The sequence below is a fragment of the Phaseolus vulgaris genome, chromosome 9 (assembly GCF_051622355.1).
Source record: "Phaseolus vulgaris cultivar YP4 chromosome 9, ASM5162235v1, whole genome shotgun sequence".
In the NCBI taxonomy this organism is placed as follows: Eukaryota; Viridiplantae; Streptophyta; class Magnoliopsida; order Fabales; family Fabaceae; genus Phaseolus; species Phaseolus vulgaris.
This window is the reverse complement of record NC_143506.1, coordinates 33,171,840-33,243,654: the sequence shown is the minus strand read 5'-3', so window position 1 is coordinate 33,243,654 and position 71,815 is coordinate 33,171,840. Positions and strand designations below refer to the sequence as shown.

General features: G+C 30.8%; 4 protein-coding genes, 1 non-coding gene and 1 pseudogene across 19 annotated transcripts; 3 read left to right on the top strand and 3 right to left on the bottom strand.

Moving 5' to 3' along the window:
• Positions 1-6,075: 6,075 nt before the first annotated feature.
• On the bottom strand, positions 6,076-9,778 carry LOC137821741 (Tetratricopeptide repeat (TPR)-like superfamily protein). 4 transcript variants are annotated; one of them, XM_068626477.2, is made up of 4 exons: positions 9,481-9,778; positions 8,799-9,079; positions 8,473-8,695; positions 6,076-8,387 (listed from the first exon to the last, which is right to left on the bottom strand). In XM_068626477.2, the coding sequence occupies exons 3-4, from the start codon at positions 8,553-8,555 to the stop codon at positions 6,284-6,286; spliced, it is 2,187 nt and encodes a 728-aa protein (XP_068482578.1). In that variant the 5' UTR covers positions 8,556-8,695; positions 8,799-9,079; positions 9,481-9,778; the 3' UTR covers positions 6,076-6,283. The 4 variants fall into 4 exon arrangements, with proteins under 4 accessions (XP_068482578.1, XP_068482580.1, XP_068482579.1 ...); XM_068626479.2 differs by having other exon boundaries at positions 6,076-8,364; XM_068626478.2 differs by having other exon boundaries at positions 8,799-9,224; positions 9,481-9,730.
• Positions 9,779-12,668: 2,890 nt separating this feature from the next.
• On the top strand, positions 12,669-17,225 carry LOC137821512 (diacylglycerol kinase 3). The gene is made up of 3 exons (XM_068626140.2): positions 12,669-13,025; positions 15,299-15,421; positions 17,058-17,225. Exons 1-3 carry the CDS (start codon positions 12,669-12,671, stop codon positions 17,223-17,225), a joined length of 648 nt encoding a protein of 215 aa, XP_068482241.2.
• Positions 17,226-43,605: 26,380 nt separating this feature from the next.
• Positions 43,606-57,512, bottom strand: LOC137822857 (putative lipase C4A8.10). Of its 6 annotated transcripts, none has more exons than XR_016515401.1 (11): positions 56,859-57,510; positions 55,866-55,933; positions 55,358-55,428; positions 54,934-55,212; positions 53,864-53,998; positions 53,692-53,747; positions 53,367-53,419; positions 53,165-53,282; positions 45,063-45,160; positions 44,174-44,253; positions 43,606-43,873 (listed from the first exon to the last, which is right to left on the bottom strand). XR_016515401.1 is itself a non-coding variant. In XM_068627870.2 (11 exons), the coding sequence occupies exons 1-10, from the start codon at positions 57,161-57,163 to the stop codon at positions 44,182-44,184; spliced, it is 1,284 nt and encodes a 427-aa protein (XP_068483971.1). In that variant the 5' UTR covers positions 57,164-57,512; the 3' UTR covers positions 43,606-43,873; positions 44,174-44,181. The 6 variants fall into 6 exon arrangements, 4 of the variants coding, with proteins under 4 accessions (XP_068483971.1, XP_068483970.1, XP_090150997.1 ...); XM_068627870.2 differs by having other exon boundaries at positions 53,835-53,998; positions 56,859-57,512; XM_068627869.2 differs by having other exon boundaries at positions 43,606-43,870; positions 53,835-53,998; positions 56,859-57,512.
• Positions 46,588-50,635, top strand: LOC150025269 (uncharacterized; annotated as a pseudogene). The gene has a single exon (XR_016515468.1). The product of XR_016515468.1 is annotated as an uncharacterized LOC150025269 (transcript).
• Positions 57,513-60,984: 3,472 nt separating the features above from the next.
• LOC137823251 (U1 spliceosomal RNA) lies at positions 60,985-61,144 on the top strand. Its single transcript, XR_011083104.1, has one exon. It is a non-coding gene; the product is annotated as a U1 spliceosomal RNA (small nuclear RNA).
• Positions 61,145-62,045: 901 nt separating this feature from the next.
• Positions 62,046-66,253, bottom strand: DAYSLEEPER (BED zinc finger and hAT dimerization domain-containing protein DAYSLEEPER). 6 transcript variants are annotated; one of them, XM_068627867.1, is made up of 4 exons: positions 65,971-66,148; positions 65,829-65,878; positions 64,952-65,413; positions 62,046-64,860 (listed from the first exon to the last, which is right to left on the bottom strand). In XM_068627867.1, the coding sequence occupies exon 4, from the start codon at positions 64,838-64,840 to the stop codon at positions 62,270-62,272; it is 2,571 nt and encodes an 856-aa protein (XP_068483968.1). In that variant the 5' UTR covers positions 64,841-64,860; positions 64,952-65,413; positions 65,829-65,878; positions 65,971-66,148; the 3' UTR covers positions 62,046-62,269. The 6 variants fall into 6 exon arrangements, with proteins under 6 accessions (XP_068483968.1, XP_068483969.1, XP_068483967.1 ...); XM_068627868.2 differs by having other exon boundaries at positions 65,947-66,081; XM_068627866.1 differs by lacking the exon at positions 65,829-65,878 and having other exon boundaries at positions 65,947-66,253.
• Positions 66,254-71,815: the final 5,562 nt, after the last annotated feature.

The following is a 71,815-nucleotide window of genomic DNA, read 5'->3' as shown; positions in this document are numbered from 1 at the left end:
TACCTATTTCGTGTTATTGACCGTGCAGTTTTCGAACAAATTTTGGATAGGCGCACATCCAAAATTGTTTGGGACTCACTGAAAAGGAAGTATGGAGGAAATGACAGAGTGAAAAAATCTCTTCTAAATTCTTTAAGAAGAGAGTTTGAAGTACTTGAGATGAAAGAAAGTGAAACAATCACTGAATACTTTTCCAGAGTCATGGCAGTGGCAAATAAGATGAGAAGCAATGGGGAAGAGATGCCTGATTCTAAAGTGGTTCAAAAAATTCTTCGAACTCTGACGGACAGATTTACTTACGTGGTCGTGTCAATCGAGGAATCCAAAGACACTGAATTACTTTCGATTGATGAACTGCAGAGCTCTCTTGTAATTCATGAGCAAAAATTCAAGAGGGTAGCGCGACATGAAATTGATCAAGCCTTCAAGGTGGAAGATCAATCGGGAAGCAGAGGCCGTGGAAGAGCATCAATGAGAGGAAGAGAACGTGGAAGAGGGCGACAAGCCTTCAATAAGGCAACGGTGGAGTGCTTCAAGTGCCACAAGCTCGGACACTTTCAGTATGAGTGTCCACTATGGAATAGAGAAGCTAATTATGCTCAATTAGATGAAGAGGAAGAGTTGTTGCTGATGGCGTTGATTGATGGACAGGATGCTAAAAGAAGTGATGCCTGGATTATTGACTCAGGTTGTTCAAATCACATGTGTGGAGATAGAGGTATGTTTTCATATATGGTGGATGAACAGAAGCATTCAGTAAGGTGTGGAAATAACACTCGAATGACAGTGGCTGGAAAGGGAAGTGTCAAGCTGATGTTTAATGGTTTGAGCTTTGTGATTAAAGATGTTTACTTTGTTCCTGAACTTAGAAACAATTTGCTAAGTGTGGGACAACTTCAGGAGATGGGTCTTGCAATTCTTATCAATAATGGATCGTGCAACCTGTATCATCCAGATAAAGGACTGATTGCACACACAAAAATGAGTGCAAATCGAATGTTTGTGCTCATAAATGAAAGCTCATCACCAACTAAGCCACAGTCAGAAGAGTGCTTACTCGTTAGCTCCTCCGACTTCTCATATCTCTGGCACCAGCGGTATGGACATTTGAGTTTCAAAGGACTGAAAACTTTGCAATCTAAGAAGATGGTACATGGGCTGGCACAGCTGAAAGATTCAAAGGTAACATGCACTGACTGCTTCGCTGGAAAGCAACATCGAAACGAAATCCCAAAGAAAAATAAATGGAGAGCAAGCAAGGTGTTGGAGCTCATTCATACAGACATCTGTGGTCCTATTGTTCCCATATCCAATAGTGGGAAAAGGTACATCCTATGCTTCATCGATGATTATAGTCGTAAAGCATGGGTGTATTTGTTGCTTGAGAAGTCAGAAGCCTTGGAATGTTTCAAAAGCTTCAAGAAAATGGTTGAAAAGGAAGCAGAAAGGTCCATTAAATGTTTGAGGACAGATAGAGGTGGTGAATTCATTTCATACAATTTCAAAGATTTTTGTGAAGAAGAAGGGATTAAGCGACAACTCACTACAACATACATTCCTCATCAGAACGGTGTTGCCGAGAGGAAGAATAGAACGGTAATGAACATGGTGCGCTGCATGTTAGCTGCCAAAAAGATGCCCAAAACTTTTTGGACAGAAGCCGTCAAATGGACGTTCTATTTGCTGAATCGATGTCCCACTCTCGCGGTAAAAAATGTCACTCCTCAAGAAGCATGGAGCGGGGTGAAACCATCAGTTGACCACTTTCGTGTGTGGGGATGCATTGGACATGTGCATATTCCAAAAGCAAAGCGAGGTAAACTTGATGATAAAAGTTTTCCTTGTATTTTGTTGGGTGTTAGTGAAGAGTCAAAGGGATACAGGTGACTAAGAGAATTGTAACTAACAAGGATGTTGTGTTTGAGGAAGAAAGGAGTTGGGATTGGGACAATGAGTTCCAGCAACAAATTGAGGCAAAATTGGTGTGGGGAGATGATGATCTTAGTGATGAAGAAAGCGAGGAAGGAAGCAAAGACGAGAAAAATGGCAATTTCAGTGATGGGCTAGACATTGATATGGAGTTTGATAGTGATGATGAAAATAGTAGCGAGGGAAATTCTCAAGGTGCTGCAACTCAAAGGAGAGAAAGAAGGCAGCCAACATGAATGGGGGATTACATCAGTGGAGAAGGTCTAAGCGACGGTGAGGAAGCAGCATACGTGATACAAGATGTTGCAATTGAAGATCATATTTTGCTTGAAGATGCTGTAAAAGAAGAAAAATGGAGGATGGCTATGGACAGTGAAATAAGCTCCATTGAGAAAAATAAAACTTGGGAGCTTGTGGATCTTCCACCCAAAGCTAAGACCATTGGAGTAAAGTGGATCTTCAAGACAAAGCTGAATGAGCACGGTGAAGTTGATAAATATAAAGCCCGATTGGTGGCAAAGGGATACTCTCAACAACAAGGGATTGATTTCACTGAAGTTTTTGAAACATTCCAAGGCTTCTGACTTCTCAAGCAACAAATACACCCATGCTTTACAACTATAATCATCGATGAAGCATAGGATGTACCTTTTCCCACTATTGGATATGGGATCAATAGGACCACAGATGTCTTCATGAATGAGCTCCAACACCTTGCTTGCTCTCCATTTATTTTTCTTTTGGATTGCGTTTCGATGTTGCTTTCCAGCGAAGCAGTCAGTGCATATTACCTTTGAATCTTTCAGCTGGTGGCAAATGGATACTCTCAACAACAAGGGATTGATTTCACTGAAGTTTTTGCTCCTGTGGCTCGAATGGACACTGTCAGATTGATATTGGCACTTGCAGCTTGTAGAGGGTGGACCATTTTTCAATTAGATGTCAAATCTGCATTTCTCCATGGTGAACTAAATGAGGATGTTTACATAGATCAACCAAAGGGGTACATAAAGAAAGGAAGTGAGCACAAAGTGTACAAGCTTCATAAAGCTCTTTACGGCCTAAAGCAAGCTCCTAGAGCCTGGTTTAGTCGGATTGAATCTCGTTTCACTGAAGAAGGTTTCAGCAAGTGCCCAAATGAGCAAACGTTGTTCACTAAGAGAAGCAGTGAAGGTAAACTTCTAATTGTTAGCATTTATGTGGATGACATAATTTACACAGGAGAGGATGAAGGCATGATGGCTGATTTAAAAAATTCCATGATGAAAGCTTTTGACATGACTGACTTAGGGAAGATGAGGTTCTTCCTTGGAATTGAAGTGCTGCAAAAACCAAATGGAATTTTTATCTGCCAAAAGAAATATGCAATTGATGTGCTGAAGCGTTTCGGAATGTCGGATAGCAAACCTGTAACTAGTCCTATTGTTCCAGGTTTTAAAATTAGTAGAGATACCAATGGAGCTAAAGTTGATGACACTTACTACAAGCAAATTGTTGGAAGCTTAATGTATCTTACGACTACACGCCCAGACATTATGTTCAGTGTGAGCTTGATTAGTAGGTACATGTCAAAACCAATTGAGTTACATTTGCAAGCTGTTAAGAGAATTTTACGTTATTTGAATGGAACAACAAATCATGGTATTTTCTACAAGAAGGGAGGGGAAAAGGAGTTGCTTGTATTCACAGACTCAGATTATGCTGGTGATGAAGAGGATTCTAAAAGCACATCAGGTTATGTTTTCTTATTGAGTTCGGGTGTTGTTTCTTGGATGTCAAAAAAGCAGCCAATTGTTACACTTTCAACCACCGAGGCGGAGTTTGTGGCTCCTGCTGCTTGTGCATGCCAGGCTATATGGATCATAAGGGTCTTAAAAGGCCTAAATCATGTTCAACACAAAGGCACCATCATTATGTGTGACAATACCTCCACAATTAAACTCTCAAAAAATCCAGTAATGCATGGAAGAAGCAAACACATCAGAGTGCGTTTTCATTTTCTTAGAGACCTTGTGAAAAGTGAAAAAATTGAGTTAGTTCATTGTGGAACTCAAAAACAAGTTGCTAATGTGATGACCAAAGCATTGAAGTTGGAAGCTTTTTAAAGACTTAGAGAGAAGATGGGAATGTGTAGCCTCACTGAGATAAACTAACTGCAATTTGCAGCTAGTTTAAGGGAGGGTTTGAAGAGGTCTTTGTTAGTTCTAGTTTGTTGCTTGATATTAGGAGCCTTTAGTTTTCTGTTTCGATAAGTCCTTATTAGTAGGAAAACTAGTTATCTTTAATTTGTTCTGTTTAGCTGTTTATCTTTAGCTATTTTCTTGTAATCTGTTATCTTGTAAAGGCTATATAATGCCAGTTTGAGATTGAATAAGATATTGAGATCAGTTTGCTAACAAATTTACTTGTAGCAACAATTCTAGTTTTACAAATTGATTCTACATTGACCACCTATTGCAGGGTGAGAGTTTCACCATTCTTCGACATTGGTGTCTGTCTGGTTCTCATGATGCGGGTGTTGGTTCTCTTCTATAGCAAAACTTGAGTTGTGGGGACAATTTTAATGGGCCCCACGGTGGGCACCAAATGTTCTCACCAGTTCGAAGTCGATCGGATTATGGATGAAATCGTCTCAGTCTCCCTTTAGGGTCTCGATCGGCTTAATGGATGAGGCGCTGGTAGACTCCCTCAAGGTTTTAGCGAACCAATATTCTGGGGACGAGGGGGGTTCCTCTTGCGATTACACTCCGACGCTCAAGTCAGTGAGAGCATTGTATATAGTGAATATATTGCAAAGATGAAAGTTGATATACTCCCTGTGGGTGGTTGTCTATTTATAAGCCTTCGTGGGCTTGGATTTTTGACTATGGTTCCTCCAGGCATCAATGTTTCATATTATGGTAACTTTACATAAAATCTAAATATCATGTAATATAATCGAAGCATTTATGTAATATAATAAAGGATATTAGGAAAATAAATTAGGGCATTTTTGTGATATAATGAGGAAATATTTATAGCGTAATCAGGAATATTGCGTCAACATTTATAGTGTAATCAGGAATATTGCGTTTAGCATTTATAGCGTGATCTGGACAAACTCTGATGAGTCTCTCAGTCGGTATGGAGACCAGGGTTGCTCGACCTAATTCCTAGCCATTTATTAGGACGATACATAAATCAAAAGTCTTAATGTGGTGACGTTGCCATGGAAAAGCCTTGCCCTCCATTGAAAGCAACAATAATCTTGCTCTTTGCTGTATTGGGGTGTCCTCTAATTCAAAAAATTGTTCCACTTTGACCCTCCAATCCCGAAAATTGGATCCATCAAATGATGGAAAAGACAATTGGGTTCGATCAAGCACCGAAGAAGAGTTCTTGACAAGTTCTTGATTTGTGCGAGAAGATGGAATCTGTGTAAATTGCCCCCAACAGACATGGAAGAAATTAAACCTTCAACAACTTGTTGTAAACCTTGTAAAGATTTCTGGGTTGCGGCTTGGGAATCTGCCACCAGTTTCTCCAAAGAATCCACCCTTGATTCTACATCTTTATTGGTCACCATCCCACTTAGCAAGCTGATACCACTGTTAAGGTAGTTTCCAATAATAATCTCTCTTTTTCCTCTAGATCACACAATTCACACTGTTCTCACTTTGGTGTTCACTCACACACACAAAGGTATGCTCTCACAACACAAATGTTGGTAGGATAGAAGTAAAATTGTTATTATATTAATTCAAAGCACCCTAGAAGGACTTATAAACCCCATGTTACAAACTAACTACTAACTCTCTTTTTAAAAGAGTTATATAACCCTTTTCTCTTGCAAAACTAACTACTAACTTTGTTTTAAAAGAGTTATATAACACTATGTGGTATGCATTTCTACTAAGGAGACTTCAAGTTTAAATTGATTCATTACTGCCCAAAACATTAGTGTAGTTCTTTCACCAGCGTACTATAACATTATCAGTTCATGGAAAATCTTTTTACTTGCAATGAGAAAGATCTTGCAGCTGAGGCAAAAGCAGCCATTCAAGAAGTTTCAATCAAATTTATTATTAATATTTAATTGCTAATATAAATATTCTTAGTACATTACTATTACTTAATTAGCCTTTGATGATAATCTCAAGAATAAGATTTAAGGAATAATCTTAATTGAATCACCAGTTACCGGCCTCTTTTCTTGCCATTCTAGCTTCCCAACTGTTGCATACTCAATCACTTTAGTTTATACATTAAACTATTATATTGTACTTTATCAGATAAAGATCATCTTCAAGCTGTAGAAGCTAATGATTTTAACTTTCAATAGTCAAAACAGAATATTAAAACAGCAAGAAATGATTCAGACTTTAATAGCCCTGGACTTCTTACAGCTATGATTTCCCTTTGATCCATCTGAATTCTCCAGTTTTGGTAATCTCTTTGATATAAATACTGCTTCCTCTCTTCTTCCCCTTTCCTCTAAAGCAGCCATTAGATCATTTAGACATGTCAATTCCTGACATAAACCGTTCTCCACCAATCCATAGCATAAATTAAATGCTTCTGAGACCTTGTTAGCTTTACAAAGATTCAAAACAATTGCATTACACAAATCAATATCGACATTCTGATGAATTTCCAAACTAAAAAGCAACAGTTTGCATGCTTCTGACAGCTTTCCTCTCTCAAAAAGAAATTGAACCACTTCTTCTATTTTAACCCGGTATCCATTCTTATAAAGCAAATCAATAATCTCAAATGCTCTTTCATGCTGTCCACATCCAAAAAGTAGCTTTAAACTCTCAGTTGACATGTTTATATTCTGTCTAACATTTTTCTCCAGCATCATCATAATAACACAGGCAGACTCATGAGCACAACCCTTTTCCAAAAGTTTTGCCAGTATAGAATGCCAGGTGGCTGTTTTAGGTTGATAGGAGCTCTTAAGCATTTTCTCTAGTGTCTCCTTTGCAAGCAGAGGCTTATTCTTTAAAAGAAAACCATCAATCAAATAATCATATATATCAACATCAGGAAGAAAGTCTCTTCTTAGCATCCACACTAAAAACTCATATCCACTTTCATATGCACCTTCTTTACAATGCCCCATAATCAATGTTTTGTATGACTGGGCATCTTGTGTGCCCCTTTTCATTAACTGTCTCATTACCCTCTCAGCCTTCTTACTCTTCCCATGTTCACACAAATACTGAAAAAGAGGACTGTAAGCAGCCACAAGTGGCTTGGAGCCAAAATTACACAAAAGGATTTCCTTCTCAAATAACTCATCAAATAGCAACTCTGCCATATCGTAGTCCCCTTTCTGACACAAACTACGTATCAGAGTGCTGTACGAGGCTGAATCCATACGGACCTGAAATTTCTTCATGCTTTCAAACACCTTCAATGCTTCATCCAGATTTCCTGCACAACAATGCGAATGAATAATCGTATTGAAGGTAAATGTATCAGGGCTAAAACCTCCATTGTCTTTCATCCATTTCAAAACATCTTTCATCTTGTCCAACTTGTGTGCCTCACAAAGCCCTTTTATCAAAGTATTATATGTAATCATGTTGGGCTCAATGCCCCGGCCACTCATCTCTTCAAGAACAACCAATGCCTCATCAACTTCTTGCTTCATACAATACCCTCGAATCAAAGTGGTATAAGTAACAACATTAGGATTCAAACCCTCACATTTCTTGGTCATAGCATTTACTAAATTCCGAGCAATTCTGACCTTCCCCGCTCTACACAAACCATCAACAAGCGTGTTATACGTGACAATATCTGGATCACAATTAACAGTAGCCATCTCATTGAAGAACCGAAACCCTTCATCGACCATTGAGTTCTTGCAAAATCCTCTGATCAAAACATTGTATGTACAAATGTCTGGAGTAACACCATATGTATGAAGCATTTCATCATACACCTCTTTGGCCATATTGGTGCGACCCCTTTTAAGCAAAATAGACAAAACAGAATTGAAGGTAACCACGGATGGGGACACAGCAACGGACTTCATGGTTTGGAAAAGCTTCAAGGACTCTTTGAAGAGGCCCGCTTCGGCGTAGCTTCTGATGAGGGTATTGAAGAACCTGTCCCCAAGCTTGACGGTTCCGTTGGACTTTTTCTCGATGGAAAAAAGCAAGTTTCGAGCCACATTTAGGTTCCTATGGCGACCCAGAATTTGTAGCATGATGAAGTAGGACTGAGCTGTGTGGGGAAAACCACTTTGCTGAGCCCACTTAAAAAAGTGGAGGGCTTTGGAAGGGTCCTTGATGAGGCGAAGTGTTCGGAGCACCGTCGTTTTGGAGAGAGGGGTGGGCAGAGGAGAGACCAACGCGTTTGACCATGGTTTGGAATTTATAAGATCGGCCATGTTTTTGGCGGTTTTACTTGCATTTCGTGATCTGAGTCTTGCGTTTGGAGATTCTGGGTGGTCAGAACAAAAGCACCTGAATCTTAAGAATCTGTTATGCAGGAAAAAAACACAAGAAGGGGGCACAAGAAAAGAAAAGAGATGAGTTTCAAGAAATGCACCTAAGGTGGGAATTGAAGGTGGGGACGGAAATGAAACGGAGATTTGAAAATAGTTGTCGTGACGAGATACTAAGAGAAACCATGTTGAAGGTGTGAACTCAGTAGTGCATTGCTCGAAATCCGATCCTCTCCCGTGTCTTGCGTCTCCAGTCCAACTCTCTTCAGATGCTTTAATATATATTTATATACATACATATATAGTTTTTTTTATAAAGATAAAACTCTGCAAAAAAAAAAAGGAAAATGTTACAGTGACCAAAGCAAAATCTACGAGTCAAGAAAAATTATACTCCGAAAACCTTAATCTATTCCTGAAAAAATCTTACCTAATATAACACCACACCAATATGGCTTTCTTGTTCATAGCATTTACTAAATTTCCAGCAATTATGACCTTCCCCGCTCTACAAAAACCATCAACAAGCGTCTCATAACATCCTTATCACAATTAAAACTAGCCATCTCATTATAGAACCGAAACCCTTCCTCGACCTTTGAGTTCTTGCAAAACCCTCTGATCAAAACATTGTATGTACAACTGTCTGGAGTAACATCATACGTGTGAAGCATTTCATCGTACACCTCTTTGGACATATTGGTGCGACTCCTTTTAAGAAAAATAGGCAAAACAGAGTTGAACGTAACCACGGAGCGTATATAGGAACATCAAAATGCTTTAACATAAAACCACAAAAACCCAACGAAGAGTAAGTTCACACATTCCTCTTAAGCAAATCCTCTTCCACCGCCACCTTGTTACCCCCAACATAGTCCAAATAACCCCAGGGGATTACAAATCCCATCAAGGGGGAAACCAAAACCACAAAAACCAGAGACAAAAAATCAAACACCTCGCAGTCAATCAAAAACCAAGAAAGAAAATACCTGAACTTATCGTGTAGAATCACCCCATAGAAGGAGGAGTCAAACCACATAACAAGGCTAGAAACCCTGAGGCAAAAAGAAAAACAAAGAACCAAAAAACCAAAAAGGGAAAAAGGGAAAAACCTTATATGCTTGCAGCATAACCGCAACCGCGAACAAGACCAAACACCTGGTGTGCGTGGCAACGTGCAGAACCATCTCCCTTCTTTTGTTCTTTCTCTCAAGAAAGTTACCTACTAGAAGCCATGCAAATGGCGATGACCACGTCGTTGTAGTGAGGTTGGAGACCGGCACTGAAGCAACAACAACGTCGTATGGCTACAATGGTGTGTCACGTAAAACGCACAGAGAAGAGAGATAAAACTTCAGCAGCACCTTCTAAAGTAGACGTGATTTCATTTTATCATTTTGAGTTTGGTGTAAACTTTTTTATAATAACAAAAACTTATAATTCTTTGTAATTTTACCGTTATAATTATCTTTTATGTATACTTTTTTTTTATTGATGTCAGTGTCCTGTGTTTTTAATATATCAACTTCTTATAATTTTAATCTTTAAGTTTTGCAATTATTTTATATGTATATATATTTTTTTTTCTTATCTCTTTTAAATTCAATTAACTTTATTTTCTTAATTTTACTATCTATAAAATAAATTATCCACAATAAAATTATAAGGTGAAACACACTATCATAATCATTCCTGAGTTTGATAAGATTTGTAGTAAACATTTGATGAAATTCGTACTAAGCATTTGGATGTTTTCGATCTTTTGTGACTTTATAAGGTATTGATAAATATTTTTTGTTTTACAGATGAATCTGTATTGAGATATCATAAAAGCAGTTGAGATAATTCTTCAATGGCTTGTTCTCTTATTGTTTAATCTCAATAAGGTTTGCAATCATATGAGGCTCTATTTTGTTGTTCGCAAACTGCTGCATGAACATTTGGGAGAAAATTTGGAAAGATATAACTACTTCCATTACAAGGCGGTTGGGGTTTCCTTGAAAGTTTCCACGAACATTTTACATTGAACCGTGTTCAAGTCACTCGAGATTAGGATCTCGAAAAGCTTTAAGGTGATTCTCTGGATCTCCTGATTCAGGGTGTGATTTCGATACCATATAGTGTGGTGGTATTGGTTCATCAATGAAGGTCGGGTACTCTTTAGCTGATCATTTGTCTATGCAAAGCTTGTTGCGACTCCTCGTTAGTTCTATGTAACTCTTCATGTGCTCTCAAAGCTTCCTCCATTAAATGTTGTGAAATTTCGGCCTCTTTACCTAACATGTCTTTCTCTACTCGAGTCTCCTCTAGTCTTCTTCTAGCCTCCGCATTTTTCTACCACAACTCCTGCATGATGTCTAAGATTTGCTATAAAGTTAGGACATGGCCATCTTCCTTAGGTTAAGCCTTCTATAGTTGATTTCTCATGATGTTGTTGTCCTATTTCTGGAGCTAAGAAAGTTTTTCTATGTGCTATCCTGTGAAGGTAAGAAAAGTTTTGCCTAATTTGTTCTTATTTGACTTTAAGCTAGTGAGCTCAAATGTCCTATGCCATATGAGACATATCCTATTTATGGAGATTTCATCCTCACTTTACCAACATTTGTAGGATCAATTTAAGTACTTAAAAACTAATTCGAAAACAAGCTCTGACATCCAAATATTTAATCGTTGCTTAAGTTTCCAAAGTTTTGATGAAATTTTTTTCACTCCCACTAATATCGTTGAGCCTGACAAAGATGACATCATATAACTGACCCACACATCATTTAACATGTGATTCATGGTCAACAAACGTGTCGTCCAAAAAGTGAGATTCTAATATTCTTATATCTTAGTTCACACCACTATATTAAAAACACTACTTTAAAGTATTTCTCACTAGGTCAATAATGATTGTCACCTTAAATTTAGGACACTACCTTATGAAAATACTTTTATATTTTATATTTTTATTATATTGTGTTTTCACTTATTATAATATATTTAATTAAAAAATTATTTAAAATTATACTATAAAGTTAAAAAAAGTGTATATATAAAAAATAATCATAAAAAATTATTATTTTTTATAATATTATCTATAACCATTAATGAAGAGAACATACACAATTCATTACTAACTCTACCCTCATTAATATAATTTATTTTATTAACTTTATTATTTATACAAAACTACTTATAAAAAAATAATAAATACCCTCAAATATTATATAATTATAAATTAAAAAATACATTTTATTTTATAATTAGGTTATAATAATCTTTATTTTAATAGCTATTATAATATTTAATTTTTATTATATTTACTTTTATAGTGTACATAAATCTTTACTATTTAATTATTTTAGTAACTATTTTATAAAATTAATTAATTATCCATAATAAAAAAATAGAAACTTATTTATTTTATAATTACTTTTTATGAACATATTTTCTTTATAAATTTAATAACATCTTTCAAGTTTAACATTTATTATGTAAAATATATTTTTATTTTTATATTTATTTATTATTATAAGAAAAAAAATGAGCACAACACATATGCATGTGTTTTCACTAGTAGTTATATAATAAAAATATTTGTAAATTTCATCAAAAAGTAAAAACTACAATAAAATATGTGTAAAAAAGTATCACAAAATATTTTAATTCTTATTTAAAAATACGTAATTATAATTACACAATGAATTTTTCTTAAACTTTTATCGGTAATTCTTTAGATAATAGAAGTTAAAATTTGGTTAATAAATATAAAAGATAAAAAAAAAAGTATACACCCAAAATTTCAAAATTCAATTCTATTATCAATTGCTATATATTTATTTCTGAATTTTGATTTTTTTTTTAAACTGGCAAAGGATATTCTTCTTAAAATAGTAGTCTCTATGTAAAAATTTAATTTGGTGGAGATTTGATGGATCAATTAAATGTTTTTTATCATTTAATTCTATTTTTCTTATTTAGTTCACATGAAACAGAGATATTTTGTTTATTTTTGTTTCTTTCAAAATAATTAGTTTTTTTTCTAACAACCTGAACTGTTGTATGAAAACCCCAAAACAAACATTTTCCTTCCTCTTACATTTTTGGCGCATAGGGCAATGGCGATCACCACACCTTTGTATCCATGAACTGAAAACAAATTAAAATAAACACCATCACCAAACATCTCCATTTCATCCTGTTAGAAATTTCGCATGATCATATGCATCATTATTCAACAAATGCAGCCAATAAATTAGTCATGCATCAGATCCAATAGCTTACCTTTTTTCATAATTGGATCGAAGCGAAAACGATGGATTCACCATCGTCCTCAACAACAGGAGACATGAGCAAGGTGGCGACGAAGTCATCGTCATCGTCGATGATTGTGGAGTCCTTGCGGGTCTGTGGCATTTCGGGTAGCACTCGCGTGGACAAAGAGGATCTGACCCAAAAGTTGAGGATGCCGCAATACCTTCGCTTTGCAATGCGCGAATCCATCAGATTGAACGATGCAGCTGCCGGAAAGAGTCATTGCAGTCGTAGCCAAGACGACGACAACGCGGAGGCACCGTTGGTGCCGATGGTGGTTTTCATCAACCCTCGCAGTGGTGGTCGCTGCGGCCCATTCCTCAAGGAGAGACTCCAACTTATCATTAGTGAAGAGCAGGTTATTAATTTCTGACATTCTTTGCATAAAATTCCAGCAGGTTATTAATCTATTTTCACACATATGTGTTAGTGTTGAACACATTTTTAGGAATATTTGAAAATAAGAGAATCGTAAGTAGTTTTAGTGTTTTTTAAGAATAATACACAGAAAATAATGTATGGTTAGATAATGGGTTAAGATAATCTCATAACACCTTATTTGCATGTGATTAGTCATTAATATTTTTGTTTATGTACTAACATAGAGTTTTGGATCGTAAGAGGGAAAATATTTTTGTATATGTTAAAATAGAGCATAAACATGTTTTTGTTATCATTGGAAGTTTTGATTAGAGAACAATTTAAAATGTTTTACAAATATGGTTTGTGTTGGAATAGGAGAGTTTGATTTTTTTAGGTAAAGAGTCGATGTTGAAGTTTAAGGACATATTGTGTTGCAATACAAACAAAATGACATCTTGTTTATGATATTGCCCTTAAGGACATATTCATTGTTTGTTACACAAGTCCCATAAGGTACAACAAGAACCTCTCAAAGGATATACTTAGATTTATAAAACTAGTATGAGCACAATATGAGAGAATCCATAACAAGAGAAGAAAAATAGGAGGAGTTGTATTTTAGAAGAGAATGGACTCTTGAATTTATTGGTAACCTAAACATGATCAACATGGTCACACTCTCTCTATTAACCAAAAAAATATTACACTAAAAAGGAGTAACATTACAAGATAAAAGGTAATGTGGGTATATAAGAAACATGTATATGGGAATGAGAGAGGCAAGTATCTTGAAATACAAGGAATCAAGGGAAAATTGATAAGAATTTGAATTGAAATGTGCCTAAAAAATAAAGAATGTTCGATTTCATGCCTCAACTCTCTGCAAGCAAACCCTTCAACTCTTACTACCTACTTTTAAGGTATAAGGAGCATGTTATAAATCCTTGGAAGGTAAGTGAATTAGGAAACACAAGACTTTTGCTTTCTGAAGTATTTCACATAACTTACAACAATAGAGATCAATACAAATTATCAAGAAGATTTTATCCTTTCTAATAGGTCACGTCACTCAAAGACATCCACAATCTCATAAGACTTGTTGGAGATCTTACATTGATTAGGAATACAATTGAATTATAATATAAGTGAGGTGAAATTCTCACCTTACAAGTCATACTTGAGATTACATTAGACTTAAATTCACTTATTAAGATGATATGAGAGTTATTTAGAGTATATCATAATCTAGTTATTCTGGTATTGTGTCACTATTATTCCGTCTATCTAATATCACACTCAAGATATTCATTCATTGGCATGGAAAAAGGTGTTGAAGATCCATCATTGATTAAGAATAAGACCAAATTATTATATATAAGATACACTCCTCATGTTATAAGTCAATTTTGTGAGATTGAATTAAACATAAAGTTATGGTGACATTTATATGAGTTTGTCATTCTTTTTATGGGATGTATTGTTACCTTAAAAAATAATGGGAAAGATATTAAAGATAATGGAGAAACATAATATTTGTAATAATATAAGAAAAATAAATTAAAAGCAGAATTTTCTAATAATTTATTGTAAATATACCAATTTAAACCTTTTTAAGAAAATTAAATGAGATCATTTTATTTTATTCTTTTAATTTTTTTCTGTAAACCTTTATAACGAGTTTTTTTAAATTAATTGAACTCTCCTCCCAAAAACAAGTTTATAATTGAGTCATTCTCACTTTTTTTTTTTCATGTATCTGATGAATATTTTTTTTGTTGAAAATCTATGAAAAACCTCTAATCTGAATCGTATATTTTATATACAAATTTTGAATTCTAGACCAATATATATAACTTTGGTTCGGAATGTAGCAAGTGAATATGTGAATGTTTTATTGACCCAATTATAAGTACCATTGAAGTTTACAAAAATTTTATATAGATATTTGTTTTATGAAATGTTTTTGTATTCTTATGAATATGAAAGTGAGAATATTTATTTATGTGTTTATTAAGATGTTGTAAAACATTTCTGGGCATATTTTATTTTTGAAGAAATATAAAAAGTTAAACAAACATAATATTTGGATCATAATAAATATCTGCATAGATGTTATTTAAGATTAGAGTATGATAAGTTGAATATATTTAGAAGTCCATTTTTCTTAATATTACAAGTTATACTAAAACAGCATAATTATATATAGCATGTTGGTTTATTTAACGCAATGATGTTATTATGAATGATGTGAATTGAAGTTGAGCGCAGGTTATAGACATGTTAGATGTGAAGCCTCATGAGTTTATCCGGTATGGGTTAGGTTGCCTGGAGATGATGGCTAATTATGGTGATCATTGTGCTTTAGAAACTCGTGATAGAATGAGGATCATGGTATGTTCTATGTTACTCTCTACAACTACCATTTCTTTTCACATGCTAAATGTTAAACTAATTTCAAAATTACTTTATATATCAATATTTTTTTAAGTTATAAAATAATATATGATTTAATTAATATAATAATTAATTATTTTTTATTTAATATTTCTTTTAATATTTAATGTAGAATATCAATTTGCTCAAATGTAAGAGGGTGGCAAAAGAACCTTTCTGAGAACTAAATATTTTCACAGCATCGACGATGTTGGTTCTTAATTATAGATAGGAAAATTCCAACAAAAAGTGATAGAATGTACAGGTCCCTAAAACAGTCTAATGTAGAGGTTCACTTGCAGACCTAATTACAAAGAATTTCATTACAACTACTTTAGTATTTAGTAACAAGTTTGTAGGTAGTAAGACTTTATTCGGATTTCGAAGAAAGTAAATAAAAAGAAAATACAAGAAAGTGAATAAAAGGTAAAGTTATTTATATTGAAAAAAATAGAAAGTAAAGAAGATAAATAAAAAAATAGTTATTAAATTGATTGATGTGACAAAATAAAAAAATCAAATTAATTAAAAATATATCAAATTAACAAAATATTCTTAATTAAAATTTAATAAAAATAAGTACAAATCAAAATTAAAAGATGACTAATTATAAAATAATTATTATATGAGATTAAAATAATATAAATAATTATATTTAATTTATTTAAATAATCAATTATAATTATGTATAATCTATTTTCTAACTATCAATTTAAAAATTAAAATACAATAAAATTAATTTATAATTTAATTGATTAAATATGTTTTTATAAAATTAATTACTAATATTAAAATAATTTTTTAATTTAAATTATTTCATTTATTTTAATAATTTATTATAGTATAATAAAATTTTAAATAGTTTATTATATTTATTTAAACACAATCAATTATATTAAAAAATATAATCATCGATTATGCTTTTCTTAAGATAATTGATTATATTTTATTTTTATAACTTTCACACCAAATCTTGGTAAAATGATTAAAACTGATATTTTTTTCTTGATTTTCTATATTTTTATGTTTTAATTTTCAAACTTTCTTTGTATTTCCACTCTTCTTATGTTTTTGTCGTTGGAAACAAACTTACTTAAAAGAAGTGTCCAACAAAAAGGGAAAATGAAAGAGAGGTATTAAATATCTTTACTTTCTCTAGAGACATTGTAATCCTAATAATATTTTAACTTAAGGTTAGAATAATTAGCACCCCAAATACTCCCTTTATTGTTATTTTTTTATTCTTTTGTTGATAAAAAAAGTTAAAATAACTAAGTGTTTTTTATAAAAAAAAAAAGGTTTAAATCACTTCATTCTCTTAATTTTCAACCAAAGAACTTCATTTAGTACATTAAAAAACTGTTACTTTACTAATTAGTTTAGGCTAAAAATAGATAATAAAGCATTCTCTTAACACATGTCAAAGTTTAAGATAAATCCATATCAAGTCACATGTCTAAAAAAACAACAGCTTAAGTATAGTGATTTGAATGATGTTAAGAGATATTTTGATGATATAGGTTTTTGGAATCCCAGAAAGAAAAGTGTTAGTTAGTAAATTTTGTGGAGATGACTGCGTGTGTTGATTTGATAGGTAGCGGGAGGAGATGGTAGTGTTGGGTGGGTATTAGGATGTCTCTCAGAACTTCACTCACTAGGTCGAACACCGGTTCCTCCAGTAGGGATCATACCACTTGGTACAGGCAACGACCTTTCTAGGAGTTTTGGTTGGGTAAATTTCTCTGCCTTCAAACTCTGCTAAAAGTGTTCATTAATTACTCATTCGATCTCAGAAAGATAGTATCATTAAAGTCAATTATAATATTTAAGGTATTATTTGTTTTGGAAGTCGGTACATTGTTACGATTTTGTCTTTAAAAAACGTCTAAATAGGTTAAAGAGGAAAGAAATATATAAACTGCATTTGTACGACTCCTGAGCAGCGATATGAAACTATAATAACAGTACCAAAACAAGTCCTCCATAGAACAAAATCATAACAGAACATCGACTTCCAAAACAAACAATACTTTAAATCTAATGATTGACCGTAACAATGCTATCTCTCGGATTTAACTGGTTTAATCTATGATTACCAGGGTGGTTCGTTTCCTTTTTCATGGAAGGCAGCTACTAAGAGATCTCTTTACAAGGCTACTATTGCTCCACTTTGTCGTTTGGATAGGTACATATATCTTACAATTTTGCATTTTCAAGTCTGTTATACTTCTTTAAGTGGGTCTCTGCAAATTACAGTTCTTTTGAAAATCAAAATCTAATTTGTTCATTGCAAATATTGAATTGATTAGTGATTATAAAAATAACTATAGGTTAATTGTGTTTGTAAATTGTTTTTTCCACTTAATTATAGTTGAAATATGATAATTCAAAACCACGAATGTAACATGGAATAACTTTGCTATTAAATTTCTTTTATGCAGTTGGCGATTTTCTATTTCAATGCCAGAAGGCACAGAGATAGAACCACCACATTCTTTGAAGCATGCAGTAGAGTTCACACTTGATGAGGTTTGGATTTTTTATATCATTTTTTTATATAAACTAAATTTTAAGTAAATTTTCCTATGAATTTTTAAAAAAAAGTAAAATTAAAAGTTAATTAAAAACTGAAAGCTGGTACCTGCTAGAAATCATGACACATATATGGCATTTATTTTTCATTTTTGTAGTGATTGTAAGAAATTTAGAATGAAGTGTAACTCGAAAAGTTTAAAAACTGTTTTTGCATGTTTTTGAAAGTAATAGGACCAAGGAGTATATGGGTCAAAATACAAGGAGATTTTAGAAATTGCCCATAAAATTACATCATATATACAAAACATAATATAAAGGTGTTTCTTCATGCTCCCAATAGACGAAAAGACGATTTTAGCTTTTTTAAAATGAGTTTCAAATTAGTTTTTTTACACCTTTAGAATTTATAAATATATTTTGGAAAACATTTTCTAGAATTTTTTAAAGTATTTTCTGGAAAGGATTTTTGAATAAGATTTCCATATAATACATTCTAAAATATGTTTTCCAGAATAATTTTTCTAGAATATATTATGGAAAGAACTTTTCAAAATGAAAACGAATTATATGAAGTATTTTGATCATTTCACTTATTTTATGGGATAAAAAAGATTTTTGATAGTGTGCACAAAGAAACACTTTCAGTATAAAATTAATAACAAAGCATATTTGTGTAAAAAATATAACACCCACTAAATGAATACAAGTTATGTATTAAAAGTAATTATGATTTTATTTACAATTAGAAATATATCAATTCACAATCAATGTATTATATTGTGATTAGTGATTATGCTCATCACAAAAATAATTTATTAGAGAAATAACATTACAATAAGAAAATTATTAAATAAAAACTAATTTTAGAGACAAAAAATAATTAGTTGCTATAGTGATTAGATTAGAGATCATCTTAGAGACTAAAAAATTTTATTGGTTTCTAAATTTGTTTCTATTATTGATAAATAGTTTATAAATTGGTATCTAATTAGATACCAAGATTTTCGCTACCAAATTTAAAATCTAAATAATTGGTAGTTAAAATTTTGGTAGCTAATTAGATATCAATTTAGAAATTATTTATCATTAATAAAAATTAATTTAGAAACTAATAATTTTTGTAGTCTCTAAGATGGTCTATAATTTAATCACTATAACAATTAATTATTTTTTTATCTTTAAGATTATTTCTATTTAATAATTTTTTTTTTAGTAACACAAAGGTATTTTCAGAGCTATTTTATGCTGAGGATAATTGTTATGAAAGTTATACGAAGTCAAGAACAAAATAAAAGGAAAAATAATGAACAAATCCATTTTGGAATTGATTATTGTAAGTACCTTGAATTTATACGACTCCTGCAATTTATGTAATCATAAGCCTTGACGTTGTTGATGCTAATGTACAAAAATCACCACTTTTTTAGAAGTCTTTTGTGTTTCAAATTTTCTCAACATAATATCTTGACATATTTTTTCTTGTCTAATATACAAAGTTTCTTGTGATTGAAGGGTTTAGATATTGAGGGACAACTGTCGAATAATGTTATATGTTACGAAGGCGTGTTCTACAATTACTTCAGTATAGGTACTTTTAGCTTTTATGTTTCGTAATATGTTGCTACCCAAAATGGATTTTTATAAACAACTCAATGGTTTTAGGGCATGTGTGTTCTACAAGAATATATGCCAACTAGCTTTAATATAAACCCAAATTGCTTTCTTCTTAATAATGTCAATATATTAGGAAATTTGAGAATGTATTTTTAAATTGTTATCACAATGTTGTAAAATTTATGAGGTAAAATGCTAATTTTGAAAAATATAGGAGTTAATATACAATTTTGTAATAAATCACTACAAGAAAATCATCAAATAGAAACTAATTTTTAGAGACCAAAATAATTAGTTGCAATAGTAGCTAAATTAAAGACCATTTTAGAAACTAAAAAAAAAAAATTGGTTTCTAAATTAGTTTTTATTATTGTTAAATAGTTTCTAAATTGGTATCTAATTAGCTACCAAGGTTTTAACTACCAATTATTTAATTTCTAAATTTTGTAGCAAAAACCTTGGTTGCTAATTAGATACCAATTTAGAAACCATTTAACAATAATAGAAACTAATTTAGAAACCAAAAATTTATTTAGTTCCTAAAATGATCTCTAATTTAGTTACTATAACAACTAATTATTTTTTATTTCTAAAATTGGTTTCTATTTCATGATTTTCTTGTAGTGAATATGCACTAAAATGGAAATTTTGAAAGATCAATCTAAAATTAAGTTGAGTTTTGGAGGTTTGTTGCAACTATTCTCTTGAAAAGTTTCTATCGATACTCGTTTTGGACACTTTTTTTCACTCAAACTTAGTAGACATTATGGCTTCTAATTAGTCTTTAATTTTTGAGACTCAATCAAATGATCTTTATACTTTGCATGAGTTATATGTTTCATACGATTGTGTTTAACTAATTTTCCTATCTTTTCTATTACATGCTGGAATATAAAGTTTTAGATCACATTTTTCCTATTTGAAAATCTTTATCTTTACCTTGACTTTTAATTTTAACAATTGGTATGTACTAAATTTCTTAGCAAATATTCTCTTACAACTTCATGAACCTTTTAAAAAATAATTCTTTTGAAGACTAATCTTATGTATAGTGTTTCCCACAATACTTTGAAACAAGTTAAATGCTTGAGCATCACTTTTCCTATCTTCTAATTGCAATATTGTGATTTGTATTACACTACAAGAAAACAATGAAATAGAAACCAATTTCTAGAAACCAAAATAATTAGTTGCAATAGTAACTAAATTAGAGACCATTTTAGAAACTAAAATGAAATTTGGTTTCTAAATTAGTTTCTATTATTTTCTATTATTGTTAAATAGTTTTTAAATTGGTATCTAATTAGCAACCAAGGTTTTAGAGACTAAATTTAGAAACTAAATAATTGGTATCTAAAACCTTAGTTGCTAATTAGATACCAATTTAAAAACTATTTAACAATAATAGAAAATAATATAAACTAATTTAGAAACTATTTTTTTTTTAGTTTCTAAAATGATCTCTATTTTAGTTTCTATTGTAACTAATTATTTTGGTCTCTAAAAATTGGTTTCTATTTCATGATTTTCTTGTAGTTTTAATAGTCTTAACTATATATTTTTTCTTCGAAAACATAAGAGTGTTGTTCTTTGTCTTTTATGAAACTTGTAATAAAATGTAACTTCAAAATATTATTAACCTTTAGCTAAATTAAAAAGTTGATGATTTAGAGATATATATATTTTTTAGGATGAAGCCTTTGTGGTTTTGGTTTGTATTTTTGAAAAAGATTCTTGTTGGTTACATTGTGGAGTGGATGGCGTGTTTAATGGTATGATTCTTTTGAATTATAAGTAAATTTTTGGTGTCCAAAGGTCAAATGGGTTTCTTGGTGTTTCTTGGAGGTAGTTTTTTTATTTTTCTTGATGGTGATGACTAGGGTAGGTTTAGCCTAATGTTTCTCTTCTATTTTGGTGTGACTTAGCTAGCTTAAGTGGTGATCAAGGGAGTAGATAAGATCATACCAATAATACAAAATAATAGAAGTAAGAAATGGAAATAATGGAATAGCTCTTCTTAAACAAAGAGCACACAAAAGACTATTCAAGCTCTCAATTGTATATTAAATTCAAAGGTGTTTTACAATGTTCATATGAGTTTCCTTTTTTTGTAAGGTTTTAACTATGAGTATCAAGTTGTATTTACAAGTGTGGGACTTGAATTTTCGTCTTAGGTATTAACACACATTCTTATTCTTATCCACCACATCTTAAATTTCTCTATTTTGGGTTATCAATAAACCTAGTCATTGTTTCTTCCATTGATTTCTCAATCTCAGATTTGATGAGAGTAGTCTCCATCTCCTTGAAGTATTCACCTACACTTTTTACTACTTGGGTGAGTCTTTAAAGTCTTAGGTGTAACTCCTTCCTATAAAAATAAGGAACACACATTTCTTTCATATAATTTTTAAGATCAAACCAAATTAGAATTGTCAACCTCTTACCATGTAGAATGTCCTTTTGAACTTGGTTCCATCAAATCAAGGTATATTTTCAAACTCTATGGTTGCTAACTTGACCTTAGATGTTTCTTCAAAATTGTATACTTGGTAAATTTTATCTACTTTAGACTCCATGCAAAATATAGTTCAACGTCGCAAAGTCCTTGGAATGTAGGCAATTTTACATTAGATTTTTAAATTTTCTCATTTTACTAATCTTCCTCCTTGTCTCCTATCTCTATGGAGATAATAATTTTCATCTTGGTGGTCACCATCGTAGGGAGAAATTGCAAGTTTGTCTTCTTGTTTTGCTTCCTCCACTTCTCTGGTGCACATATCTTTCCTCTAACATCTTAATCCTTGCCATCAAGCCTTGCATGATTGAGATGTGTTGAGGATATTTCAGTGTTGAAGACTTAGAAATGGTTAAAAGACAATGAAAAATAAGATAACCAAAAAGAATGACTAAATTGCTAAGTTAGCATGTGATGTATCTCTTAATTAAAGAAAATGGTGTTTAGGAAGAAAGTCTCTCTTATTCACTCAATATTTTTAAAGATCACTCACTTGCTTAAGGATAAACCTTTGCTAGTCTTTAGGAGAATTATTCTTCTTTGTTGGCCCCAAGTAAAATATGTCAACTCTCTTCTTTATTTTGCCAAGATTTCAAAAAACTAAAGAAGGTAAGAAAACTACTAGACAACTTTTAAGATTTTTTAAAGACTCAAACTAAAAAGGGACAAAAGCAAGAAATGATATACACAAAAATCAGATAATGGCATGACAGAAAAGAGAGAGTAAAGAAAAACTCTTTAAAAGACTATAGTTTTTACTATAAAAGTTATCAGTTACAATACAAATTTTGTACCACTTTTGCAACAAAACTATGTAAGAGTACCTTCTTGTTTTGTGTAATTTGGCAACCTTTTAAATCTCTTAAGCTATTTGGCTTTAGTAAACTTGTTGCCTGATATTGAGTGATTCCTTTGGTACTTTTACTATGGTATTTGTGGATTTTTTTCTTACTTAATTTGGAGAGATTTTGACTGAAGGGTCGTCTAACCAACACCTTTCTAAACAAGAATGTGTATAAATTATTTTGTACCACTTCTCTTAAGAAAAGTCCAGAACTAGCTATACCAAACATTAGAAAAATTCAAGCAAGATTAGAACAATTATACCTCTAATCTTAGTAACTCAATTACACAAACTAAAAAAAAAAAAGTTTAACAAAGAACTATAATACAATTTAACATAAATATGACTACAAGAAACATATGACTCAAAAGAAAGGAAGGTAAAGAAACTCAAATATGGTATCTAACTGCTTAAAGAAAATGTGTCTTCAAATTTGTTTTAGATAGTTTCTCAAAGAACTAGAGATATCACTTTCTTTACACAACAAGATCCAACAAAAGACTCTAAAGTTTTGCCTACTTGATGTTGTAAGAAAATAAACAACTAAAATACTATTTTTTTCTCAGAATTTTCAAAATCAATACCACTAAAAAGTTAGAAAGCCAAGCAACAATATAATTGAGTTTGGTGGCTAACCTTTAGAGACTGATTTTGCAACTAATTAGTGATTGATTTGAGTGTTTAATGACATAATTTTGACTAGACAAACCTTGTGATTGTTTTGTTATTTCTCTGAATCCTTTTAATTTTGGTGCACTTTTATAAGCTTAGAATGGTCCAATATCTGGTACCACTTGATATGAACCTGATTAAAGGCTCACAAAAATGCTAAGAACCATCCAAAACAAGCTACAAGTTCAAAAATGATCGAAGGCAACATTCACTTCCAATACTTGCTTTCTTTAATGGATATATGTTGCCTTTAAGTAGGGTATGGTTCAACTATGACTAGAAAAGGTAAAAGGATGATCCTAGATGAGTAAGGAGGGTATTGTAGGGTTTTTTTCATGGATTGGATGGTAAGTCTGATGATATGGTTCTTGTAAACTATGGGTGAGTTTTTTTATGGTCAAAGGTGGAAAGACAAAGGGTTTTCTTGGAGGGAGTTTCTTTGTGTTTCTTGGAACAAGTTTTTTGTTTCTCTTGGTGGTTTCTTGGTGTTGTGACTAGGTTAGGTTTGTTGAAGCTTTTGACACATTTCCTAGGAGACTAAAAAGAAAGTCAAAGAGGATTATAGGCAACTTGAGAAAAGTCTATTAAGATAGTCCACTTCCACACAAATAACACTAAAATGTTATTTAAACTCTCAATTGTATATTCAACTAAAAGATGTTTTACAATGACCAAGTAAATTTCATATTTTATGGTTTGACCATTAGCATTCAAGCCTTATTTATAAATGTAGAACTTGAATTTTCATCTAAGGTGTTACTACACCTCCTTATTTCTATTCTATCATTGAATAAGTTATTCAAGAAATCACTAACTTATGCCTATTTTCAAGTTATTTTTGTTACAAAGTAGATTTTCTTCTATATTTTTTTCATATTTACATTTTTTTAAACTTGTCTTCTAGAGAATTCTTTTTAAGGTTTTTTCTTATTGGAAGTGTCCATTTTTAGGATATTTGCATTCTTTTAAGTTTATAGATATTTGCATTCTTTAAATTGATGTATCAAATCTAGATTCTTACTCTTTATAATTTTTATTGAATATCATTTTGTATAATCATATTTTCATACCAATAACAACGTAACTTTAAAAAACCTTAATTTTTTTTGTTATCATTGAAATTTCTTCTTAATAAGAATTTAACATCATTTTCATTAAACATGCTTTCCATGGAGTTATAATTAAAAAGGTAATTTCCTTTTTGGTTGTTCTTATTCTTCTTAATTACTACTTTTTTTTTATTGTCTCTTTTGTATTCCTACAATTTTTTCTCTTCACATGCTTACCTTTGGTCATGTTAATCTTTATTATTACATTTACCTTATTCCTAAGGTTTCAAGTAACAAAATAAAGGTGTTGTTCTTTTAAAGAAATAAATAAAGAGAAAAAAATACTTTTCATCATCCAAAAGTTATGTATATAATCAGGTTATGTGAATGAGTTTTATTATGAATAGTATTTACACAAGCGAGATTATTGCTAATGCACAATTGTCACTAACTTTATCCACTTAGAAACAAATTGAATTTAGTAAGCTCTTTTAATAATTAAGTGTGTTGTAACCAAAATATAATTATTACAATGCAATTGTGTATTATATTTCAAAAAAGTATAATATAGATTAAGAAAGAGTTGATTTATCTGTTATTTGATGGACATCAATTTCATATATATATATATATATATATATATATATATATATATATTCATTCAAATGATTTTTTATGTTACTATAATGAAATAATGAATAAAAAAAAAATATCTTTCGCAAACAAAAATTTCTAAATTCCTACAAACAAACTCATGCATTCATGACTTGAAAATTGATTTAGAATTAATATTTTTTTAATATCTGTAATTTGTATTTATGAATATTAATATAACTTTTTTATTTATAGGAATGGATGCTCAAGTAGCTTATGGTTTTCATAATTTTCGAAATGACAAACCTTACCTTGCACAAGGTCCAATTGCAAATAAGGTATAAATTATTAACACTTACAAGATATTGAATATGTTTTGTAGACAAAGTTAGAAAGTGTACATGATGTAAAAATAAAGAGATATATCGTAAAATATATATATATATATATATATATATATATATATATATATATTATGATTAGCTTGTTGAGATCCTACATAGGTAATACTTAATCGATGTAAACTTGGTAAGTTTGAAAATCATCATCCTATAAGCTAATACTTTTTTTGGAATTATATTAGATTTTAAGCTAAAATTTTATGATAATATAAGAGTTTATCTAAATTTTTTTTATAGGATCTCTCATATTTTATTATGCTTCAAATGTTTATTCCTTGTTATAAGGGATGTAGTTATTAGATCACTCATTTATATTTGTCCATATTTCAAATGTTTAGTCTCAAGTATAAAGCAATGTACTAAGAATTGAGATCATATCCACTAAATAATGATGTGATTAATTTAGTTTTAATAAAGTTGGGCAATCTTCAAAATCTAAGATCCTTTTGTGTAGTTGAGATAGAATTATGGAATGTAGAAGAGTCAACTAAATAACAAGGAATATTAGAATTTGAGAGTGACTTGGAAAAGATCCAATGTGTATAGGATCAAGTCATGCTTAATTTGAGACACGTGTATTTTTTTTGTGATTGAGATCCAATTTAATATAAATAAAGTCATCTTTAATATCGGGGCAACTTGTCAATTTGATCGAGTGAAGCTTTCAAGAGTCAAGCCATACAGAGCCAACAACAACAAAAATGGTGGATATCTGATAAAAAATTTCCCACAAAAATGCGTAAGAAGACTAGATGGGCTAGTGAACATTTAATAGAAATATGTAAAGAAAGATATAAAAATATGACATGATGTGAAAAAGAGTATATCTAGAAACTCATTCTTGATTAATACATACAAGAATATAATATAGTTATTACACAATTTATAGATAGAACCCACTTAATCTATAAATAAAAAATTATATGGATGATCAATACAAATTATACAAACACATGAAGTTATTCATATTGCTTAATTAATTAGATGGGCTAGAGTATATATAGACTAGCTACAATATGACTAAAAAACCAAACTAACTAAACAAAATAATCATCTAATAACAAGAATGAGTATACTTTGAAGATTTAGAAGATAAACACAAACCACCAAACATTGTTTATCAAATTCTTTAACTAGACATAGTGCTCACAAAACTATAGAGCCTCCATACAATTGTTACCCAGTAAGCCACGATTGCATAAAAATTACACCATTTTTTAGTTATGTGGCTAGAGGCATATGTCATGGAGCATTATCAAACACAAATAGAGAGATCAAAGATGTTTAACCCTTTTGCATCTTGTGTTTGTTGGTACATTTGACTTTGGAAGGGGAATTGAATATAGTCTGAACTCTTTTAATAGAGAACTATACTAGACCATCTAACACACAAGCAACATAAACAACACAAGTAGATTTTATATTAGTTCATCCAAACTCGCGGGCTATATCTAGTTCTCCCTTAAACAAACTTCTCAAAAGATTCCACTAATCAAATTAACGCTTACATGAGTATACAAATCACTCTTGGTTACAATGAGTACACAAACCACTCCAGGTCATATCGTCTTAACCTCCCTATGTGATTAAGACCTCATAGAATGAAACAAGAATACTTTCAAATAGAGAACATTTTAAGCTCACAAGGATTACTTCACTATGTGAAGAATTAAAATGGTTTTCATCACCTACATAAAAACACTTGGCACTATAGGAGCACTAGAAGATAGAAAAAGTTGAAGATTTTTGTTAAAATTTCTTCTTCATCTAGAATCCTTTATATAGGTTTTGCTAGATGACCATTGCAACATTGTCTATCATGGTCTAGAGATCCTTCAGCTAACAGAAAACACACATTATAATATTTAGATGGTAAAGTTGTATTTAAATAATTAAATCATGTTTAGTGTTTGTTATCATTAAAACTCATAAAGATCGTCTAGATTGAGTATATGGATTAGACCGTCTAGGATCTCAACAATGTTCCCACTGAAATCAATATTTTTTTAGTTTTGAAATGTTACAAATGTTTGACAGTGTCCTCACTAATCTCTCTTGCATATGAATCTTAATAGACCCGATACCCATAAAATTGCCTATTAGAATATTACTACCAACTCTCTCATCATGTCTCAAACCAACTTTTATTTGATACATATGGAAAGTACACCAAATTCCAAAATCCACATTTCAGAATTTGTTGGGCATGAAATTAAGAAATTCACTCATAAACATGTAAGAGCACTGATTGACCAACGAACATTGAACAACTATATGTAAAGAAATACTTGATACAAATAGAAGAAAGATATATTTATACACTTGCTCTTGATGAACACATACTAGAACAAGATATAGTGATTACATAAAGTTTATAGACAAAACACACTCAAACTGAAAAAAAAATAAAAGAATTACATGTATGGTCAATATGAATTATCTAAACACGTATGTATGATGTTGTTCATTCAACTAAGATAATGTAGAGTGTACATAGACTAACTATAATATAACTAATTAAAATGTACAAATCCTAACTAACTAAAAAATTATCATCCATTAACAATAATGAATAGATGTTGAAGCTTTAGAAGATAAATGCAAACCATTAAATATGGTGTATCAAATGCTCCAATTAGATGCATGTCATTAGATGGTCTATTAGACAAAGATGACACAAAACAACACTTATAAAAAAATGTATTCATCAATAACTTTATAGAGGATAAAAATCTTTTTAATGTTTTGGACAAAGATAATTTTTTTTTTAAAAAAAAAACATAAAAACTTACTCTTAAATGAATTACTATGTGATATGAAGAATAAAATATTATTTTATGAGTTTAATTTTATGATATTGTATTTTCAACCTCAATTTTGCTACCTTATTAAAGTGTTTCATTTTAGGCCTAAAGTTTTTTTTATGGATATCAATAATGTATTGTTAATTATGTTAAATTTTAATATTTAAAATTATGCCTCATTGTTGTGTCTAACTAACTTGTTACACGAGAAAAAGAGTATTGGTATAGTTTACAAAAATAAGAGACTCAACCTTCATCATGTACAAGGTATCAAATCCAACCATGGAATATAAAATGATGTCATGGGCTTTGGAGGCATTAAAATAGAAGAAATTCTTAAACATAGTTTGGTTGAAAGAAAAAATAATTCTCTAGTATTCCTAATGTTCTTTTGAGGTCCTCATTATCTTTCCCTTGTGAAGAGAATTTAACCATAAATTCACATACAACATATCTACTTATAGATAAGAAGAAACATTAAATATAATTTTATTTTATCCATCTTCCAAAATCGAATATGAATTTTCTAGCCATTAACAAGTTATAAACACATTCAAACTTAATTAAGCTGCATACGATGCCTTGATCATATATGAAATCAATGCTCAAATCCCAAATTTCTAGGTTTAAAATATCTTTACAAATTATTTTTCATAAAACTTTACTTTAAATTTTGCAAAAGAATGTTAATATGATGAATACACTTATAATTAATTGAATGGTTTACCAAGTATGATAAGTAATTTTTGGAAAGTTTAAATGACAAAGAATTATTCTCTTTTGTTTGAAGACTATATATTTCATGAAGTTCTTCCAATCCTTGCATCAATTATGTCATGGAGAGTTCAAAAACCCTTTAAGGTACTTTGATTCCTTGTTTTGTTAAACTCCATCCCAAATTTCTTTGAAAAAGTCTTCAAATCTAAAGGAAAGGAAAAAAAAATGAAAGAGAAATCTAAAGTGCTAGAAATTTTCAAATATATTAATTTTATTTTCATTAAAAATTTATTTAGTGTTGTAATTTTTCATAAACAAACTCTTTTTTTTTCTTTGTTCCTTCTTTTTGTCTTTCTTTTCTTGTTTTATTTTTAATTTTGTGCTTACCTGATCTTTATTCTCCTTTTAAGGAGATTATTGTTTCAATGCAATATTTTTTATAAGGTACAATAAAGAGTATATATGATAAACACTCTTGTGTATCATATTTTTCTATTAAAAAATCACTAGGTTCTATGTCCAACATCGTATAGAACTTTATCACAATATTTACCTATTCAAAGGGCACACTTTTTCATTACAAGAAACTCACCTTCTTCATTTATATTCCAATTGTCATTCTTTTAGAATTGATAAAGCTCGTCTTAGCTTGGATCCAATCATGATCATCTAGAGCTTTGTAAATGGTTTTTTATCCAACTAGGATATGAATGTAAAGTTTCCTTGAAATATGGATCTTGTTTTGACTCTTTTTTATGGGTTCAAAGATAGTTTAACGTGGATGATATCTCCTTAGCAATGAGTTTATATTTATGGGTTCGCACCTTTATATAACATCATCCACTAAAGAGTCAACCATTCTATCGATGTCGTCTAGTTACTTGTTAGATGCTTTCTAATATTTTTTTAGTTGAATTGACAAGTCTTTTGCTTTCATCTTGCAATTGTCAACCTACAACTTAGAAAACACAGTGTTTAGATATATTAATTCCTTATCAGGTTTGTGGTCATTGAATCATATATGAATGGCTTATTCCAACACTTTTGTCCTTGAGTTTTGAATTGTGTATGTTTTAGAAGTTTTTGAATAATTAAACATTAATTCTTCATCACTTATGAAGTCAAATTTTCCAAGTTTTTCCTTGGTGTTCAAGATGAAACATTAGCATATGAAATTATGGAAATAAAATATGTTGGATTTTCTTTCTTGTCATATTTTGTAGGAAGTCATCTACAAAATAGTTCTTATATAGATTTTATTTTGTAAAAAAACATGTTATATTTATTTCCTCTACCCATAGTGTTTGGGATTTGAATTATAATTCAACATAGTTTTGGTCATTCCTTGTAATGACCTACTTTTCCTTTCCAATACACTATTTTGTTGAGGTGTTAGTGGGAAAACCACTTTTATTTGTTTTTTCCTTTATGTATCTTTCACAGAGAAAGTTGTCCTTGAATGACATATTGATTAATTCTCTTATGAGGTTTAACTTCTATTGCTTTGAGGTTAATCTCAAGCATCCATCGTTACATTTCTTATATCATACCCAATGTTCTTCCTGAAAGAGAACTTTTGTTTGGATAACTCATGCATATCTACTTGTATAAATTTCCTTGTCCTTTAGTAGAAAATATATTATTCTTGTCACCTTGACCACACATTGATCTTTGCTAAAGAAAATATTATACCCACGGTCACCCATTTTACTTATGCTCTATAGATTGTGTCCAAGACCTTTTTACCAAAATAACATTATTAAAATAAAAAGTTGGATCCACACCTACATCCATATATTTATTACCTTCCATTTTATTTCCTCCAAATGTCATGCTTCCTCCTTGACATTTTTGAAGGTATAGGAACATAAACATTTTGCTCGTGATATGTCATGAGCACCCATTACTAGGTACCATGATTAGGACCTTTTTCCTTCTATTAATCACATATACAATAGAAATAATGTTTTTCTTAGGTACCGAAATGGATTTGGGTTCTTTCTTATTAGCTTTTAAATAGTTAGATGCATTTCGCGCAATGTGTTGGTGAGATACATGGAATTTTTCTATCTCTTCTTCAAATCCCAAACCATTTTTTCTTAGAGAGTTTGTAAGAGAGTTCTATCAACATGTTTTCACTCAATGGCTTATTCCACAATTTTTGTCCTTTAGTTTTGAATTGTGGATGCTTTAGATGTTTTTGAATAATTAAGCATGAATTTTTCAACACTTATGAAGTCAAAATTTCTAAGTTTGTCCTTGGTGGAAACATTAATATCTGAAATGATGGAAATAAAATATGTTGGATTTTCTTTCTTTTCGTAATTCGTAGGTATTATTCAAAATAGGTCTTATACATATTTTATTTTGTAAATAGCATGTTACCCATAGGATTTGAATTATAATTCAACATAGTTTTGATGACCTATTTTTCCTTTCCAATACACCATTTTGTTGTGGTGTTCGTGAGAAAATCACTTTTATCTGTTTTCTTATTAGCTTTGAAATAGTTAGATGCATTTCACACAATGTGATTGTGAGATACATAGAGTTTTGCTATCTCTTCTTCAAATCTAACACCTTTTTTTCTGAGAGTTTGTAGAGAATTCTATCAACATATTTTGAGATGAAGATATTTTAGTTAAGACTAAATTAAAAATTCTTTATCACAGTATAATTACCCTTATAAAAGTAATCTTCTTCAAATTCCAATGTTTTTTTTAGAGAGTTTTTAAGAGAAATCTATCAACATATTTTTTAGATGAAGATACTTAGTTAAGACTAAATTGAAAATCCTTCGTCAGGATGTAATTACCCTTATCATATTAATTGAATTTACTAGTTAAGGATAAACATATCATACTCTACTTTCAGGTTAGTTTAAAGATCTATTGGTAAAAAATTTAATATGCAAAAGATATTTAAAGAGATTCCATCTAGTTTAAGTTAGGTGAAAGATCGATTGGCCAAGATTGAGTGTGCAAAATTTGTTGAAAGAAACTCAATTTTAACCTAATTGTAATTAGCTTGATTGTGATTAAGTAAAAGATATCTTCACTAAAATAAAGAAGATACTCTAATTAAAATTTCACTAAAATACTTTGAATAGTATTGAATTAAAAGTATATTTTCAAATTTTTTTAATTTTTTAAAATTAAAATAATCATAACTTTTAAAAATCTATGGATGGATTGAATATCCATATATCCCTTCTTTAAAAGATCTTTTGCATGAATGGATTAGACATTTTTAATGAAATTTTAATGAATATAAATAAACTAATAAATCACTTAGTAACCCAAATCAAAATTTAAGCAATCCATTCATTTTTCACTCGTATATTTACATAACATGTCGTGAGGAAGGATACACAGGAAACTCCATTATATAAAGTTGGTGCAATAACTCGAAGAATATTATATATTCAAATTATTGAACTCGTGTGATTTATTTTTTTTCTATTTACATTATTTTTCAATAACTTTCATAATTTTGTGGTACCCTTGTTGTGGAACTATTTGTGCTTTCATTTTTTATAAACACTACTTAAAAATTATTTTTATATTATGCATAGTCCAACACACACCATTAATGATGTCAAAGATTGAATAATACTAATAAATATAGGATTGCAACAAATTTGTGTTGTTTTGGTTGTAGATTATATACTCTGGTTACTCATGTACTCAAGGATGGTTCTTCACACCATGCACTAGTGATCCAGGTTTAAGGTCAGATACATCTACTAGTGCATGCATGCTTCTTTATCTTTTTCTTTTTTTTATAACATTATCTAAAACACATTAAATGAAGTGTGTAACAGAAAAATTACTACAATTTTTTATTGAGATAAAAGAATTAGAAAACAAGTTTAAAGTATTTTCATGTATACATCTTCTAAGATTTAGGTGGATAACTTTCTTAAATATTTTTACAAGTATTTTCAAATATGTCTTTATCTAGTTTTTAGCCCCGACAAGATTTGCTTATTATTGTTTTCAGTTCTTACTATTAATAATAACTAGTTTAACACTAAAAGTAAAAGAATAGCAGTAAAGATAATAAAGGTAATAAAAAATTATTTATTTAGGATTACCAATTCAAATAATGTATTTATTTTTTTATATAAATAAAATAATTACTGATATATAGTTTTATTTCACACCTTTTTTTAAAAATTTGATGTATTATCAGAAGTAGTATTTACATTATTTTTGTTAAATAATTATTACATTTTCATAATGTAATATTTAAATAAGACAATTACATATAATTTTTTATTTTAAATTACAAAATAAATTATTCATATTTATCATTTTATATATAAACAAGGATTAGAAAAAAAAATTAACACAATATTAAAAATAATTATTACTTTTAATTCCATAAGGATTGTAAAGGAAAATAGTTATGATTAATTATTTCTATATATCAAAAGTAATATATTACAAATTCAAAAGTAATATATTACAAATACAATTTACACATTTTATTATTCCATTATATCTTTCGGGAATTTTACCATCAAAGTTTTTTTTTCACGCATTACCATCATATTTTTAATTCGCATGCATTTTATGAGTCCATTAAATGTTTTAAGAACATGGTTACATGATAGTTTTTTTTTTTGTTTCAATTTTAGGTTAAAGTATCAAAGTCTTGGTTTTAGTGCTAAAGATCAACAAATTACCAAATAACTAACTATTTATTGAGTTCCTAATAATAAATTCTTCAACAATATCTTACAATAGGGGATTAAAGAACATTTTGCGGATGCATGTCAAAAAGATCAATAGCTCAGAGTGGGAGCAGGTTCCAGTTCCTACAAGGTATATTTCATTAAATAAACTTTACTAGTTTTTTTATAAAAAAAAATAATAAATAGAGTATTTAAGAAATATTTCAACTCTTATAAAAAAAACTATTAATATTAGTCCATTAAAAAATAAATCCTACTACATATATCTTTCATATAGACATGCATGATCCAAAATTTCACAATTACAAAAAAAATAAAACTAATATAAGTTGACGTAAATACTAACCAAAACTATAATAAAATTGTATCCGTTATGTCAAAGAAATGAAATGAGTTACCATATTTGATATTGATTAACTCTTCCTCTATTAATTTGTTCTTACACATTTACTCTCTTTTATCTCCCATCTACTATTGACTTCCTACCCATGCCTCCCTCCTTTTTTATGTTCCCTGCAAAACAATAAACACACAACATCTTCCAGCCTTTCACAACTAAAAATAAACTAAGTAATCACTATAAGAAAATCATTAAAGAGAAACTAATTTTAGAGACCAAAATAATTAGTTACTATTTGACTAAATTAAAAACCATTTTATAAACTAAAAATTTATTGGTATCTAAAGCAGTTTTTATTATTAATAAAAATTTATAAAATAATTTCTAAATTGGTATCTAACCATTAATTACTTACTACTTTATATTCTAAATTAGTTTCTATTAGTTTTTTATAGACTAATTTAGACTATAAAATATTAGTAACTAAAACTTAGTAGCTAATTTAGATATCAATTTAGAAATCATTTTAATTTTTTTTATTAATAATAGAAACCACTTTAAATATGAATAATTTTTAGTCTCTAAATTAGTCTCTAATCTAGTCTATATAGTGATTAATTATTTTTTGTCTCCAAATTTAGTTATTATTTAATTTTTTTTAGTAAATAGAAGTTAATCAAACCAATACACCGGAGTAATCATTAGTATAACTTATGCCTCTATATCTATATTAGTTGCCTATATCTATAACTTTACTAGTTCATATTAATTAGTATAAAAAAAGGGTTTTAAAACTTGCATAATTATCCTTTAGCATATTAGTAGCCCATAGATGTGTATTCATTCCACATTCAAACTTTGTTTTTTTTTCTGTTTTTTGAATTCAAAGTAGTTTAATTAGTGTGATAACATTCTTTTTACATGGTTGTGTGTCCTTTGGTTTCAGTGTAAGAGCAATAGTTGCTCTAAATCTTCATAGTTATGGAAGTGGTAGAAATCCATGGGGTAACCTCACACCTGAGTATTTAGAAAAGGTATTCAACTGAACTTTCCTTTGATAATCCTATGTTGAACTTATGGTTGAAAGTATAATTGCATTATTTTTACATATGTGATAAAAGGGAAATTAAATCAAGTACCATACTTTGTTACAAAATAATTTTTTATCCTATATTTAACTAAGAGAGACTAAACAGGTAAACTTTTTTCGTGCCTTTTTATCGTGGAAAACTGAAAACAATAATTTAATTTTTTTATAAGTAAAATACTTTTCAACAAAACGAAGTTTTGATTACACGTTCTAGGAATATTCTGGAAATATATTTTAAAATGAGTATTTCAAATGTCATCAGAAATATATAATTCGAAATTGATATTTATCTATTTCAAAATATTATGCATTTTGAGAGATATTAAAATCCTTGTTTCGAAACATACTTTCCCAAAATGTTCATGAAATGTGTAACCTTAAAGTGTTTTAATACGTTTCAGAAAACCTAAAAATTTTGAAAGGTTATTTTTATGGTTAGAATATAATGGATGAGGTGGATTTATAAAATATAGAGATGTAAAAGGCAATTGCCACGTAGGAGAACTAGGTTGAAAAGTGGACCTATTGAAAACACACAAAAAAAAGGATTTTAGTTAATGAATAAACTTATAAATAAAAACATTATTTTAATTCATGTTTATATTGATTAAACAATAATTTTGTTGATGAAAAAAAATCAATTGTATTATCTTAAAATTTGAATAAAAATTCATTTTAACAAAAGTAAATGAAATTAATATGTACAAAAATATTAGTATTTCTTAAATTTGTAATATACGAGCAACCTTTTCATTTCTCTCATCGAATAATATAAATTATTTATTTTCAATCTCATATGAACTTCAGAAGTTTATATTGAACCAAACTGAATTAAGAATAGAATTGAAATATTACAAAAAATTGGGAAAAAAATCAATTTGTAGGTCTTGTGTGCTCTTAACTCAAATTTAAGTTTTTAAATTTTTGTTGTTAAAAAAGGTAATTTTTTTTAATCTTTTACCATGAATGTTTAAGTCTTCAATTTCTAATCAATTTTTTCTGGAAAATAAAACTAATTAAATCTTTTTAAAATCTATTTTAAAGCTTATTAGTCAAAACTCAAAAGTTGCAAATTTTCCCCTTGCTATCACCGTAACCTATACATTATATAAATAATTTTATATTTTAAAAATGTTGTCATATTTATGGCTTTTGGAATTTTTAAATAACGTGTGTATTTGCATGTAGTTCGTCAACTTAAAACAAAACAAAGGATAATAATAACTAAAATAAACGTTACATTTTCTTCATGGTAAAAAAAAGTAATCTTCTCCATTTTCATTTCTAACTTTAAGCACAAACCATTTTATATTTAAATTAAGATTTGGTATAGACTATGAAACATTTATTAAGAGTGTACTTTAAGCTTAACTCAACCTTATAAATTGGTTTATAAGGTGAGGTTTGCACCTATCTCTGAAATGTTTTTATTTCTAATGGATGTGAAATTTCTAATACACCTTCCTCATGTTGAGATCCTCCAACTTGTACGTAGAATTATATATTAGGGATAGTCTGATAGCATTCCAATAGTGCATAACTTGATTAGGTTAACAAACACTGCTATGATAGATTATAAATGACTTTAATATCATATTAAGGAGTAGACTTTAAGTCTAATTTAACCTTATAAACCCAACTTACAAGGTAAGGTTTGCATTCACTTATATACTGTGAAATGTATTTATCTCTGGTTAATGTTAAAATCTACTTCTTAATAACATTTGTTTGCTTGGTTTAATAAATTTGATAAAGAAAAGTGAACAAGTGAAAAAAGTGGATTAAAGTTTTAAAAAAATAAGGTTTTTAAATAAATAAAATAAAAAATGCATAAAAATTAAAATAATTACTATTTATTTTTTAATTATTTTTTAGGTATGTGTTATTATGATAAAAAAAAACTCTTTACGTGTATAATTATGTTGATTTTCTTCTTTTTTCTCGTCATCGGAAGAAGGTATATTCATCTCTTTAATTTTCATTTTTATAAGCCAATAAAATGAATTAAATAAGGGATGTTTTCTCTAATTTTCGTTTTTTTTAATCATTATCCTTTATAAGGGTGAGCCGTGGAATCAAACGAAGGCTTAATAATCTAATAACGTATGAAGAAGAATTTAACACTTTCTTCTTTACCAATATATATATAATGTATAATCATAAGATATCTTAATATACTGCATTTTGTGACTAATTGTTTTGGATTTTTCTTGTATATCATAAGATAACATTTTTCCACCCCTTGTTTTATATTTTATTTTCTTTTATAGTATTTTAATATGGTGCATAGGATAGATGAATTTTGATGTGCACAAACCTACTTGGAATACCAAATTTTATAGTAATATACAAAACCTGTTATTTTTTTTATAAAAAAAAAATCAGCAGTTTTGATGACAGTTTTTAATGTGTTTCAGAGAGGTTTCGTAGAAGCAAACGTTGATGATGGACTTGTAGAAATATTTGGTCTAAAACAAGGATGGCATGCATCATTTGTTATGGTTGATTTGATTTCTGCAAAGCATATAGCCCAGGTACCACACATCTTTACAAATTCTTTTCCTTAACTTTTCATAAATTTAAGCTATAATTTAAATACATATATGTGCTACTTATATTTTTTTTATTTATGACTAGTAGCAAAAAATTGTTAAAGAAATAGAAAAAAGAAACAAAAATGGAAACAAAATATTTTAATTCCATCTTTTAACATATCGAGTTTAAAATTTTTATACAATGTCCATATAGTTTAATGAAATGCCCAAATAAAACAAACAAAACATCTTATAATTTATGATTGTTGAATGGAGATATCTTATCATCTTTTCCCACATAGTCCTATAGAGTAATTTGACCATATAAGAAATAAAAAATATTATTTTGATAATTAAAAAAAATATCAATTTATTTTCACTAATTTATAAGAGATTTTTTTTTATCGACAATAAAAAATAAATAAATAAAAATCATTTTAGGGATGATTCAATCCTTATACATGAACTCAACCATAACCTTTTTCATTAGACTTACTTCCAAGTCTTCTACTTATACAAAACTCTCCTAGCTAACACAGAGAAAGACATCTAGGACAAAAGTAATTTTAGGGTTTAGGATTTAGGGTTTATCCTAAACTAATTTATAACGGTGAAACTAATAACGATGAAACGGTATAATTTAAAATTAGCATTTTTTTTATCATTGTTCTAAATGATAATTTTGATATATTGATATATGTAATTATTATTGTTTGATATATGTGATTTTTTAAAAATTGATTGAAATTGAGTTTAGATAACGACTTATAGGCATCAGCAATTCGATTGGAAGTGAGAGGAGGGGAATGGAAAGATGCATTCATGCAAATGGATGGAGAACCATGGAAACAACCTATGAGCAAAGACTTCTCCACATTTGTAGAAATAAAGAGAGAACCTTTTCAGTCATTGATGATTAGTGGAGACTAGTTCTTTCTTCAAAGGTTCCTATTCCATTCTTAGGACTCACAAAAGCTACTACAATTTTGTATTTCAATTATAATAAATTAAATCAAAAATTTATTAATTTTTTATATATATCAAATATCAATTCATTTAAAAATAAAAAATAATTAATCATTATATTAATTAAATTTAATATTTTATAAATTGATTTTTAAAATTGGTATTTAACGCTTTCAAATTAGTCTTCACTTAAATTAGTAACTAATTTTATTATTTTAGACGGTTGTGTACTAAAAGTTTATTTGAAAAATTAATCAAATCTTCGTTTAGTAAAAAATTAATTCACTTAATCTATTAACAATTTTTTTATGGATCGATCCATCATAAAAGTAATAATTTTAAAAGATTGATAGTAAATTTTTAAAAATGTTTTTAAAGTAAATTTTACACTCGGAATTTAAAAATATGTTTTTCAAAAAAAAAATTAAATGGTAATTTTTTTAAAATTAACTGTAAAAAAATGGTCAGATTAAGTTTGATCATCCATAGAGGATATTAGATTTTGAGGAATAATATATAAATCATTAAGTAATCATCCATAAAATTAAGTGAAAAAACATTTCAAGAAAATAACTAATAACAATTTTAGAGATAAAAAATAATTAATCACTATATTCACTAAATTAGATATTATTTTAGACATTAAAAAAAGATTGATATCAGTTATTTATATTATTAATAAAAAATTATAAAATTATTTCTAAATTGGTATCTAAATTAGTTACCAAATTTTAGTTACTAACTACTTTATATTAATAATAGAAAGTGTTTTAAATACCAATAACTTTCTTATAAAGATTAATTTAAAATCTAAAATATTAGTAGCTAAATAGCTAATTTAGATACTAATTTAGAAGTTTTTTATAATTTTTTATTAATAATAAAAATCACTTTAGATATCAATAATTTTTTAATTTAGTCAATATAGTGACTAATTATTTTTTGTGACTAATCATTTTAGATTATTATTTAATGATTTTCTTGTAGCGAAAATTGATTTAAAACAATTGTTTTATATTTTTTTAATGGATTAATAAAATAAATTTACTCAATGGTAAAGATGAATGGTGGATAAATGAATTGTTTCACTATTTATAATGGGGCATTTATGTAATGAATGCATATTACATGTAATGTAATTTTTCACTTAGTTTCTCACACCTCCTTGCACCACGTTTCATTTTTTTTCATTTGTTTCTTTTATGTCAAATTACCTTTTATATCTATCACTTCTTCTCTCCTACTCTACCTCCCTTTTCTATGGTGTCTACACCCTCTTTGGGATGAAGTGATTATTTCCATTGTAATTTTTGGTATTAACTAATGAAAAAAATTATAACTGTAAAATAAAAATTTATCCAGTATTGCTTATTTTGGTAAATTTTGCTAATTGTAGAATTCTTCAAGATAAACTACATTGCTAAAGGCAACATCCAAATCCAGTTATCACTACATTGTATTGTATGACTTCAGTTTCTAGTGTGTATCTACCATCCTAGAATATTACTTAAAAAAAAAAACTAAGGGAGTCACACAAATTCAAGGTGATGAAGGTTATTATTGCATTGGACTCAATTTAATTCGCTTTCCATTTTATTCATTTATGATCAATACTTGAGTAAAGATTATTAAGGAGCAAGAATTTTATTTTCATCCTGAGTAACTACAACATTTATTTATGTGAGGGAGTGAGAACCACACAATTGTTTTAGGTTTGAGAGGAAAATTATGCAAGAAATGAAGAGGGATGTGAATGAGGTTGGAGGAAGTGATGAAACTCTTGGGGTGATCAACTTGTCTTGAAAGCTGTGTTGGTGATTAAATTGAGCAACGTAAAATTGTTCCTTGTGGAGATACATGGTGATCAGCAAGCATGTAGTGCATTTTTGTTAGTTTTAAGTAATACATTCATACTGTGAGAAATTCTCAACTCAGCACCCTTTTGATAGTATGTGTTTTAGAATTGATTTTGGATTTAGAGATTTCAATTTTTGTTTTGTTCCCTAATCGATTTGGAAGTTTAATATCTAGAGATTATTCGCTCACTTTGTATTTTTTTTTTTTTCACCTAAGTAGTATTTTTTTTTCAAAAACTATGATGTTGGTTAAAAACCATTTTTTACGAAAATGGGTAAGTCGTATCTTATGGATATAATTTCAGAGTGAAAGTCGTATTTATAGGGTACAATTTTCACTGAAATCGTATCCATCGAATACGATTTCGCTTTGAAATTGTATCCATAAAGTACGACTTATCCATTTTTGTAAAAAAAATTATCCAAAATTATAATTTAAGAAAAAATACATTAGTACGAAAACCTAAAATTAAATTACAAAACTAAATGTTGGTGGTGAAAAACATCACAAGAAAAATATATTGTATGGTACTCATGCAACAACATTGAGAATATTGAGTTTGCAACAAAAATAAGTAAGAAAATAAAAAAATTATTAACATGAAAATGTTTTATAAAAAAATCTCACACAATAACGTACATCTTTAACAATATATATATAGAAAGGTTAAGGAAATAATAAAAAATTATTTAAATAAAAATTCTCAACATAATTACGAAATGACATATTAAACAGTCTGTAGTAAATGATTTTCTGTTCTTTTTCATTAAATTGTTTAATCGTCTAATTAAGTTCTTCAATAGATCGTCTACTACACCCCCTTTTATCTCTCTCTTTTCTTTTCTTTTCTTTTTCTTCTTTCATTTCTCTCTTCCCCTCTCTCTCTCATTTTCTTTTTCTATTTGTATTTTCTCTAGGTTCTTTCCTTCATACCTCATATATTTCAAAATTTGATCACATCATGCATTAACTAAAGGGTCAATGATCATTTCTACCAAATCATATTTTCAAATAGGATAAGTTTATGTTTACTCTAAATATCCTCTATTCTCTTCATTTTCTTATGGTTTTGTATCAATCTTAGTGGGGTTTGTTAAGAAAAGTGATCATCTCAATTTGGTTAAATTCATATTGAAATTTGGTAATGTTTGGATACCTCACTCTAGGTATTTTAGATTTTAAGTGATTATCTTGCTTGAGTTGGAACTTTCCTTGCAATAAGGTATTAGAAGTAAGAGAAACTATGTATGTTTTTTTTTTATATAGAACTTTAGGATAGATGATCTTGATATGAAGGTGAATTTGTCACAAGATTTTGATTTTTATGCGTGGATGATGTTTTAATTAAAAATAGTTTGAATGTTTGATACTAAATGTTATTTGTATTTTGGTTGATAGACAATCGTTTTATAATGTTTTGAATTGAAAGCTCTCGATGAGAAGTTAATTTAGTAACTGGATTATGCATGTTAAAGTATAAAGTTTATTAACTAAGGTTTGATTATGATTTTGATGAGTTTATGAGTTTGATATGAATGAAATGTATATTGAGTTTGAATGATTAAGATTGAATTGAGATGAGAGAAGGATGATGTTTGAACAAATAATGGTTCAATTAATCATTTTGAAATGTTTAGAAGTTGTATTATTAGAATGTTTTTGAAAATATCTTTGAAAAAATTATTTGATTATGTTACTATGTTTGATTTACTGATATTTTCGCTCATTTTAAGAATTTTTGACTCAAGCAAGAATAGCCAGTTTAACCTTGTTTTCGAGCCTTGTTTTCACTCAAATGAATAAACTTTTACTCAAGCAAAAAAGTTTCCCCTCAAGCAAAAATAGCATTGAAAATCAACCCTCTCTGTCAGATTTTTGTTCAAGCTAAAAAAATTATTTCTTTTTTTGTTTTCTTTTCTTTTTGTTTCTTCAATGGATTGAATTGTATATGAATGTTTATTTTAATTGTGAAATGAATATTAAGTTGTATATTTAATTGATTTTGTGTTTTTGTTTAAATCATGTATGTTATTTGAAAATGGTTATTGTGACCGATAAGAATTGTATGAATTTGTGGTCACACATATGGGATAATATGTGAACTATTGTTTGATTTGTGTATTAAATATTAACACTTATGTTGTAACATAGATTCTTTTGTTTTACCGATGATCTAAGTCACATAGACTATCAGGTGATGAAAAGTTATGGAAAGAGTTCTTACCCATAACCATATGTAGATTCACAATTTGAGTTGTTATAAACTTACCCTGATCGATTCTCTTAGGTTGTGTATTGAATCAAATGTCAGTCTTTGATAGAACATACTTAATACCAATCTTCTGAAAAGCATCACTTGATATTTTGCTTGTTGAACATCCTTAACTATATAGATCCATGTGTGATTTATATTATTATACGTTTATAATTAAAGGAAATGAATAATTGATATTTGTGGATTAAAATATCTTATTTTATATACTATTTGTATGTTGAAAATGTATTTCAATAACTTACCCTTACATATCTCGTTTGTATTGTGAGCTATGATGAATTTACTTTGAAAATGGTCAAATATAGATATAGGTAAAGGAGTAAGATTTGAAAAAGAATAAAAATTGTATTTTCAACTCTCCTCTTGTAAAAATTTATATTCATATATATATATATATATATATATATATATATATATATATATTATGTTTAAGTTGATATTTTTGAATTACTATAATTTTTTTATTTCACTTTTACTTTACTTGGTTTTGTCAGTTTCCTAATCATTTAAAATTAAATTACAATACTAAATGTTGGTGGTGAAAAACATCACAAATTATGAATCCACAGTTGATAAAATTTACATTGTTTGCTATTCGTGCAACACCATTCACTAATAAGAAAAAATAGAACTAATCTTAACAATGTAATTATTCATTAAATATATTAAGAATATTAAAATCAATAACATATTACATATAAAAGTTATTATAAAACTAAAATTAAATATTAGAACTATTTCTGTTTGGGTTAAGTTTACTCAATCTGCATGTGGTACATTAATGTGTACAACTTTAATGAGTTGAAATGTTTACCCCTGATAAAATATCATCCCAGAATTAAAAGGCAACCAGGAGACAGAGCAATCTAACAGCTTTTTCAAGTTACCAACTCCAAGCCTGCTGTTAAGAGCTTTTAAAATCAAATCACGGTTATGGGTTTAGATATCAAACAGAAAATATAGACTATGGAGAGAATAAAATAAAGCATCGTGTTGATATCACATTGTCAATAACATCAATATATAAACAAAAATTACTAAATAAGAGTCCTCATTTACATGAAGGTGCTCTCAAACGAAGCTATTACTTCCGATGCCACAATACAATGTACAACAAATCTTCATCCATTACGTTGCAAGACATAATAGAGGGGATATATGATTAGATTACAACTATTGCTCACAACATTGATTTACTCACCAAAAAGGCTAAAGAAGGAAGTTATCTATCATATGGTAAACCACATCAGCACCATCAGAATTCAACCAATATGTTTTCACCTGGGACCAAGGCAAAAACACTAGAAAAAATTAGAAAAAGAAACAAGGAACATCAAGCTCGAGGTATCGTCATACATAATGACTTGTAGGTTTAAAGAACTGTTCTCAACAATTGTGAGAGGAGATATTAAAATCTGTTACAGGAAAACTAATATGTAAAGCCAAAAGTGATTAACATGTATAAAAAAAATTATATACACAACCATGCAGACTCATAAAACTGGAGTCTTTATGATCAGATGTATTAATGCCATGGTTAATACTTTCGTAACCATAATAGTTCCCCGTGCCTCTGACATGTGGCACAAGCAACAGTCCAGAAACTGAGAATCATAAACCAAGGACAGCAGTGATATCATAAAAACCAGAGTGCTATTTTGATATTTCATAGGTTTTACCAAACAAGAATTCCAACCAAACTATAATTATTTAAGATCATCAGGTTTAGTCCAGAGACCAGATCATTTTGCTTTCCCAGTCCATATGCCCTCATGATTTATATTTGGAATCGAGAAGACGCTGTTAACTACTTGCTGAAATTTATTACTCATAAATCACATGTGAGACTCATTAAATAGGGATTGAGACCTACATGATTTAAGTTTCAATAAGTATCAATTCATAGTAGAGGATGTGTTACTAGTTTTCAGCTTTAGTTTTAGACAATCAAGTTTTTCATACTCTATTGTATGTGCTCTGTTTATTGTTTAAAATAGGGGAAAAAAATTGAAATATGCTCAAGACATTATAATTTCAATAAGTTTTAGTAACCCTGTATTTTTGGATATAACAGTTACCATCAGTCTTACCTGAATTGTACTGTGAGCAATGTAGCGCTGTTTACTTTTCTGAAAGCTAACATCCACACGCTCCCAAGATACCTGACTGAGCCCCCTTATCATCTCCTCTATATAAGGAAAATATAAAAAAGTCAGAACAATAGGAATTACACTGTAGCCTAAGGATTAAAGATAACAGGAACTAAACAAGACTTGAAAAAAATAATACTAAGGTATTTGAAGAGAGAATATCTCATTCAAATTTCCTCCCATTATTACAACACAAACATTTAATTGATTTCCCAAATTGTGTGTATCATATGAAAGAATTTACACATAAAGGAAAAACTTCAGATTTTTCTTTTATGAGAAAAATCCACATGATACTAGTGCACTTTCTCCAGGTTTGGGGAGACACCCCTATCGAATATGATGTGGAACAAGTAGGAGACTTCATAATACCAAATATACAATTAGATAATTTAACATTTAACTTGTTAGTAACAAGTAAATCTAAATTCAAGCATGAGTGGGATAAATGAGCAAATCGAGAAGGATATTAAATAAGAATGTCATCAAACAAATACGGACAAACCAACTAGAAATGGTCTCAACAGATCATTCTATGCAAATTGAAATGTTGATGGAACATTACTAAAGCATAAGAGGCATGGCTAGGAATTCATAGTGTCCATCACAAGTTGTAAAAGCCATTTTGTGAGTCCGTATGGTTGAGATGGATTTGGTGGTGACCTAATTTGAGATTTATTTTGGTAAAGACCTTTGTTGCGCCTAATTCAACTAACAATTTGTCAATTGTGGGTATAGGGAATTTATGCTTAATGATCACTATGTTTAATGCCCTATAATTACGGGATTATCTTCTATCATTTCAAGGATGAAACCCACAATCGCCTCTTTTTGGGAGTGAGGGTAACAAGGCTTCACAAAGACTAGACAGGTTTGAGGATTGTTCAAGTTATGACTATTATTGTATTGTACAACTTTCGCAAAGTTGTTTTTTGGGCTTATGTACCTAGTCTAGGGATTAAGTGTTATAGAATATATTTTTCCTTGTAATGTACTTTTCCTTTTTCCATATATATAAACATACATTAGCTTAGCCAAGAACTCAATGATTTTTCATCAAATCAAGATCCAAGTTGATATCAAGAGCTTTGTTGCCGGACCACCTCTGTTCTCTATCTCTGGATGCCATATGCCATCATTTCGTCTAGCGATGATAGTATTTGGTGAGCCTCGAGGAGCTCAACCCAACCTTGGAGGTCGCATGACCAAAAGCTGCACAATGCGCCACGTGTGTCCCATGTGTCACCTTCCTGGTATTGCAATCACATTAGACCGTCATCGTTCGTCTCGTTAGGCTCTTCAAGGCGTGTTTCTACCCTTGTCCTCTTCGTTCATTACACTTAAATAGCTGGTCAAGGTTCTCCTCTCACAACATAGGGTTTTTCCCTTTCTCCTCAAATTTGTTTGTCGCTTTTGTCTCTAGAATGACCTATATTTATGCTTATTTTTTTGTTACTCCTACTACATGACAAAACTCAATTGGAAAAACTACTTATCTTGATCCACGTTTGTGGAGTTATGGTTCCTTAGTCAAGGATACCAAGACCATTTGGAAAAAGAAGTCAATGTTGTTCTAAATGAAGATAAACCTCAATGGAAAAATCTGGACTTCCTGTAATGTGTTGTTTTATGGCAATCAATTGAACATGATGTCTTACAAATACTCAGATCCTTAGACATGCTCTTCTTTTTAGAATAAGGTTCAGGATATTTTGCTAATGACATTCAACATCTCTTTGATGCAACTCAAAGAGTGGTCTCCCTCACACAAACCAATCATGATACGATCTCACATGTAACATAGGCTTGGGTTGCAATAGAAGAATTAAAGAGATTTCTTGTGATTTATTCATTGGAGGATATCAACAAAAAACTTGATGTTATACATGATCTTAATTCTAAGAAGTCTACACTCCGATTTTGATCATGTATGTGACCAAATTTTAGCCAGGGATCACATACCTTCAATGGACAGCGTAGTCAATAGACTTCTTTGGGTGCCTACCTTGTTAAAAGTTGAGTTGTCAAAACATCAACAATGGTAGCATTGCGAGGAAAGAGAGATCATACCAACTGAGTAGGAGGACATGGTGGTCGGAGTGGACGTCCTCAATGCACATATTGCACAAGAATGGGCCGTACTTTAAAGAGTTTCTATTCCTTGCATGGTTCTTCAGACAAGACAGCCCATTAATCTAATGTGGAAAAGGAGAGTCCAAACTTTCTAATGAGGAGTACCAAGAGTATTTGACACTTAATTTGAAGAGTTTCACCATCAAGGTCAATCTTCTTTAGTACCAAGTATTTCACCATCAATTTGATACTTGTATTTCTCAATATGTACAAGGTCTAGGTCCATGTATACTTAACTTAGGTGCCTCAAATCATATTTCTGGAAATAGCTCTTCAATATATTTTTTTCTCTTCTCCAACAATTCCCCACCTTGTTATTGTAGCTAATGGATCCAAAGTTGCATCTCAAGGAATTAGTCAAGTCCCTTTATCTCCTTTAAATCTAGATTGTATCTTGTACATTCCACATTGTCCCTATATTGTGTCTCTAAGCCAATTAACTCATTCTTTAAATTTTGATTCCTTTGTCATACAGGAACTTGGTATGAATCGTCTGATTGGTAAAGGGCATGAATCACAAGGACTTTACTATTTGAAAACGAGCCTACCTATGTCTTATTTTGCTACCTCAACCCCAAAGCATTTGCATGATCGTGTCTAGCGAAGTTGAAGATGATAGCTCTTAGGATTGAGCAACTTCAAGGGTTAGAATGTGAATCATGTACTAGGAAAGCATGCTAGGTCATCAATTCCAAATCAAACAGAAAAAAGATGTAACTTAATTTTCTCCACCATTCATTCAGATATTTGGGGACTCAATTGTGTCACATGTTTTGGCCTTAAATACTTTTTAAGCTTTGTTGATGAACTTTTCATTGTACTTGGGTTTATTTAATGAAAGACATATATGAACTTATGTCCATATTCATGTCCTTCTTCAATAAGATTAAAAACCAGTTTGGAAAAAATTAAAGTCTTTTAGAGTGCAATGCTAAAAAATATTTTTCTACTTAACTTTCTCCTTCTTATCCTCACAAAGTATTTTACATTAGTCAACCTGTCCTCACACTACAAATGTTGAATTGTACGCTCTCTAATGTTGAATACAAATGTTGTTGTACATCATTGGGGTAATTCATTTCTCGTTGCTTGCTTTTTAATAAATATAATGTCTTCCTTTCATGAAAATCAAATTCCTCGATCCGTTATTTTTCCAAAATGATCCCTTATTTCATGTCTCTCCCAAAGTATTTGGTTGTACTTGTTTTGTTCATAATTGTCTCTAGATTTAGAAAACTTCTCTACAAAGGCTATTAAATGTGTTTTTATGAGATGTTCTCGCCTTAAAAAATGATACAAATGCTATTCTCCAACTACCAAAAACTACTATATGTTAGTTGATGTCACGTTTTTTAAGGCACACCCTTTTTCTCGTCCTCCATGGAAACTCTTGTCCATTCAACAAGTTCTCCTTGTTCTAACTTTTTGTCCTCTAATGATTTCGGCTTCTTTTAACTCCAACAGAAATGAAAACCAGTTTTACATTGCTCCACCACCTCTCCTTACATACAAACGTAAGACATAGAGAACTCCACTTCAAATTGGCCTATTGCTCTTCGGAAAGGTATCCAGTGTACTCGTAACCATATACTATTTATAATTTTATGAATTATCATTGTTTGTCTCCACCTTATTCTTCTTTTGTTTTTTCTACATTTGCCATCAGTGTTCCTAAACTGCTCATGAGGCACTTGATCATCCTAGATGGTGACAAGTCATGATTGATGAAAAGCTCTTGCAAGCAATGGCACATGAGAGTTTGTTTCCTCTTCCTTATGGAAAGAAGACAATTAGATGATGATGGGTCTATGTTGTTAAAATTGAGCCTTGTGGTGAAGTGGATTTCCTTAATGACCGGTTGGTGGTCAAAGGATATACACAAATTTATGGACTTAACTATTATGATATTTTTTCTCTTGTGACCAAGACCAACACAACTAGGCTTTTTCTTGCAGTGGTTGTTATTCTCCATTGACCACTTCACAAGCTTGACATAAAAATGTTTTCCTTCATGGTGATCTTGAGGAGGAAATTTAAATGGAGCAACCTCTTGGAATTTTTACTCAAGGAGAGTCTGGTTTAGTGTGTAAATTACATCGCTCTCTTTATGGTTTGAAGTAGTCACCCCGAGTTTGATTTTGGTAAACTCAATCAAGGTTTTGGATTAAAACAATTTGAGGCAAATCATTGAGTTTTCTATTGTCATATTTCTCCTAGGAAGTGTTTATCTAATGGTCTATGTTGATGATATAGTTATCATAGGGAATGATGTTACTAGGATCTTTTCAACTAAAGGAGCACTTATTCAATCATTTTTCAAACTAAAGATCTTGGTTATCTGAAATATTTTTTGGGTATGGAAGCGACTCAATCACAGGAAGGTGTTGTTATTTCACACAAAAAATGTACTTTTGTCATTCTAGACGAGACAAGGTTGGAAAATTGCAAGCTTGTAGGCCTATGGATGCAATCAAAAGTTGATGGTGGACCAAGGTGAAACTTTTTCAAATCTAGAAAGGTACAAGTGGTTGATGGAAAAACTCATTCATGGCAATATAATAACCTGATATTTCTTATGCAATTGGAGTCATTGTCAATTCATGCAGAATCCTCACATTGATCATTGGAAATCAAAAAGACTCCAAGACAAGGACTATGTCTTGTGAACTTGTGTGGAATAAACAACTCCTTCAAGAGTTGAAATTTTGTGAAGTTGAACAAACGAAATTGAATTGCAAGAATCAAGGAAACCTTCATATAGCTTTCAACCCTGTGTTTCATGAAAGGACCAAATACATAGAGATTGATTGTCATTTTATCAGGAACAAACAAGCCAATGTCCAAGGAACGTTGTATTGGATTTACCAATCCTAACAACCAAGATTTATCAACTTTAACAACCAACTTGCAAACTTTTTCACTAAGTCCTTGATAGGGCCTAGAATTCATTTTACATGTTCCAAGCTTGGCGCATACAATTTTTATGCTCCAACTTGAGGGAGAGTATTAAAATTAAGACTATTATTGTATTATGCAACTTTCATAGAGTTGTTTTTTGGGTGTGTGTACCTAGTCTAGAGTTGAGTGTTATAGGATATATTTTTCCTTGTAATGTATACTCTTCCTTTTTTTTCGAAATATATAAAGTATACATCAAGAGCCAAGAACCCACTTATTTTTCATCGCATCCAAAGTCAAGTAGGGTTAAAGGGATATGGTGATTGCAAGGGCAACAAGGTGGTAGGTCATGGGTTGTTGGAAAAGGGTGGGGTACGAATGGAGAATGGTTTGCATTTCGAGGTCTTTGACTTAAGAGTAGTGGGAACTGTGTGGATGAGGAATAAAAAGAATATGGGTTGGAAGGTGAGGTAGTAGAGGTATGCAACTAAGTTAGAGTGTAGTAAATGTCATTTAGTAGTTTGTGGAAGGGGTGGGATTGGGTGTATGTTGGCCAAGAATCGTGAAGAGGGTGTTGTTATGAGAAAAAAAAAAAGAGCTAGGTTTGGCAAAGTTGGCAAATATGTTGTTCAAAGTGGACAAACACTCCAATCCCAATACAATGTCAACACCTTCACCTTCAATAGGTAGTAGGAAACAAGGATGGTGAGGTTTGTTGTAGTTTGGAGGTGCCCTTTGGGGCAAACCCAGAACATTATGTGGGCACCATTTACCAACCATCAAGGAGAAGGATTTAGTGGGTATGGTGGAAAGGTTGAGATGGGTAGCAATACGTGGTTGAAGGATGTTGTGGGAGCTTCTAGTATCAATAAGGGTAATGACGATTACACCGAAAATATAGCCAAGAATTTTGGTGGTCGAAGTAGCGGTGGTGAAGAGGAAAACGACGAGTGAAACATGTGTATGGCTGAAAAGGGGTAAAAGGGAAGTTGTGGTGTAGGCCTTGGTAAGAGTGATACGTTCCCGGTGGTGGATGGGATGGTGGTGGTGCTAGGCGTTGGTTTTGAAGTGTGACATGTGAGGTTAGGCAAATGGTTGAAGACAATGAGATGGAAAGAGGTGTGGTAATCATGATAATGGGAAAATGAGGTGGATATGGTCGTTGAAGTCCGTGAGAAAAGACTAGAAGGACTGATGGCGTTGTTGAATATGGGAGTGTTGACTATCATTTAGTTGTTGTTTGATTGTTGATATGGGTTTGCAACTGAGCGGGCCTACGGTGATAGCTTGCAACGCTTCCTCCATATCCTTAGCTGTGCTATTGGATACATGGTGGTGGCAATAAAAGCACCAAAATGTATGGGAGAAATAGGAAGCTAGGTCCAGGGTTGCAAAATAGAAGACAGATTGAAAATAAAAGATAAATTTACGAAACTCGTTTTTCATTCATTGCCTTTCTCATATAGATACATCTTAAATAGAGTAACCTAAGGAAAATTGGCTCAGACAAGTCCCTTCCAGGAAAGCATGAACATAATTTGGTCACAGGTGTCCTACAGTCTATAATATTCCTTAAACCCGTGAGGCTTTATAGTCACACGTTTGGGCCTCATACTCATGTGGGTTGGCAGCCCAACAGTATACTATGGTATATTTGGTGCAACTAAGACGAGTGTATCCACTGAGACAAATGTAGAATGAAAATATTAAATAAAGTGAATGCTAGGCATATGTTTGACCAAGGTGTGTAAAGTTAATAGAAAAAATGTGACCATAATGAAAAATAATGATATTTTAATACAACAGAAGCAGAAATTAGGAAAAGAATGAAAATTTTATTTCTAGAATTCCACCATCTGCATCTTGAAAAATATGGGTACAAAATCAGAGATGAATTTACAAATGAAATCCTGAAACAGAAAAAAAAAGGTATGACATTATAAACTCCAGGGTGTTCGTAAGCGCTATGGTTCTCCCTTCCCCTTTTTTCTGCTACAAACCCACTGAGAAGATTTGAACAGTAGTATGAGATGTAGAAAGAAAAATAATGAATCTATTAATTTATTGATGAAGGAAATCAAATCAAATCTGAACAGAACAGGGAGTTAATTCTTCTTCCAAGGGGTTTCCTCTTTCCACAATGAGCAACTTCTCAATTCCTTAAAGCAACAATTAAAGACAATAATCCTTGTCCTCTCTCTAACTATATAAGTTAGGCTCTTGCCCTTGCTACTATAACAACCTAAACAACTTTAACTACTTTGTAACTAATTTTAAAGCGTCTACGGTCCTATTAGTATCCACCTCCTTGAAGTTACACCTCGTTCTCCAAGAGGAAATTAGGGATTCCGCTCCCAATTTTCCACTGTTCCTTTTCAGGCAATCCATCTCTCCATTGATTCACGATAGGCACCTTTTAGGAACCAATTTCAAGTACCGGACATAAGTCATGGATTCTAGTGTGGGGTTTGGGGTTTAGGCTCTCAACTTCATTGGCTAGCTTTATTATGTATCTTCCCAAGGTTATTATTATCAACTGGTATTAGAGCCTTTTCACAATGTTTCTGAACTGCAACTGAGCAGCACTGATATACACTAGCATTGCAGTATTTGTCCGGGATTAATGAAAGGGCTAATGCACACCCAACTTGGGTTGGCACTAGGGCAATAGCACATGTGGGTGGAATGTTAAGATTCAATTGAAATGTATAAGACTAGGGTACCACATCGAATGGGATTTAACTGTGGGGTTTGTAAAGGAGTAAAACTTTCCAACCACAATGGCTAGCTTTTGTGGTGTGGTTCTTCCAAAGTTTTTTGTCAACACTATTACTATATATCAATCAGAAGAACACATACAATCCTAAACATCAAATCTAAGATAAAAGTCATCATCTTCCAAATGATATGATACTAAATCGTTCAGCAGGAGCAATACAGAAAGACAACATGAATCAGCGTCAATGTTATATTACCAAATTGATAAAGCCTTTTTAAAATAAGGGAATAACCTTCTAAGTCAATTATTTGGCCTCCAATATTAGATGCTTTATTGTGAATGTCATGAGCAGTCTCTCCTTCAACATAAACAATGTGTGGGTATCTCTCATCAATGACAAGAAGATTGGACTAGCACAACACAAGGAGCAAGATTTAGTCCCTGAGATCAATTAAAGAATTAAAGTAACCTATTATCAAATGGTTTGGCTATACCTTTGGAAGTTCATGTTGACGGCGAATTGATGAGGTGCGCCATCCTACCATATCTTAAAGACAGGTCAAGAAATATCAGAAGAAGAAAAGCATTTCTTTATGCTAAACAACTGTCTGCAACATTGTGCCAATACTGTTTCAGGTAAATTACTAATTTTGCAGCCAAGATGATAACGAAGCTAGCTGTCTACAAGTTCTTTATAATAGCACATGCAAACTGCTGCCACTAACTTTGACATAAGTGGTTGACTACAGATCCATCAGGCATAATCATATATTGTCAAAGATGAATTATTATTTAAAACCTAAATTTTAAAGAGGATACGATCAAAATTTGCATTTGCATACGCCACTCGACGCTTAAATGCACGTAAAGCTGACCTATATCATCACAAACAATTAGATTGTAACTAATACAAAAACGAATATTAGCATTTTGATGAGTTTAATTGATACTTTAATACTAACATAAACTTTAAATCATCAGAGTCATTAACCATTCGCAGTAGCAGAGGACGTTTTCCATCATCATTGTCCATGAGGAAGAGATGTTTCCCAGATCTTCCAGCAACTAGATGTGCAGTTTCGGATGCTCTTCTCTCAAGGAAAGAAAGGCCGCAAAGGAAAGGAAGCTACAAGAACCAAATGATAAAGCAGTAAGAGACCATATTGCAAGCCGAGTATGTACTTCATGTCCAACATTGAATCAATGATCGAACTAACAAAACAACACAATGGTGTTTCACAACAGCTCTATTTCACAAAAAATTAAAAAGATTCACTGCAACTCAATGTTTTATGATTGTTCACACACAAATATTTAGGAAAATTCATAGCACCACTAATCAAGGCAAGTGAGTTAGGGAAAAATGTGAAAACTCTTTTTTCTCTTACATTACTAATTCAATACTTTTACATTTTGAACACAAATTTATTCACTACTTCATGGAAAAGGCAATAAACAGAAATAAACACACTGGTTTGCATAAGATTCTATATCAATTGCAAAAAGAAGTAATTGGTCTTTGGTATGTTTTCATATATCCATATTCAATACCCTTCCACCACATAGACATTTGAAGATAGTTAAGAAGGAAATGGATATTATCAGGTGCTTAGGTTCCTCATCAAAAAGTATGGGTTGCTCAGTAAAATACTTAAGTGGCTTGGCTCTGCTACATTAGTAGAACATTTGAAGGAGTGCTTGAGTGCTCATCAATATCTAATGGAAAATATATACAATTACAGCCAATACAAATTCAGTGGAAAAATATCTTTCTTGCCACACATCAGTTATAAACTAACACTAAATGCTAAGTGACATACCTAGGATAATAATAATCTCCAGTGGAAGCACTGAAATCACATGGACCAAATCAATTTTGGAGTTTAAATTACGTGGCTTTCAAGAAAAAAGAAGGAACTAAATGTAATGATTTCACTAATTGAACTCAAATGCCATCTACGTGCACCTATTTCGGAAAATAAAGTTGAAATGCCAAAAGATTTAAGTCTGGTAACAAGACACAGAATATTGCAGCTACAGTTCATAACAAACTTAAGCTACCTGTTTGTTTCCTCTTGAACCAAGATGTGGTGTTGCAAATGTTATAAAGTTCATGGGCTCTAACCCAGCAATTTTGGCTTCATAACTCTGTTCAAGGCATTGCTTTGAATATTCTGACTTCTCTTCACTGAAACAGTCTCGGCTGGTACCAACAAGTGTCAATGTTGAAGAATAATCATAAAGTCTCCCAATAGCATATCTTGCCACCAAGCCTCCTAGAGAATGTGCCACAAAAGATATCTTCTGCACCTCTGGCCAACGTCTAACAACAGATAATACCTGCAGAATTATGAATTAAAACCAAAAATTTAGAAATGACTGAGTCATTCATTGCAAAGCCATCACAGTCCATGAAAATTAAGTGAAGTATGAATGCAAGATTAAGATGTGTAGAGACAACAAAAATCATCATATTACAAAGTACCTCTTCGGCTAGCCTCTCACCCATTGTATCAACGCCATCAAATGTCAATTTTGAAGAATTGCATTCACTGCCTGTCCACAAATTATCAAACAAATGCAATTAATGTTTTTCTTTATAAACAATGCAAAAATTAATAAAAGTGAAGGATTGGGGGACTTGACAACCCCAGGGATAGAATCAGAAGAATAAGCATGATGGTTTAACATTCAAGAAAATAAGAAAAAAAAAAGTTGACAAATTTCCTCAACCAAACATCTTTAGTTTGTTTAAGATATTTTAGACCTAGATCAAAGAGAAAGACTGAGAGAATTCATTCGACCAACAAAACTATACCTTTGAAACCATCCATTTGTCGTCCCACAACCACTGATTTACAAATTGATCAAAAATCTAACTAGAAAATTAACAATGCAGTGATATAATGCATTTCAATTTCCCCAAAAAGTTAAATTTTTAGATGCAGAGGAAAACAAAAGACTAAATTTTGACAGGAGATGGGAATGCTTACGGTGTACAATTACTTTATCTGGAAGCTTCTTCACAAACTGCTCTGCTGCATATCTCCAATCAGAGGCACTGAAATATCAAGGTACATTTTACCTTAATATCCACTCAACATAGAATATTATCACCCACAGAATTCATTACCAAAAATCTAATGAACGTCCATGCACAGAAAACAAACAAGATAATGAAACTGAATTATATCTAATGAACACAGAATCCAATCATCCATAACTTACAAGTAGAGAGATAGAATTCTGCTGGATCAATCCATTATTGATCTAAAAGTGAAGTTTGAATATAAAAAACGATACAAGTAAAATATAAAAATAAACTACAACAATTATAATGGATTCCTATTTTGGAACAGAAAAAGAAATCAGGACACCAGATTAGAGCAAAGCCCTAAAAAGCAGTTAAATACTAGGAATGATTACATTGACCTATCAGCTTTAACTACACTACCATCGTTCTCTATCCACTAATTACACCTACTTTCCTTGCATCTCTAGCATTTTTGTAAGACTTCTTATTTTACTTAAACTTTAAATTGACATCACCACGTTGTATCATTTTTAACACTCTTCTTCAGATTCTGTTGCGATTGTGAGAACTCATAAAACTTCTACTTTCATAATTTTTAATTATATTTCAATTTTTTACCACTTAAAAGAGTACTTTAATTATACAATTAAATAATTCTATTAAGTTCGGATTCTTATACAAGATCCCAATTCTAAATTTAAAACTTTTAGCACTTCTTTAATAAGAGATAGCTTTTGAATTTTTAAGACTTGGTTAATGTCCACTAGTGTGGTTATGCCCTTAGAAGCTACTTACTATTACAGAACCTAACGGGGTAACTTGGAGTTTCTCACTCTTAAGTTTTTCATCATTTGGATTTTAAAAAATATTCCCATGTTGAATTGTACGCAAAGCATGCTACAGTGAGAATGAAATTCCATAGACATGGAAAGAGGTAAATGTAAAACGTTACCTCCCAATAATTCCGTTAACCATAATAACAAGGTGACGAGGGACCGAATTGGGCGAAGCGGCGGCGGCAGCGTCGAATAAGTCTCGGCTGCCGACTTCGACTAAGTTGCGGCCGCCGGCGTCAGCGTCGGCCTTGAAGCAGCCGCGGCCCATTCGGCGGAGCAGTTCCATTTTAAGGGTGAGATTGGGGGCGGCGGGTCTGGATCCTGGATCGAAGCAGCAAGGGCCGAACAGTAACCAGGTCGGGTGGCGAGTGGGTATAGGGGGTTTGGGTCGGAGCACAGAGCCGGAGTCTGAGGCCAGCATGAAAGAGGTTTAATGTTGCAGAAAGAAAACAGAAAGTTAGTTGTTATGATTTGATTCTGTGAAGCTTTTGGCTTGAGGTTGAAGGTTGCTGGAGCAGTTAGTTGAATGGTTCCCTCTCCTCTCCTCACCTCACCTGCTGCTTCATTGGTCAATGCTCACACCATTGTTTTATTGCAACTTCAACCCTGCACATGTGACCATTTCAACTCATGCCCAACCTCTTTAGATAACACACATTCAAAGAAAAAACAAATTATTTTGAGTATTTTCTATCTACAAATAATACAAACTCTTCCTCATTCTACTACTTCTTTTTTCTTCATTTCATGCACAAACTAAAATTAGTTACAACACTTTGGCATGTGCACCTAAACTTTTATACTATTTTGTCCCAAACTTTGTCTCCTTGTACAAAAAGATTTCTAGAGGCTAAATCTTAGTTACAACTAATTATTTTATCAGTTTCTTTAAACCTTACAACACTTGCATCTAAGTTTTTTTTTTAGCATTAAGTGTCTCTAGATTTTCACAACACAAAGGTTTAAAATGTTTCCCAAAATAACTATCAACCATGAGGATATGCACAAATAAACAAAGTTCATGTAAAGATTTGTAATTGGAAAAGTTTTAGCTTGTAGTGGTATCATCATGGTAGCATAACTAGTCATAAAAAACAAAAAAAAATAAGTGAACTACTTCTTTTGCCTTTTGCTAAAAAATATTGTGTGCTTCTTACAAACAATACTCTGTTTTGTAAAATGTGAAAAAAAAATATGGCATAAATACGTTAGTAATTTGTCTAATATTTTCATTTTATCTTTCTATCTCTAAAATGTTTTTTATATTGCAAAATTACATGATATTTCATATATTATTTCCTCATGACAAAACCATGATAACCATGATAAAAAAAAATAAAGCTTTATATTATCAAAACTAAAATGATTGAACTTTCTTAAGTACTAAATAATAAAATGAATTTATATAAGAATCATATATATGTGTCATCGTGACAACAAAATGGAGAAAATTGTTCAAAATAATAGATAAGAAATTATAGAAAAAAAATAGTTTTTAAAACCAAATTATTTGGGAGTCAGTTACACATGAAAAAAATATTAACACCTTACAAAGTAAATTATAAGGCAATATCTTTAACTAAATTTGAAAAAATAATATAGACTTTTAAAAATATTTAAAGAAAAAAATTAAACTACGTGTTAATTGTTTATGTTAAAACATATAAAAAGGTTTTGATCTTATTTCTAATGTATTTTAATCATGGTTGTAGAAAATCATGGTTATATAGTTATTTGTCTAAAGTAAATTGTGTGTTGAATACTTTTTAGTTTCATGATTTATACTTTTATGAGGTTATATTATTAATATATCCAATTGTGCAAGGTATAATATAAGAGAATACTTCAAATACAATAAACAAAACTAGAATAAATTATGCATAGATGGTATAGATTATTGCATGAATTTTATTAGAAGGAAAAATTTAATTAAATTAAAGTTTATTACACCTAAGAAATTTTTAAATGTATAAGATGATGCATATGAAAAGAAATACGTTAGTTTTAGGAAAAGGTCCAATAGAGCTTTAAAAAAAAATTATCAGCATTTTTAAGAGATTCATAATGATATCTTTGAGCTTATCCTCTCGGATGGATTTTATATTATTTTCATCTATAATTACTATACAAATCTACTTTTTTTTCTAAATTTGATTTTCCTTCTGAAAGATTTGTGACCAATAATTCCTTGTAACTTGGTTACATGATCTTGTCCAAAAGTTCTTGTAAATAACTCCAAACTATCTTAAAAAAAATTCACCCTATATAATTTTAAAAGTTAACTTTGCTCTTTTAGAAATAAATGATCAGATATGAGTAAAAAGGAAATTTTTAACATTTGTAGTGTATGTGGTGGCTAGTAGTGATTAGATGCGGTGATTATTGTGCTTAGTGGTTGTTGGTAGTATTTGGTAATGACATTGGTTGAGCTGTGTAGTGGTTGTTGTAGTCATTTGAGTTAATGTTTCATGTTTAATTTTAGAATGTACAATGTGATGACATTTTGGATTGTACAATCCATATGTATTCCAAAATGTAGAATATGAAAAACATATGTTTCTACATTCTAAAAGCATTTTTCTATTTTGGAAACGTGTTTTGTATTCCAAATTCCACGTCCTGAAATTGAGATGTACTGAATTTTAACATTTATTATAATTTCTTGTATTTTTGTTTCTAATTCAAAAATTGATTTATTTAGTAGTGGTTGTTAACATAAAGATGAAATTCCAACAATAAAGCAAAATATTTGACAAAGTAGATAAGTTATTTGACATGTGTAAGCTCATTGTAGCGTGAAGAGAGTACTTCAAAATAGTATGGAGGACTTACATAACCAACAACGTCATTATTGATGATTCTCTAACTAACATTAATATCTTTGGAAGTTAGTGCCTACGTGATTGCTAGTAAATACAATGTTTTAGTGTATTTATTGTTGAATATCGTTACGAAGTAAGTATCCCACAGAAATCACTCTGCATAAGACATATGCACAATTCACATTTTGTTCAAAAACTTTGTAATGTGTGGTCATGTTTTATATTATATCATCAGCTACTTATCGATAATGCACGTGAAATTGCAAGATGATTGTCCCATACCAATTGTAGACATAATGTGATCTACATATTGTTATGTGGAGGCTACGTCTATGGTCATGTTAAAGGATGCAAGTGTTTCTCCTATGTTAGAAATTACATACATATATTATATATTAGTCTTGTAGATGATTGACTTTATCATGCAGACTGTTCATTTTATTTGTGTATATGACTTTATTCATACACATGATTAATTTTAGTAGATGCATTTGTATTCAATTTCATTATTTATAAACTTATTTTTCGAAAAGACAAACCATTCAAAATGTATAATCCAATGCATTCTGAATTGCACAATCTAGTATATGTTTCCAAATCTAGAAATACCTTTTGGTATGTACAATTCAAAATGCATTAATTCATTCTAGAAGGTATTTTCGATTCTATAAACATACCAAATTGTGCAATCTAAAATATATTAATACATTTTGGATTTGTACATTCCAAAATATATTTTCAATATCCAAAAGTATATACCGAAATATACAATCCATAATATATTTTTTCAGGGACAAGTTTTAGATTTAAAAATATGAAAATGCATAATACAATGCTTGATAAGAAAACTATAGAAGTTGGTTTTAATATCAACATTAACAAGGCTTATTATGATCATGTTGTTAGATTTTTCTTTAAATCATGAGGAAGTTGGGCTTTGATAAAGATGAACTAGTTGTATCATGCTTTATGTTCGTGTCACAAACTAACAAATTTAGCACCTCCACCTTAAAATGTAAATACCGAATTTTACAAATTGAAAGATAAACTAGATATAGAGTTGTACAATTCAATATAGCACCTCCACCTTAAAATGTAAATACCGGATTTTACAATCGAAAGATAAATTAGATATAGAGTTGCTCACTAGATTGTATATGTACAATTCAATATTTACATTTCAAATGAAAGATATTACATATTGCTCAAAGGATATGTTTTGAAATTTTAAAATTATATGGAGTTGCAAGAAGAACCAATAAAGGTGCAGAATTTGCCTCACAAATGTTCACTATTTGGTGTTGAATGGTGAGAATGGATCCAAATTATTTATTTTTATATTTTAATAGTATATCTCTTGTAGGAACTTCATACCTTTGTTTTGCATCTTTATACAAATTATCCGTGGGTAGAAATATTATGAATTATCTGGATGAGGTCTATGGTTGATCATAAAGGACCATGACCTACAACAGTGACCTTCATTACACTTTGAAGGGGTGTTGTTCTAGGTCTATCCAAATGGTAGAGTTTACATCATAATTTTGTTGTAGAGAGGGCCTGCATATGCGTTGTTCTTATATGCATTGTTCTAGGTCTATCCAAATGATAGAGTTTACATCATAATTTTGTTGTAAAGCATATGCGCAACCCCCGGAAAGAAAAAAAAAACATATCATGAATTGCAAAACCTGAAAATCTACTATGAATTGTGAAATCCAGTTAAAAAATATATTATAAGTTTTACAATATAGAAATACAAATTGTACGATATATTTTTCTGGATCCAAAAATCTAATTTAGATTAAACCATCCTAAATGTATTCGGAATTATACAATAAAATATATGTTTATGGATTCTGTGATCTAAGCATGCACTATCTAAAATATGTTTCCACATTGTATAATCCAAACATACATTACCAATTGTCTAATTCAAAATATGTTTTCAAATTGGATAATTCTAAATTGGATAATTCAAAAATACATATACATTTCCAGATCTAAAGTACACAATCCAAAAATATTTTCCAAATAAGCAATTCAAACATACAATTTTCAAATTACACCATTCAAAAATACATTCTAGATTACTAGGACTACATTTCATTTTGTTTCCAAATCTCCCAATCTAAAATTCAAAACATGAACATTTTAGACATTTATAACACCCCATACCCATGGGGATTCATTAACATTTTAGACATTTCTAACACCCCATGCCCATGCACTGCTTCTCAAGTGTTTAAGATTTGAAAAAAAAATATAGAACCAAACAACTTTCACATAAATTAAATAATAATAAAAACATTATAAAAGAATAATACATAATTTTGTTTGGTTCACTAAATTTATAAATTACAAATCTAATACCCGAATCAATCAAAATTAGTTTCATTCAAATTAGATTTAATTAAACTAGAATTTCAAACCAATTTAATTGATTTAGATTATCGGGTTGTTCAACCAAAAGCCACGATCTAAGAAGGAAGAAATTATTACTACAACTTAAGAGACTAAAATTATAGATACATGTATCAACCAAATGGGCACTAGTTCTAAATCTGAAACTGCGTTACAAACTGCATATTTGCGTCCAGTTATCCAAATTAACATTTAATAATGTAGAATTATGAACTCAGATAAAAATTCCACCAGATACTATATATAGTACGGGGGTATAACCTAAAAAAAACTCTAGAATACTAGAATACCATTTTCACAAGCGCATTAGAAGCTTCAGCTGTTCCATACTGCATCCAGTCCTTAGAACATACAATGGCCTCCACTGTCTCTGGCCTCAAGGAACTCCTATACTGATCCATCTCTTTGGTTTTTGAATAAAACACAGAATCGGGAGCAACAGTAGAAACCGGAACAGATAATATATCCCGGGCCATCTTGGAAAGAGTAGGGTACTTGAGTTTGTTTAGCTTCCACCAACCTAATACATCAAAGTCTGGAACACGCGGTAACAGTGATTCTTCAAGGTACTGATCTAGCTCAGATTTCATCTGTTGGCTAGAAGTTTCCATGATGTAGGCATCGAAATCTGTCAGACCATTGTCAGACAACATTGCATCTCCTTGAGATTCCTCCATCTTACTACGGTTTCCAGAACATCCATCTTCAGTGTATGCAGGTGTTAGTGGCAGTGGAAGGGCTACATACTCATGAAACATCTCATGAATTCCATCTTCCACAGTCTTGATATATAAATGAGCATCATCACCATAGATTTTTGTGAAACTGAACTCAACAAGCTTCATCTTAAAACGGGGATCCAGAACTACTGCAAGCGCCAAAACCAGACTACACTCTCTCCAGTAAATATCAATCTTTTCATGCATAATTTTATTAAGGCTGTTAATGAAGGGGTCTTCACTCGTAACCGCACGAGCTGCGTCTAGTTGCAATTTCCAAACTTCGTGAAAAAAGGTGATAACAGTGGGATGAGTTGTTGAAGTAAGAATATTTGCTGCATCAAAAAGTGGCTTCAGGTAGCTACAGAGGGTTTCAACCAGCTTCCAGTCCTGCATTGAAGGGGCTCCCTTGTAATCAGGATCAGAAGTGTCCAAACACGAAAAAACTTCCTTTAGCTCAGAAGCTGCCACAAGCATTTGATATGATGTATTCCAATTAATTTGGTCATCAATAAAAAGGCTCCTTTCACTAGGAACCTGAAGATGCTGTTTCAGCTCCAAGAATTTTTCCTCATGTAATTCTGACGTCTTCACATACTTAACACTATCACGGATTTTATTGATCAAGTCTTGTGCTGAACCCAACAAATCCTTTGCAACACTGCTTATAGTCTGGGCAATGCAATTACCAACTAGCAACTGACCATTGAGGATATGTGGATTCTTCACAGAAAGTAATGGCCTGAGATTTTCAAGGGCAACATTACTCAGAGCCTGATTACAAGTGACAGAAAATAGCCTACCCTCCAACCCCCAATCAGAAAGGCAAACAGCAACAGCATGGGTAAGTGCAGAATCTGAATAAGGATATGGTTCCAATACAACATTGAGAATTCGCCTTTGCAACTTCCAATCATGATCCACAAAATATCCTGTGATAAATACATAACCTAAAGATTGACTTGATGTCCAGACGTCCAGTGTCAAACAAACACGCCCAGGTAATCCCACAATATACTTCAAAAGATGATGCTTTTCAATCAGGTAAGCTGCAACACAATCTCCTTGAATAGAGTTAAAGGTCACCATGTTGAACTGTGGCTGCAGATTTTGAACAAATGCAACAAATCCCGGATGCTCAACCATGTGAAGGGGGTAATCATGCATAATAATCATTCTAGCAATCTCATGGCGGCATTGATCTTGATCAAAAATGACATAAGGGGTACTGGGGGTTCTATATCGTTTTTTAGGTGTATTGCTAGCATTTCCAGCCCCACTTCCCCTATTTCGTACAGTATATGAGGCCAATTGATTATGGTCATGGTTGCGTAGAAGAGCTGAGCAGGTCCCTTTGGCTATGTGGCGTTTGAGATGGCTGGTGCCAGCAACTTTTGAACCTGTACTATACGCAAAAGTTTGAGCACATTGCTTGCACCGTGCCCTTCTACATCCAGGACTTACTGTTTCTATTGTGAAGTGCTCCCAGACTATAGACTTTTTTTTCCTCCGCTTAGGAGTCTGTGTTTCTGAGATATGATCCTCATTGTTCAGTGGTGTCTCGGCACTTATTATCTCGTAGCTGGGTATGGCATCAGAAATAGCTATTTCATAGTTTGCTTGAGAATTGACTAACTGATTGTGGTGCATTGTTTCACTATTTTCCAGCTCATAATGAGATAGCATTTGGGAATTGACCAGCTGATCATGGGAGAATACGTCAGTGTTAGAAAGTTGATTGTGGGATAAAGCCTCGGAATGGTTAGGATGATTGTGTGTTTCATAATGGGTCAGATGATTGTGATATAATACTTTGATGTCTGTGAGATGATCATCTACCAATGATTCAGAGTGAGGCATTTGGGAATTGGGTAGGAGTTCTGAGTGAGGCAGAGATTCAGGTTGAGGCAGCTGATCTTCAGGAATCATATGGAGATTTGTGAACTGATTACCAGGACTAGTTTCACAATGGGAAGGCTGATTGATTGGATCTGCTGCAGCAGCCAACTCATTTTCAGGCAGAGATTCCAACATGACCTCGTCATTGCATGTCTGACTTTCAGGCATGTTGGCACCATTGTTGAAGTGTGTCTCAAACATGATCACCTCATTGCTTTGCTGAGTCTCGGACATGATCCCCTCATGGCCTTGCACTGTTTCAGACATAACCACCTCATCACTGTGCTGTATTTCATATACAAGCTCACCATTACTATTACTAGTATATGTTTCAGAATTACCCACATTATGGTTTAGCAATGCCTCAGTATCCACCTGCTGGTTACTGCATTGCGAAGCCTTCTCATCAAGACCTGCTGGGGCTTCAGAACTAACCAACTGACACTCAAATAAAACTTCAGAGTTGGCGTCAGTGGGTGGTGGTGCCTCAGTGTTAACTGTCTGACTGCTTTGTGAGGCCTCAGCATTGTTAGAATGGTCAATCAAGTGTTCTTCAGAGCCACTCAAATGTTGATTGGGCAATGCCACTGCTTCATCATTAGTAGCCAGTGTTTCAGAAGCTGGAAGTTCCTTGTGAGGCTGTGTTTGCAAACTGGACAGATCTTTATTCGCCTCAATATCAGACTTTTCCACACTACTGTCAAGCAGTGTTTCAGACTCTGCTAAATCATTGCTGGGCCGAGCATCATCACCAACAACTGACACCACCTGGTCTCCTTCCAGGGTATCAACCATCCTGCCTAACACCTGGAAGACGAAGAAGATACTAATTAATGGTGAATTACAATCAAGCATAATTTTCCAGATATACAATTACATTACTATAAATTAGAAAAAACACTTACATATATGATTTCTATACTAACAATTAATTAATAAAATACTCCCCTAGTATCAAAACCTATTTTCACTTATCTTTTCACCCTACTCTATGTTTTTACATTTGAAATATTAAATTAAACCATTCATTCACGTAAGTACAAAAAATGCGAATTGTCATGTTATTAGCAAATAACAATAAAACTACCCAACAAATTCACTTGCAGCACTACCAACAGAGTGACAGAGCCCACACATAAAACTACTCTAGCAGTAAGGGGGTAGAACCCAAAGCACAATTTTTTTTTAAAAAAAAAACATAAACTATATCAATAAGTGCAACCTCAGGATCGATCTAGCGAACATCGAGGATGATCTCAAAATACTCAGAGCCTGTGGATAACAGCAACAATGGAATCATGTAAATCCAAAGAAAAACAATAAGGGGAAAATGAATTTACCAGGTTTTAGATTGGAAGACTAACGGTGAAGACGCCGATGGACGGCGTTGGAAGCCGGAAGCCCGGAAACCGAGCTTCAGGGCCGGAAGAAGTGAGATCTTGGGTTTTGCAGAGAAAGAGAGATAGAGGTTTGGGCTTCGAACCAACCCGAGAAGGCAATTGGACCTTGGACAAGATTTTTGATCGAGAGAAGGGTTTGGTTGGGACTGGTTCGCGAAATAGGGTTCTGAAAAAAATAGGGTTTCACTTTTGGATTTGTATTTGGACTCCCAGGTCCATTCTTATTGTTTTCTTATTAATTCTATTTATTTTATTTCTAAGAAAATATTTAGGTTGATTTTTAGGTCTATGTTTCCCATCCCTTATTTCTAAGGCTTAGCCCACCCTTATTTAATTATATTTTTGGGACTTTATAATAGTTGAATAGCCCAATCAATGCTTCTCACGATGGCCCACTGCATTTCTGCATACCCTGCTTCTTTGCTTTTCTTTGTTAAATAATAATATTATTATATCTGTTTTAATTATTAAATATATTCTTTAATTATTTTTCTCAAACATATTAATTCTCTTGCCCAGTAATTGTAAAAACTTATGCTTAATTAATTCTATTTAAAACTCGAGGTAGTTTTTTTAAACCGTTCTTCTTACATTGCGTATTTTTTAAAATATTTTACGAAAGTAGATTGACACTCAAAATATAAATCATAATGTTTAAAGTCTATTTTTATCTCTCCATTTATTGTAAATATTTTGTTTTTATTATAAATATTCTAGTGAAAACAGATTATTTTGTAATTAGGGAATTTTTTTATCTCTTTCCTGTAATAGGTAGGATTAGCTCATAGTTTATTTTTCCCTTTTTTTTTATATCTATAAAGCATTATTATTATTTTTCAGGGGGAGTGATATTGTATATTTTTAATTAAATGATTGATATTTGGGCAACATATTAAAAATAAAATATTATTTGATAACCTATTTGTAATATGTTAAGATTTTTTTATCTTTTTAATTTAAATCACTAATATATATATATATATAATTATATTATGAAAATAATTTTTAAGTATGTGTTTTTTTCTTAAAGATGTAAAAATAATCTTTTAATTAACTATATCACTTTTAAATTACATAATCATGTATCACAGAATAAGATAGTGATATTATAAAATTAAGGAATAAAATCAGTGAATCCTCTTTTATTCAAATCACAATCATTATTTATTATGAATAGATAGATTAAATATAGTGATATATTAAATAATTTTTATCAACATTAATGTATGCATATTTTTCATATAATATTTTGATACATGACATTGTTTATAAGATTTTGGTTAAATATTTTTTATCTTAAGAACCAAGATCGTATAAGATTAATGAAATATTTTTTTTTTTTAAATAATTATTGGTGTAGAACAACTTTAACATGTTTTTCGAGTTTTGATTCAAATATTTTTTCACAAAATCTTTTTATAAAATTATCAAAAGAAACATTATCTATAGCATAATATATGTGTGGACGTGCGTGTGTATGTATGTACGTATATTTGCTCTAAGAATTATATATTACCCTCAATGTTAGTTCACGTATATTATTATTTATTGCAAATATTTTATGATGCATTACCAATTAATTCATCCTTTAATATCAATTTTATGTAACTTGTACAAATTGTTGGAAATTGAAAAAACTTCTTGTAGTAGATTGATTATAATTTCATAATGTCATATTGTTTTCATTCAACAATTATAAAATAAATTATCATAGTGCACGATGTATACAATTGTGTTGTGTCAAAGGAATATTATAAAAAAAATTCATAACACATAAAAAAAAAATCTATCTAAATTATATAAAATAAAAGATAAACATATGAATTTTGTTAGTTGATGAACTTTTGAAGAAAAAACTTATTCGACCATGTGAATACTCGAAGTGCATCCACACCTAAAATAATCTTTGTTATCACCTACTTTTATCTATGGAACAAGAATAGAAACAATTCACTTAAAATATTTTTATACTCATCATATACATTTGAAGGAGAGAGTGATACTGTGTATATGAAATGTAACCATAGATTATTTATAATGTTTTGAAGAAAAATAATTTTTATCATAATAAAAAAATACAATAAATATTGTAACAACATTTATTATTTCCTGTCAGAAAAATCACAATATATCTTTTTTTTAAAATATAAAAATATTTATTATTTTCTAATGTTGATAAATTAATAAAAATTACAATATTATATTATACATATATATCACCACATTTGTTATTTTCTCTTCCTAACATATATCAAATCTCTCAACCAAAATATTTATTTTATATAAATTATATTTCATCTGCTAGCAAATAATATAATAACATTTCATTTAGAATTAATATTTATTTCATACATTATATCCTTTAATTTAACAATCATATGTTAATATATTTAACAAATACCAAACACTCATTTGTGTGTAATTTTATAGATTCAAAACTAAAATAGTAAAATAGTAATACATTAATTAAATTAATATATTAATCAAGGTAGACATCTAACAATACTTCTTAACGTCTAGATAGAATTAAGCAATACATCTTTTACTTCAAGCACCAAGCACGATGTAAAATAAAATGTAAATATTTCTCCCATCTTGTAAGCTGTGAATTAACTCTAGAGTATGGTAAAATTGTCAAACTCCAGTAAATTAATTCATAAATAAAAACTTCATTCTTCCTTCATTCAATTTACTACGCTCAAGGTTTTAATTTTATCATAGAGCTAAAACTTATTACCTAAAGTTGATGGATTCTATCATTAAGTTGATGGATTCCATCATTTCTTGAATAATGATTAATCTTAAAAGCATTTCAATTATACTCTACATCCATTCAACTAGCAGCTCAAACTTACAAGTCTCTGAAATCAAAATATAATAAATAACTTATTATAATTAACATGATAAGGTCAAAGAAAGTATTTTATTTTCTTCTTGAAAATTAGACTAAGGTAATATTAACTATTAGGAAACTTCTTAGTTAGTTGAATAACCACATCCAAATATATATAATCCATATATATGTAAATTAATAAATGAGATCGGTTTAGAATCTATCCCACTGATAATATGTTGTTGGGCTTATCAGGTTACATTCATTAGACTCCTATAATAGGTTTTTTGACCATGATGGGGTTATTTATTTTTCTTTTTACCAAAATGGTGTCCGTTTAAAAAAAATTACAAATTTAGGCAAGTCGTGCCAATTCGGCACGACTTCATATGCACAAGTCGTCCCAATTAGGCACGACTTTTACCTTGTCATACTGAAGTCGTGCCAACATGGCACGACTTCTGCCTTGTCATACTGAAGTTGTGCCAACTTGGCATGACTTTTGCCCTGTCATACTGAAATCGTGCCAACTTGGCACGACTTTTGCCCTGTCATACTGAAGTCGTGCCAACTTGGCACGACTCCTGCCATGTCATAATTTTTTTTATTTTTTTATTTTATTGTTTATATATTGGGTAGTAAGTTATGTAATGTTAAAAATTAATTTGATACATAATTTTCTAAGAGTGTTATTTCCAAATTCAGTAAAAAATTTCTTCATTTTTTAATTAATCAAATAATCAAGTTATTCTATTACATTACCGTCAAACATGATCCATACACGAATATCTAATTTTTTGTTCCTTAAAACTAACACTTTTAGAAAATTATGTATCAAATTAATTTTTAACATTACATAACTTACTACCCAATATATAAACAATAAAATAAAAAAAATTATGATGTGGCAGAAGTCGTGACAAGTTGGCACGACTTCAGTATGACAGGGCAGAAATCGTGCCAAGTTGGCACGACTTCAGTATCAAGACAAAAGTTGTGCCTAATTGGGACGATTTGTGCATATGAAGTCGTGCCGAATTGACACGACTTGCCTAAATTTGTAATTTTTTTATAAACGGACCCCATTTTAGTAAAAAGCAAAAAAAATAACCCCATCATGGTCAAAAACCCCCTATAACATATAGTCTCACGTACTAGTTAACAAATCTCAGTGTGAAGAGGATACTGAGTGTAAACTTCACCTTATTAACCAATTTTACAAAGTTAAGAGATCGAAGTAAAGTTGGTGATATTTTCTCAGTTAATAGAGAAGGACTCCTTTAGGTGGATAATACCATACATTCATGTTAGATGCGACACAAGTGAACTAGACACTAACAACTTTAATTTTAATACTTAGATTAGAATGGGTACACCATTTTTTGATTTACCTAGGGAATGGAGCTGAGATTTTATGCAGAACTAGCATAAGAAATTTTAATTACTTTTTTATAGTTTAGTTTATGTAAAAGGATTAGAGTAGGTTAAGTAATTCCACATTTATAAATTATTTTTGCTTCGTTATTTTTATCTTATTTTAGTTTTTTTTTACCACTTTGACTAAGTATGTACATTACTATTTTGTATTTCTGAAGTATATTGCATACATCTTTAAGTTTTATAAGCATGTTCCCTCATCCTTAAGAATGTTATTCTCCACTCTATTTTTTATTTAACTTGATGTTTATACTTGCCATGTATTGCTTTTTTTGGATTCAAATCTGATATGTACATACAAGGCCTATAAAACAACTAGTTTCTTCTTCTCTTCTCGGTCTCTTACTGCTATCTTGAGCTTTCGACTACAAGGTCTACTGGATTGGACTTGGACTGGTTCTTGGTTACTAGATATGGACTTTCACTTTTCTACTAGATCGGAATCCACTATCGACTTCTGGGCTTGTGGTTGCTCTCGGGTGGGTGGGTGTACCTACAAGGGACTCCGATAATAAAGTTAGAATCACTTTACTTACCTCTTAATCAAATAATCTATTTATAGTGTTCAATTGTTGGACTTTTGACTTAATTGAGTTTTTACTCTTTGCACCTAACAATTATTAAATATACAGTAAATATTTTAGGCTTTTTATTGGGCTTTGATACAGTGTTTCCTTATTTATTTTAGTTTAATTTTTCATCATGCTGACAACCTCTCGATCTTTCGGTCTCTAGGCCTAGCGAGTACATGATAGCTTCTGTGTAGTTCTATTGAAATAGTCATGCAGGACGACATGCGATTTAGTTATATATCAGACTCCAAATATAAAGGGAGTGAGCAAAATGTCAGGGAAATGACAATGAATATCTGATTCTAGATATATTTTGTTTCATGTTTACTCAGAAAGTATCTGAAAGTCATATATACATTGTTCTTTGTGGTGCATATTAGGTATGGAAAAATCAATGTTAAATTAGTGAAACAATAATCGAAATAGAAGGATGAAATGGGATAAAGTAAAATTGTGACCTAATTAAAATGTGGGAGAAGAAGAGCAATGAGTTGTTGTTTTGAATGAAGAGTGGTTGAAAATAAGGTGGTGGGTGGGGAGCACATGTGATGTGAAAGAGTATTGTGAGGTGTTGTTAGGATAATAGGAGAAAAAGTGAACAGTTGAAGGAATGAAGTCGATATCATGGTAAGTAGTGGTCCATTGAATAAAATTTACAAGTGTCAACTTCAGGAATGCAAAATTGGTATTATTGAATGGTAGTTAATTCATACTTGTTGTTCCAACGCTTCATATTGCTTCCATCCTTCACCTTTTTGAAAAGACCCCACGAGGTCTATTGTTGTCGCGCGTGCATAAGGGTAAGTCACCACTGTGCCTTAGTTTTTGCTCCACAGTTCCTACGTCTCTCACATGCCTCACTTCCTCACAAACATATCTTTAATCTATCAACCCTAAAAACTTTTCCTAAATTTTCTTCCATTTAAGTCTCTTTCATACACGAGAAAAAGAGGTTCTTCCACAAAAT

Bases quoted from the DNA above. Each gene is read 5' to 3' on its own strand.
- LOC137821512 (XM_068626140.2), top strand. From the start codon at position 12,669: ATGGATTCACCATCGTCCTCAACAACAGGAGACATGAGCAAGGTGGCG. The intron at 13,026-15,298 runs GTTATTAATTTC...AGTTGAGCGCAG, and splicing joins TTATCATTAGTGAAGAGCAG to GTTATAGACATGTTAGATGT. The intron at 15,422-17,057 runs GTATGTTCTATG...TTGATTTGATAG, and splicing joins GTGATAGAATGAGGATCATG to GTAGCGGGAGGAGATGGTAG.
- DAYSLEEPER (XM_068627862.2), bottom strand. From the start codon at position 65,401: ATGGTTGATACCCTGGAAGGAGACCAGGTGGTGTCAGTTGTTGGTGAT.
- LOC137821741 (XM_068626477.2), bottom strand. From the start codon at position 8,555: ATGGTTTCTCTTAGTATCTCGTCACGACAACTATTTTCAAATCTCCGT. The intron at 8,388-8,472 runs GTGCATTTCTTG...CTTAAGATTCAG, and splicing joins ACCTTCAATTCCCACCTTAG to GTGCTTTTGTTCTGACCACC.
- LOC137822857 (XM_068627870.2), bottom strand. From the start codon at position 57,163: ATGCTGGCCTCAGACTCCGGCTCTGTGCTCCGACCCAAACCCCCTATA. The intron at 55,429-55,865 runs GTAAGCATTCCC...ATTTGTGGACAG, and splicing joins AGATAAAGTAATTGTACACC to GCAGTGAATGCAATTCTTCA. The intron at 53,420-53,691 runs GTATCCTCTTTA...CCTGTCTTTAAG, and splicing joins TGCAAATGCAAATTTTGATC to ATATGGTAGGATGGCGCACC.